The 64,169-nt window shown below is 37.1% G+C and overlaps 2 protein-coding genes and 1 pseudogene across 2 annotated transcripts; 2 read left to right on the forward strand and 1 right to left on the reverse strand.

The window, feature by feature from the left end:
- Positions 1-12,570: 12,570 nt before the first annotated feature.
- On the reverse strand, positions 12,571-19,399 carry LOC111014153 (helicase SEN1-like; annotated as a pseudogene).
- Positions 19,400-35,439: 16,040 nt separating this feature from the next.
- LOC111014154 (uncharacterized) lies at positions 35,440-35,889 on the forward strand. The gene has a single exon (XM_022288781.1). It carries the CDS (start codon positions 35,440-35,442, stop codon positions 35,887-35,889), a length of 450 nt encoding a protein of 149 aa, XP_022144473.1.
- Positions 35,890-38,869: 2,980 nt separating this feature from the next.
- On the forward strand, positions 38,870-39,394 carry LOC148209146 (uncharacterized). Its single transcript, XM_088117427.1, has one exon. The coding sequence runs from the start codon at positions 38,870-38,872 to the stop codon at positions 39,392-39,394; it is 525 nt and encodes a 174-aa protein (XP_087973553.1).
- The last annotated feature ends 24,775 nt before the right edge of the window (positions 39,395-64,169 follow it).

Consider the following 64,169-nt stretch of genomic DNA (forward strand, 5'->3'; position numbering starts at 1 on the left):
ACGTGTTTCATGCTTGAGTGGAACACAGGGTTAGAGCAAACATAAGTGGCACTAATGTTGTCACAGTATATGGAAGGTAAGGATGGGGAAGTTATATGGAGTTCCTGTAAGAGATGAGTAATCCAATTTACTTCAGTCGTGGCCGTGGCAATGACACGATATTCAGCTTCTGTAGATGATCGAGCAATGGTTGATTGTTTCCTTGAGCTCCAGCTAATTGGATTGGAGCCAAGAAACACAACATAAGCAGAGGTTGAGTGACGAGTGTCAGCGTCCCTAGCCCAATCAGCATGAGCAAATGCATGTAGAGTTAAAGGAGATCTAGCAGAGAGAAACACACCATAATTTGACGTACCTTTCAGATAGCGAAGTACCCGTTTAACGGCATACTAATGGTTGGTGGTGGGCTTGTGCATGAACTGTGCCAATTTATTGATTGCAAAGCAAATGTCTGGACGTGTGAGTGTAAGATATTGAAGAGATCCAAGAACTTGACGATATTCGGTGGCATCATGGCTAGATGATCCATTATTGAGTTTAAGTGTCACCGAGGTAGAAAAGGGGTCCTAACTTCTTTAGCTGCTGCCATATTAGTGCGCTGAAGTAGATCAGAGATGTATTTCTTTTGAGATAAGAACAAACCGGCAGAAGTTCTATGTGTTTCAATCCCTAAGAAGTAGGAAAGATGTCCTACATCCTTGAGAGAGAAACGATCAGAGAGCTTAGAGGTAAATGAGCTAATTGTTGTTGAATTATTGCCTGTGAGAATAATATCATCTACATACACAAGAAGATACATGACAGAGTTCCCAGTACGATATATAAATAAGGAAGTGTCACTCCTTGAGTTGAGAAATCCATAAGCAAGTAGAAAAGATCGAAGTTCATTGTCCATGCCCTAGGTGCTTGACGAAGTCCATAAATAGCCTTATTGAGTTTGCAGACATGAGATGAATGTTTTGAATCAATAAATCCTTGAGGTTGCTACATGAATACACAATCAGATAGCGTACCTTATAAGAAGGCATTATTGACATCTAGCTGCTTTAGACTCCAGCCACGGGAAACAACAATTGTCAAAACGATGCGAATGGTTGCTAGTTTGACAACTAGACTAAAGGTCTCATGAAAGTCAATGCCAGGGTGCTGATGAAATCCTTTAGCCACGAGACGGGCTTTATTAAGAGTAATAGACCCATCTGGATTCCTTTTAATCTTGTAAACCCATTTACAACCAATAATATTTTGTGGGGGAGGGTGGTACAAGGGACCAAGTATTATTTTGTGTAAGGGCAATAAATTTGGCTTTCATGGCATCACGCCAATGGGAGGATTTATTGGCTTGAGTAAAGGACTTAGGTTGGGTGTCGGTTAAGTCAGTGGTTATGGTAGTATGTAAGGAGAAGGGAATTTTGGATTTAAATATGTTATTTTGGGATCGAGTCACCATACGAGGTGGTGGGTTTGGAGGGGAAGGTATAGAATTTGTGATTGGTGAAGCAGAAGGAGAGGTATTGTAGTTAGGGAAATGGGACTCATGAGGCTTGGAAGCTCGAAGGCTGGTGCCTTCTATTTGGTGAGGTGGTGGTGTCTCAATGATAGTATTTTGATGGGCATTAGATGGTGGGACAGTTGTATCAGGAATGGGCAAGGAGGGTAAATTTGGATCGTTGCATGGTGATGAGAGGAGGGTGATGTAGTGGCAATGGTCTGGAATGGTGCCAAAATGTTGTTAGGGCGAAAAATAAAAGGTGGAGAAAATGAGCTACATACTTGTGTAGAAGAGACTCGAGATGCCGTCTTGGATGAGACCGGTGTAGATATTCCTGAATGAGTAGTGCGTTTGGAAAAAGATGATAAAAAAATTAGGAAGATTATTGCTTGAAAGCATCAAATCAGTATGATGTAAAGTTTTGTATGGAAATATCTCTTCAAAGAAAAGTACATGGCGAGAAACAAACACGCGATTTGACTTAGGATCAAGACAGAGATAGGCATGATGTGTTATGGAAAACCCAAGATACACACAAGGTCGAGAGTGAGGCTCAAGTTTATGTTGAGTGTAGGGTCAAAGCCAAGGATAGCAGAGGCAACCAAATACACGAAGGGACATGTATTTTGGATGATGGTTGAATAGTTTATGATAAGGAGTGTCATAGTGGAGGACATTAGTGGGCAAGCGATTGATAAGGTAAGTAGCGCATTGAAAAGCATGGGACCAAAAGCCAAGAGGGACGCTAGCATTATGAAGTAATGTGAGACCTGTTTCAACAATGTGACGATGTTTGCGTTCAGCAGAATCAACATGTTCAGGAGTATATAGTGGAGAAATGAGATGTTGAATGCCTAGTTTAGCTAAAAGAGGAGATAAGGCTCGAAATTCTCCCCCACCATCTGTATATATGGTCTTTATCGTGGTTTGAAAATAATTTTCAATGAGTGCTCAAAACTTTTCAAATGTGCCAGAAACATCAGATTTGGATTTTAGAGGATAAAATCATGTGTACTTGGTAAAGTAGTCAACGAAAATAACATAGTATTGAAAATTTCCAACAGAAGTTATTGGTGTTGGCCCCCACACATCATAATATAAAACCTGAAATGGTTTATCACAGAAAATAGAAGAGTTTGTAAATGATAGTTTATGACTTTTGTTGTACAGACAAGAATCACATACAATATTATTGCTGACAGAATTTAAGATACATATTTTTTTGCTAGCAAGAATTTGTTTTTGTATTTTGGGAGAAGGATGACTAAGACGTTGATGCCAAATTGGAGAAGAGACAGCCACATAGACAGATGGTGAGTTTCCTAGTAGCTTGTACGGAGATTTTGACCACTCATAGATGTTATGTCTACTCCTGCCTTTCGCCAAGGATGCCCCCGTAGTCAAATCTTTCACAAGAAAATAGTCAGGAAAAAATTCAACAGAGACTTTATTTTGTCTACAAAATTGAGCAACAGAGATGAGGTTTTTTTTAATTTGAGGTGCACACAAGACATTATTTAGTGTAAATGAGCCATTATGAGAATTAATAATAGAGGAACCAATATGAGAGATAGGTATCACATTACCATTGCCGACGGTAATATCCTCATTACTAACATAATCAGAATGCATTGATAAATTTTGAAGATAAGATGTGATGTGATGTGTTGCACTGGAGTTGAGGACCCAATTGGAGTTGGGTATGTTGGACTCTCCTTCTGTTAGTTTTGCTTGAGGAGGTGATGGAATATAGGAGGGTTGTCCTCGTGTACGACAAAATTTTGTTGTATGGCCCACTTTGTCACATAGTTGACATACAATTCTTGATTGACTTTGATTTCCCTGAAAATTGTTTGCATTCCAATGGGAGTTAGTTGGAAAATTTGTGCGGGGTGTACCTCGATTATTGTAGCTAGAGCTTTGACGTGAGTGTTGGCTCATTGGACCACCCAAATTGCTTTCATAATGAGATACATAATAACCACCACGACCACCACGCGAACCATGACCTCTAGTGTTGTTGGTTTTTCGTTGAGCGAGTTGTGCAGTAACTTGCACTTGCTCTTCTTCTTTCAACTCACCATGATGAGCAACAATTTCTTCATCAAGTAGTTTTTCATAGAATTCCTCAAACAACATAGGAGTGTCACGAACACGGACTTCAGTAGCAAGCTCCTTATACTCATCACCCAAACCATTTAGCATATATGACATGATTTGAGCATTATTAAGCGGATTTCCAATCAAGGAAAGATCATCGGCAAGAGTTTTTATGCGACTCATGTAAGAAGTAACATTTTTGTCTTCCTTTTTTGTTTGTAAAAGTGAGGAAAGAATGGACATCATTCGAGTATTTGAAGAATTAGCATAACTAATTTCCAATTTGTTCCATACCTTAAATGATGTGGTGCAGTTATTGATTAATGGGCCTAACGTGATGTGAACTGTAGCTTGAATGCCAAGAAGAACTAACCGATCTTGCCGAGTCCAGAGTATGTACCCATTGTCAGTTGAAGATGGAGATGGATGAGATCCATTGACATATCCCAATAGACCGTAGCCAAAAAGAAGATTGGTCATTTGAGACTTCCAAGAGGCATAGTTGGCACCATTTTTCGCTAGTTTGAATGGAATTTGTGAAGAAGCATTGAGTGAGACAAAATTTCCAGCAAGCGGCAAGGTTTCTGGTGCCTTTGAAGAAGAAGCAGTAGCAGTAGTTAGTAAAATGGTTTCTGGTGTCTTTGAAGAAGAATCAGCCGGAGTAGTTGGCAAAATTGTGTTGTTTTCCATGACTGCTACCTGTAGAACAAGAAAGAAAATATATGCACTATTATTTTAACCTCTACTCAATGATAGAGAAGCTCTGATACCATAAGATGGTTTATGGTTTTACAAAGAAACTTGAATCATGTAGAATTAACAAGAGGTTACATATATAGCAGTGGGTTGACAATGTTCCATAAGGAAACCCACTGATATAGCCTAGAGTAAATAACAATGTAATCTGTTACAAAAGGAAATAATATTACAGCAGTAAATACAAATTGAATACATAAATATATAGCTAAACAAATCTCCAATAATCACTCTTTATCAGTTTCTAGGCCTATAAGTTGAGAACTACCAAGGAAGAAGTTATTTAGATTTGTATGTTTTCTGAAAGAGGTAAGTAATTTGTCATATCCCTTCGAAAAAGTGTTGTAAGTTATTTACCGTATCCCTTCGAAAAAGTGTTGTAAGTTATTTACCGTATCCCTTCGAAAAGTGTTGTAAGTGATTTACTGTATCCATTCGAAAAGTATTGTAAGTGATTTACCATATACCTTCGAAAACTAAAATTTATTTTGCCTTTGATATGAAGATTTGAAATTGATATCTTGCATATGAAATTGAAGTTTTATTATGGATTTGAAAACTAATTCGACAATTGATATTATGTTTATTTGCAAAGTATTTGAAGTATTCTTATATGATTTTATAAAGTTTTGTTTATATTGATTTAAAAGTTTGAAACTGATATTTTGTTTATTTGTGAAATATTTGAAATCATGTTTTGGAGGATTGATAAAGTTTGTTTTAAATTATTTCAATGTTTTGAATTAATTTAATATTGAAAGTAAGTATTTGTTTTGCACTTTATTTGAAATATATTTTGATTGATTTGATAGGGCTATCCGGATATGCCATGATTTTGTTTTGAGGAACGTTTTGCTTATTTGGGGTAGTAGCCTAATTTAGAATTGATGGATTTCTGTTCTGGCTTATTTGTGGGAAGACACTTTTGTGGTTTGACATTCCTTAGGAATGTAAATTCATGTGTGTGTGATTCACTCACATGGCCTCACACTTAAGTAACTGTTCTGTTTGTTCTGGTCGATATTATTTCGACAACTCTGTTCTAGTCGATATTAATTCGACAACTCTGATAGAAGCTTCTGATTGATTGGTGTTACCGACGGGTAACCACATATGTTCTGTAGGCTATCCAAATAAATAATGCAACTTTCCACTTTGATTTTGAAAGTATGAATGAATGTAAGATTATTTTGAATGTTTGAATGATTTAATTATTCAAATGTTTGAAAGTTGTACCAAGTGTTTTAGAATGAACATTGAAAGTTTTGATTGAAAGAAAGTTTGTTTTGAAGGATTTGAAGTTTGATCGAATGAAAGTTTGTTTTGAATGAATGAAAGTTTGTTTTGATTGACTGAAAATTTTATCTTATTTGAAGATTTTGTTTCCGAAAATATAGTTTATTTTGAAAGTTTTGAAAATTATATTAAATATTTTAAAGGACTTTATAAGTTTTGATCTGTTCGTATTTTTGTTTACGAATGTTTTGAAAGGAAATTGAATTTCAATGTTTGATATGGAAATTGCTTATTGAGTATTTTTGTACTCCTTTTTTCTGTTTTCTAAATGTTTTCAGATGAAGGTTCAAGTGACTGCTCAGATAGTGATTGAGGAATAGCGTTCTGGCATGAGGAGTTGAAATCTTTAGTATTTTCCATTGTTTTTAGCTTATGAGAACTTAGTTAGTTCTGGTAGTTATTCTTTGGAGTGTAGGTTTTTTTTTTTTTTTTTTCCAAGTTGGACTTGTCCTTATCTTTTGTAATAGTATCAAATTAAATAAAGAAGTTTTTTCGTTAATTTAGTGTTTAGTTGTTTACGCTTCCGCATTTTGTCAGAATGACCGTATTGGAAAATACGGGTTGTTACAGAATTGCTTGGCCAATGCATTTTTTTAGGATTTCTTCTCCCCTACTGAAAAGAAAGTACGTTTCCATCATTGAATTGCTTTCCAAAGATCAAGAATGGTTTCTAGGAATTTTTGTCTCTCAAAATGAACCATTTAAAGAGGAGATAATAGTAGAGTTGAAGAATTTTATACATTGCCTTGAAGCCCGACCATAGGACAAAAGTAAGTCTTTAAGACGAGCACATCTCGATTAAGATGACTAGAGGAAAATGAGGGTATCATCAGCAAACAATAGGTGAAAATAGTTGGGCAGTTATAATCAAGTGTAATACTAGTAAGACGTCCTAATGCATTAACATTGTTCAGCAACATCGAAAGACCTTCTGTGCATATAAGTTAAAAATAAGGAGAAAGATGATCGCCTTACTTGATACTTCGTGTTGGGGGAAAAAAGTACTTGAGGTTCTCCATTAATAAGAATAGAGAATATAACTATAGAAAGACAACTCATAATTTTAGAGACCCATTTTTCTGCGAAACCAAGCTTCCATATAATCTGATCCAGATAGGACCATTCAACCTTGTCAAAAGCCATACTCAAATCAAGCTTGAGATCGCCATAGTAAAGCGACTTGTCTTTTTATGGCTAATAAAGTGGAGGAATTCATGGCCAATAATAACATTACTTGTAATAGCACGTTGAGGGACAAAGGCTGATTGAAAATCAGAAATAACCAAGTTAACAATATTCGTCCAATGGTTGGTGAGGGCTTTAGTGATTATCTAATACGAAACATTGCACAAATTGATATGACGATAATCAGAAACAAACCTGGGCTGCTTGACCTTTGGAGCGAGGGAAATGCTAGTGCCATTCTAATTTCTGATGTCACTATTGTTGTTCAAAATATTAAGACAAGCCTAGATTGTTTAAAGACTCACAATGTCTCAATCATGTTGATAGAAAAGAATCGAGAATCCAATAGGTCTAGGAGACTTGGTTGGGAACCTTTGTTTTACTGCAATTTTAAGTTCCTCTCGAAAAAAAGGAACTGTCAAGCGAGCATTCATCTCTGGCAAAACCCTAATAGTAATTAAATTGGTAACAACCTTGATCCCTTGAGTAGATGAACTACTGGAAGTGAAGATATATGTAAAATATGATTAGAAAGTAGACTCAATCTGAAGAATCCTCAATCCATATTCCATTAGAATTAACAATGCCATTAATATTATTACATTGCTTTCCCATCGATAGCTTCTTGTGGAATCATTTAGTATTGCTATCTCCCCATTTGAGCCACTCTTCACGAGATCTTTACTTCCAGTAGAACTCTTTTAGTTCCAGGAGACTAGCTAGATCATCTTCGAGAGCATGTGTTTCTGGACCATAATTCTTCAAACTAAAATGGTTTGTTTACTCCTCTGCTCCTTGAATATGGAAAAGGAAGAAGGAAAAGCATTGTTGCTCGATGGTCAGATTTCGACCAATTCAGGTGAGAGACAGCAATACATAGAAACAAAGTTGAAAAATAGTCGTTGCAAAGGAAACGATGAAAACGTTTCCATAGTTGGGTTGAGACAAATATGTTATTGCACCACCCCCCCCCCCCCGAAATCCCGTCTTGAAGAGCGCATAGGTGAAGAAGGAGATAGAAGTTCTATGTATAAGAGGCATCATATAAGATATTTCTAGATGCTTCATGACTCCATAAGGCAACATTAAAATCACCCCAACTAGCCAAGGTGAATCTTCCATGTTGTGAATGCGGCAAAGGAACTCCCATGTAAATTGATTGGTTGGTCATAAAAAAACCAGTGAACTACCATGATTAACCATCCCATAAGATGTTGCAATTGATTGGTTGGTCATAAAAAAACCAGTGAACTACCATGATTAACCATCCCATAAGATGTTGCAATCAATATGGTGGAATGAGAAGGAATGAAGGTGACATCAATACTTTCTTTCAACATTAGACAAAGACTGCCACTTAGCCTCGAACTATTAGCCTCGAACTATTAACTTTTAAACAAGTATAGAAATTTGGAGAAATTTTCAATTAGTTTGTCAAGTGTTCATGTTGGGACTCTCTATACCTTTAAAAAAATTAAAGACTCGTGCAAGAGCACACGGTCACAAGTAATACTCGGAAGTAATCCAAGGTCGAATCCTCAGAGACTTGTTGCTTTTCAAAATCAAGTAATGCAGTGAAATGGTTCAAATATGCAATTGTGATTTAGGAAGAAAAATGTGATGAAATGTTGTCGTTTGGGGTTTTAACTAACAAGCAATTTAATGAAACTCAACCTCCTTCTCTCCTACCTTAGTTTTGATGCAAAACATGGAAAACACACTATGTTGGGAAAATGCACCAGGTGCAATTCCTGACTTTTCTTGGGATTTGAGTTCTACTCTTTCACTACCGCTTTTGGTTGTTGCAGAGGCTAGGGTAACCTACAATCATATTCCTATGTGTAATTACAATCCTAGAGAATATCTACCAACTCATTTGCATTATGGGTCAGAGGGCCTATGCCTAGGACCATGTTTTATGCGCTTATTCCTAAGGCACATCCCATATTGGTTTCCTGTTATTTTACCTAACTCACCTTTCCTAAAGTTGGGCTTTGGTGTATAAATCAAGTTCCCACTGGCCAAATGGAAAAAAGACGTAAAGAGAAGTTTTTAAAAACCAACCCAAAAAAGTGTCAGGCACAATCTGACCAACATCCCGAGCGTGTTGAAAATCAAATCATTTTGACTAAGGCATTCCACAAAGAGGTTGATAACTAATTTAGAACATAATTAAATGAAATTAAATGCACGAAAACATAAAGAAAGTATTTAAATGAATAAATAAGCCGTACAAGGAGTTCTAGCTTGACTTTCTTCTCTCTCGAGCGTGAGAGGAGTTGAAACTCGCTAAAGAACTTTAAAATAACAGAATGAACAAAGAACGGAAGTAAGAACTTGAATTAAAGGCAATACGAAAGGTAAAAGCGTGAAAAACGAAGAAATGAATAACTAGAACATGAACATAAACCCTAAAAACATGTTCTACAACTAGAGAACATCTAAAAGAAGATGAAATGAAGCTTGGAAAAGATGATTTGCTTAGGGATTGATGACTTCCTTTTATAGCACCATAGGTTGGTTGAAACTCCCCTCCATTTTAGGTGGAAAAGGATTGAGATTCACCTAACCACCTCACTTGAACTTGGACTCACGGTTTTGAACATGTGGGAAATGTCCTCCTTGCCCTTCATTAATCAAAACGTGCGTTTTGACAATTTGCCCTCCAAAAATGCATCAGGCGCAATTCTGCAAAAACAGAATTCTGTTATTTTCTTCCAACTTTGACCGCATTTATCTCATATTTCTCATAGAGTACCATAGTTTGACTTTTATACAGAAATAATCTATGCATGTTCTATTTTAAGAATATGTGGTCCTTTTTGGCAAATAATAATGGGAAATGGGTCAAAAACGTGGTCAGACAAGGCTACCAACACATGTTTCTGCAGTAAAAATTCAACCCTAACACACCCCCAAACTTAGCCATTTGCTTGTCCTCAAACAAAAACAACAACAACAAATCTAAAACAATCAACATGCTAGAAATATGAATGATCAACAATCCAAATGTTCTAAGTAAATGAATTATATAAGTCTCAAGAAATGCTCCACAAGCTAAACATCCTAACTTTACTCGCAAGCCAGCAAACCATAAACCATCCTTTGTTTTGAAAATAAAAACTATTCTAAATCTTCTTCTTTCCTAAAACATAAAACTCTTTTACAAAACCATGGAATATGCACACTTCCGTTTTGATTCAAAAATTTTAACATCAAGTGGACCCGGCTACTAGCCCCTGAGGTTTTCAACACACTAACATCGGTTTCAAATTACAGCCACTCATAGAAGCTTGTTAGGTAGCAACTCGACATAAAATGATGCCGACAATGTTTTCACGAAGTCACCTTAATATGTAGGCTACCACCCTCCAAGATGCTAACGCCACCCATTTAAAGAAAATGAATGTCTTTCCTCTCATGTTTCTTACCACTCTTTTCTTACTCTCACTTTTATTTTTCTTTCCCCCACTCTTATTTTCACTCACGACACTTTTTTGACTTGCTTTTCTTCTTTTGGACTATTTTTCATACTCTTTCTTCCGAAAAAATTTTCTTGCATATGACTCTTTTTGCATAAGACTCTTTTATTGCTTACATTTTCTTTCTTGACTCTTTTTCCAAAACATAAAATGCATTTTCTTTCTTAAAACAAAAAGACACAAACTTACGGGAAGTGGTGTCCTCACTGGGGAAAGAAATTTTGAGAGATGCAAAATTTTGACACAAAAAAAGACAAAGACTTCCAAAGCAATGAAAAAGTTAAGGTTTCAAAACAAAAAGAAGCAGAACATAGTTTTATAACCAAAACAAAAAGAATGGAAAATGACTTATGGCTTGATCATAAAACTAGGAAATATAACCTATTCATCCCCTTAAGAATCCTCATCGACATGATACAAAAACAAAGAACAAATGAAAGCATTTCATTAAAAAGATGAACATGTTGAGAGTTTAGAAAAGATGCATTGAAGAAGCTAAAGACAAGCTAGTAGCTAAAACAAGGAAACATGCAAGCTTGAACTTTAACATATGCAAAAACACAACTTATATGCATTCCTAACAGCACAACATCCCAACACCTAACCTAAAACTAAAACTAAACAACGTAACATGCAAACTAAAAGAAAAAACAACAACCTACACAACCTAATATGCAAACTAATCTAAACAACCTAAACTAAACAACCTAACATACAAAATCAATATCCATATATCAAACAAAAAGAGGGAGATACTCCCCTATTCATCATCGGAAGACTCATCGTCGGTGGAATCGGTATGAAAACGGAAAGAAGATGGTAAGTCGGCCGCAAGCTCATCAGGGAATGAAGGTGCTTCATCACCGTATATTTTCTTGAGGAAAGCACAAGTGGCACATTGAGTAACCAAAAGAAGCTCGTACTTGTGCTTAAGCTCATCATATTGCTCCCTAGTTACCACTCCTCGGGTTTCGGGATCCGCTGCAGTAATGGGAGAATCTTCCTCTCGAATAATGGAATACCCCCGAACTCTCCTTAAGGATGTGAACGGCTTCTTGCGCATCACAACATTGGCATTATCGGCCTCCACTTCCGCCTGCAAGCATAACTCAGTTATTAGTCCAGGAACAACAAGATGACCTACCATTTTCTCGGAGCAACTTCGTTTCTCGTTTCTTATGAGCTCCCCAAAGTTGAACTCAATGCCCTTCATGAGGATGTACATCATCATCGCCCTATTGCGCTTAATGGAGGAATCGTGAGAAGTGGGTATCAACCGGTTCTTCACCACATACATCCAAACTGTCGCTTGCTCATTAATGTCAAGGGGCTTTAAAGAAAGCTTCCCCGTGGTTGAGACGGTCCATATCTTGTGTGGTCTATAAATAAGTCTATGCGCCTCCTCCACTTGCTCGTCCGAAGGATGCACTAAAATCTCATTACCTATGACATTAAAAACATCAAACAAACCATAGTGAGTATTAATAATGGAAGGTGAGAATTTTACCACTTTACCCTGTACTCTCATTACATCCCCTCGGTTTGGGTTAATGGTAGTGTAAAACTCTTTCACCAAGACCTCGGATACACGCGTAGTTGGGGCAAACAACGACTCTCAACCATTATCCACAAGCCTTCTCCTAACATATTCCAGCACCAGCTCTTGGGCCTCATCAAAACCTCTCTTAAGGAGGATATCACGTGTTGTGAAGGTGGACCTCCTCACCTCCAATCTCACCCTTTTTACTCTTAATGGTGTTTGTTCGGTAGTATCGGGCTCCTCTTCGTTGGCCTCCTCAAATGGTTTTTCTGCCTCTCTTTGCACCCTAGCCCTCTTGGCTTTTTTAGATGGACCAGTCTCGGCTTCTTTTGGATAGCCAAACATGCTACAGCGGCTCGGGTCCTGGGCCTAGAAATTGCACCAGGCGCAATTTCTGCCACTTTCTTCTTCTTTTGTGTTTTCTTCACTACTTTGGTCAAGCTCCCCTGCTCATCTGAAGTCTCTACAATAGCAACAAAGTTTGGGTCAGAAATATTCAAACTCGACAAAAAAGGGGTCTTACGTTGTGAAGAAGAGGAAGATGATTCCTCCATGGCCTCACTAGGGACATCCACAGGACCAGATGTTCCTTCTTGCTCTTGTGTAGGAAGCTCCTCATCATCTTGCTGAGATTCGTGCACCGGAGTTCGTACTCTCACTTCATATTGAGAGATATCGTCATTTTCTTCTTCGTCCTCAAACTCATCTTCATGCACTTCTTAGGGTAATTCTCCAAGATCTTCATCCTCTCCATCAACATTCAATTGTCCTTGTGCTGCTCCATTATTTCCATCATCCTCCAATGGATCCTCTCCCCTTGCTTCGTTCAACGCCACCAAAATTTCGTCAATTTTCGGCGTTGTCCTTTCCTGTTCTAAATCATCAAAAACTATGGGCTTTTTAGTCAAGATAGGATCTGGAAAAGATGGAGACAAAATACCTTATAGAGTGGCCGGTGGAGTCTCATCCATAATTGCGCCAGGCGCAATTTGGCCTTGAATTTCGACCGTGGCCGAATCTGAGTCCTCCAAGGGCTCCGTGTCGTGTTCTGAATCCCCACTAACCTGTTCTTGACCTTCAACATGCACATCAACAGTAGTGGAAAGAGGGGGAGGGATAGACAGTTCTAAAGACTCGGAAATGGGGTATCTTGAGAAAAATTCATCCTACGACGTATACTCATGCTATTTAACTCAAGTTGAATCTCTTCACTCACTTTCTTTTAGTTTTCCATGAATTCTTGCCATTTTATGTTTAATTCCTCAATTTTCGTATAAACTCTCTCATTCTCTCTATCTCTAATTTCGTTATTTTTACTGAACATCTCCGCTCTCTCTTGAAGTCTAACTATTTCTTCATCTAAAACAGCACCTTTTTCCTCTAAAGTTTGATTTTTCGAAGATAGACTCTATTAACTCCTCCTAATTTCTTCTCACTATGACCCTCTTTATTAACCCTAGCATCCTTAGATTCCATATTAATTTTTTCAGAATTTGTACCACCTACGGATAGATTTCTCCTAGGGTTCATTCTTATAGTTTCCTCATATTTTCTTCTTTGTTCCCTAGGATCAAAGAAGAAAATATGATCTCTTAAATTGCGCCTGGCGCAATGTTGATGAGGGTCGGATCTTGATCTTGCAAAATTCAAATGCAAAAACAAAAATTAGATTTGGCATCTACACAAAAAAGCCTTAAAGAAAATGTAAAAATTTCGCAAAAAGAAGACAAAAAATATTTTACATAAAAACGCCCCCAAACTGTGGACTGTTTCCACTATTTTCTCATGGGTTTTTCAGTATTATAGAGGTTTTACCTCTGTCAATATACTCACCATAATATTTCTTGACCCGATACCCATTTACCTTAAAGATATTACCTTTGGAACCCATTAAATCCACCGCTCCATGTGGATAAACATATTCAACTACGAATGGGCCCGACCATCTAGACTTAAGCTTACCTGGAAACAACTTTAATCTAGAGTTAAAAAGCAAAACTAAGTTTCCAGGTTCTAAATTCTTGTCCATTATCTTTTTATCATGTCACTTCTTAGTTTGTTCTTTGTACATCTTGGCATTCTCATAAGAAAACTGATGAAATTCATCCAACTCACGTAACTGGAGCAATCTCGCTTCACCTGCAGTCACATAATCAAAATTTAGTTTCCGCGTAGCCCAATATGCTCTATGTTCTAATTCTAACGAAAGATGACATGCTTTACCAAAAACAATGCGATATGGGAACATGCCTAACGGAGTTTTATAAGTAGTTTTATACGCCCACAAAGCATCATTATATGGAAATATAAACTATATCCGGCTATAAACTTAATCAACATACACTTAACAATGGTGATATAAACTATAGCCATTACAACATACACTTATATGGAGATATAACCTATATTTGGCTATAAAGTATATACGACTATATTCTTCTACAATTAACAAACAAAGCAAATAACCTACGAACCTTTTGGCCGGCGACTAGACAATGGTCAAGATAAACGGAGGGCTCGAATGGTCGATGAGCAACCGGCGACAAAAAAGAAACCTCAGGATAACCGGACGGAAACAATGGACGGGCGGCCGGAGACGAAAGAGAAGCTAGACAGATTGTTCCGGCGACATAGAAGAACGGAGACGGCGGCTGGAGACGAAGGAATGGACGGAAACAAAATGACAGAGGAAGAAGAAAAGTTGGAGGAAAGAGGTTTTCAAATTTTTTCAATAATGGAGGATTTTGGGGATTTGGTATTTTTTACTTTTGGAAAGTCTAATTAGGCAAAATTTAAGGGATTTAAAATGTAACCTTTAAAGTAACCAATTTTGAATTTTAAAAATTAATTAATATTGAGGTGTAGATACAAAATGATATATTAGTAAATTTGGGGATGAATACCATCTTAAATAGGATTGTTGTAAATTTTATACATTTCATTATTTTATGTAATTATAGTCTCTAAATAGTCTATGAATGTACTAATCCCATCAATTAAATTAAAGTTCACCATTGCTTGATTGTATTTTGTTGATTATTTGTAATCCAATACAAAGCCCATGACACCGGCCCACTTATAGTTATGGGGTCACATGGCGCTACTCCCACCCTAGCTGTAGCATCATAACACTTGCTTACAAAGCCATGGAGTTAGTGCGAAATACCTATTTATTTTAGGTTATTTATTTGTCTCATCCTGAATTTTAGACTTTGAAAATTAATAATTTTATTTCTTGTTATTAGTTTATCGTCAAAAATTTTATTGACAAATAATGCACGACTACAAATATGTTAACATGGGGACATGAAGATGTATTTGAGCCACACAAATTCATCGAGACAAACATTAAATAACATTACGGCCGAAACTAAAATGGTTAAGTTTTATAAGTTTTAACATAGAAATAAACATTTCTAATATCCAAAAATCAAAATAATATTTTTTAATCTTCAGAAATCAAAATACTAAAATTCAAGATCAAAATAGAACCAACTAAATAATAAAAAGTAGGCATGAAGCTACTAAGTTCATTACCTAGCAAGATGACAAAATACTAGAAAAAACCAAGATTACATGTCTATAAATAGATAATTTGTAGTAGCCCAATTGCTAAAGTAATTAAACAACTTAAACTAACAACCAAAACTAAACCAATAATAATCCAAATGACAAATGAGGGTTTAAACTAAAACCCCATTAGCTTTTTAATGAACATCATAATCTTGAAACTAGTATGCTTCAAAAAAAGAGTAAGAGGTGTCTGAGTGAGCTTCTTCTACTTTCATTGCCTCTATAATCTTCCAGCTTCTTCCTTTACCTCCTCCTCCTTTCTTGTCGTCTCCATCTACAACAATTGCCTGATCGAAGCATTCTCCACCGTCAATATCGACATTCGACTCGCTGTCCGGGCCAGACGATGGAGCAGAACATTTTACGTGTTCTGATATGGCATCGGCACGAAAGAACAACCGGTTTTTGGCATCAATAACCAACTCTTACCAAACTGAATTACTCTTTGAGAGTGTGTTGAAGTTCCCCAATATCGACTCGCTGTCTGGGCCAGACGACGGAGCAGAACATTTTACGTGTTCTAATATGGCATCAGCACGAAAGAAACAACCGCGGTTTTTGGCATCAATAACCAACTCTTCCTAAACTGAATTACTCTTTGAGAGTGCGTTGAAGTTCCCCAGTATCCACAGACAGTATTTATGCCACTTAAATGAGGGTACTTAGTAATCGTAAACTAGATGGCTACAAAACTTTTCAGCAAGCAAAACCTTTCTAAATTTCATAAATTTAGAAAAAGGAAAATTAGAGGGAACAAACATTGAAATCTTTAACTCTTTTATAAAATTTTTTATTCCTTTTTGCTCTGCCTGATTGGTTGAGTCAATATCGAAGCCTACTATCCTAAAAACAATATTTAATTTTTACTAGTCAAACCCCAGTCAGGATGAGTTTAAATGACATTTAAAAGAAATATTTAAGTGAATAAAAAAATATATATACTAATTAACTTTAGTGTGTTCTTTTAGAGGGTCCGTTCGTTAATATTCTCACTTTCCTTTGTTTATGTTTCCTCATTTTTAATAAATAAAAATATAATTACAGACTTCAACACTCATAAATTTCATGTTGGATCAAACAATATACTTATATTTTATGTTTTGTAATAAATTAGAAACATAAACAAGAAATATTGTTCTGTTTCCAAAATTTGAATATAATTTTGATCACGTTTTATAAAAAATAAGAAAAAAAACATAATTAATTTCAAAATGCTTAGATTTTTTAATAAAATTATAAACAAGAAACAACAAAAGGAATGAGAACATTATCAAATAGCCCTTAATATTTTCAAAATCTTCAAAATCTTCAAAATCATACCTATGTAACCAAAACAATATGAAAATTTTGAAGACGGTCACCTTTTCAAAAGTCACCCTAGACCCACACCAAGTTTGGATCATTTTAAACCTAAAAGAAATGGTATAAAGTTGTTACCTTGCTCTCGTGAGGGCAACATTTTGCTCTTTGATTACTCGATAAAAACCCGATCGACGATCCACTATTCGATCTAACGGTTGAAATGATAATGATATCTTCCTCCCCACCTTGGAACCCATCAACTGAGCTCACTTTGACTGTAAAGCCACCACAGTTATTATACTTCCTCCCAACTTTATGTTGAATTGCAGCCACTTGAGCTGAATAAGGTGAGACCACACCGATGCTGATCTTCTCCTTTGAGCGAACACATGCTGAAAACATACCAAAACGAAACAAGAATGCGTCAAAAATTTTCTCGAGAAAAATTATCGATAAAACGACAAGAAGAATGAAAAATACAGAGAAAAAAAAATGATTACACCTTTGGACAAAGTATGAAGAATTTTGAGGACAATATGAACCTCTGCCATGTTTCTCCAACTGTGTCCCATGCCATCCTTCTCTTCTCTTCTCTTCCGTGGTTAATATCTATGAAAGAATAGGAACCGAACATCGGTCCGGGAAGAAACGACTTCGTGTAGTCTTTGGCTTTGACGTTAGGGCCATCTGAGATCTGGTTTGAGTAGAATTTTGAGTTTGGGAAAAGGCTTATGGATGGATGCATTCTGTACTGCATATTCAGAAGATGTTTTGGATGCCCCAATAAACTCAGCCTCTCAAATAAGCTTCTTCCAAAGCCAGCATTACCTGCAGCCTTAAAAAAACAAAGGGAAACACAGAGGAATTATTTAAAATTCAAACCATTTGCTCGATAAAAGCCTAAGTTTTCTCTCTCTTATGATATAAGAGTGTCTAGCTTGTTTGTACCAATTTAATATTTGTAATATTTTTTACAAGACAAGACAATTGTGAGACTCTACTATATTTAGTTGCCAACAAATATATTCATAGAATATTAAATTCTAGGCAGCTACGTAAACATGAGACATAGACATGATGACAAGTGAATTTTTAAATTAGGACATGATGATACATTTAATTATAATATACATCTTATTTTAAAATTAGTTTTATATATTCTTCGACGATTCTAATGATCAATATTCATTTTTGGTTTATAATATGATCATGTAGTAATTTATGACACAATGTCTAACCTCGAAATATTTCAGATACACCAATTAAGCAATTTTCTAAATAATTAAACAAATTTAAAGTGAATATGTATTTCACTTCTAAAAGGTTCATTTTAGTACTTCAAAAACACGTGTTTCTTATATCTAGTAAAGTGATTGATAGATACGTGTTTAACAAGTGCTACATTTGTTCTATTAATGTTTGACATGTATCTATTGTACTTAACTAAGTGTCCTATCATGGGTGCATCATAGAATAGAATATATATATAATGGAAGAAATTTTCTCACTTTGCTTTCAACCATGGCAGGCAATTGGCACTCATCACCTATGAGAATTACATGCTTTATATCTGGAAGTTGCATTGGAATGACAGATTCACACTCTTTCAACTGTGCTGCTTCGTCGATCACCACGGCCTTCAGTGGCGCCAACGACTTCGAATACAGTTTAAACGAACTCGAAACAGTACAGAAGAACAAAGAAGCATTCCGAAAACAAAAGTTTGCAATCGTGGCTTTGTTTGTCGTGTGTGGAAGGCGAAGTTCATCCAAGGATTGCTGGAGAGACTTCAACACTACAACGCAATCATTTCTAGCCTTCAAAAGTTGCTCAAATTTCGAAAACAATCGAGAAGGACATCGATCCGAAACCACCTCCTCAAGCTCGTCCAAAACGACGCCGTTTCGAAACAACAAACTCTGCAAAGAATCAATCAAACTCATGAGGCAATCCAGCCTCTGAAAATTATGCTTCAAAATACTTTTCGGAACATGCGTGCAGAGAATCGACACGCAGTCTCTCGACGACGACGAGAGCGCTCTAAACTGCTTCCTCACAAATTCAAGAAACGACATGTCGTCAACATCGCGACGATAATGAGAAACACAATCTTCAAGAAAATCAATCATGGATACAAAACAATGCCTCCAACCAGTGAAGGGACTGAAACACTTTTTTAGGCGCTTAACTCTATAATCCAAAAACATATACTTATCATCAAACCCAACTTTTGAGCTTCTTCTCATTCCCAAACAAAAGAACATCCCCCAAAGAACAGAAGATCCCTTCAGATTTCTGGTGCATTTCTCTAACCAAAACAAGAAATCGTGACGCCATCTGCATAACGGCAGTATTCGTCGGGGCACAGGCCAGTGTCCGACATTTATTACTCAACAATTCCAACAGCAACACGCCAACTGTCTTCGTTTTGCCTGTCCCAGGAGGACCCCATATGAGTTCAACAGATCTGTGGTCACAACTTGTCGTCTTCAGACACGGCCGAATCGCCTTAACCTGCGATTCGTTCAGCGAAGAAAACAAATCATTGTCATCGTCATCGTCATCGTGGTCGTTATCGGATTCTTCACAAACACCACAACCCGAGGAATCGGAGCCGAGAGATCGAATTCGGTTCAAAATATTCGCGGTCGAGTTCTTTGCTTTTCTGTTCATGTGAAGGGCGTTCCATATCCGTAAATTATGAGAATGGTATATGACAATAAAAAAAATATATATTACATAACCTATGTTTATCACATTATTGCAAAAAAAAAAAAAGAAAAAGAAAAAAAACTGAAAAAAAAAATTGAAAAAAAAAATTCGGTAAGAGAGAAATTTTTAAAATTTTTATTACAAATTCGCCTGACTCAGTATTTTTAAAATTCGATAGGAGAAAAGTGAGAGTCAAAGATTTGAAAACTAAATATGGAAAAAGGGATAAAAATCAAATCTAATTATTTAAATAAAAATAAATTTAATCTAATAAAACATAATAATCAAGAGCAATCGTGGGATTAATGAACGTAGACACCGTATTGTTATTAATACATTATCCAAGTTCGAGTCAAGCTACCGCAATGTCATCGTGACGCGGAGCGACCGACTCTTTCAAGATAAGGGTTTGGGGTGTGATTGATCACCTATTTAAAAAAACTTGGTCTATGAAAATAGAACTAGTCGACTGCACAATAAGGAAAGAAAAAAAATGTACAATACGATACTTTATTTTTGCAGAAGTTTGTATGCTGGGTTAGATTTTAATCTTTATTTAAATTAAAAAAAAATGTACAATACGATACTTTATTTTTGCAGAAGTTCTGTATTCTGGGTTTGTGGATGTGTTGTTGTAGGAAGGGATTAACAGAAGGTCTTCGGAAGTTGCTGCTGCTGTCGATCTATACTACAGTCGATCTGTCGATGACGGGTGGTCGTTGAAATACTGTCAGATATGTTTGTCGCCAAACCCAAAATTTGTGGTGGTGTCTCGTGAGATTTGCAAAGGAAAAGGAGAATATATATATATGTATGTATGTATGAAAGGTTGGGAGAAAGGAAGAAGGTGTGGTGGTGAGGTTAACGGGGAAAAGTGAAGGCTAAAGTGGAAGTGGCTCAATTCTAGAGAGAACGAGATGAAGAAGAAGTAGGCTAGGGCTTTTAGGAAAAAAAAAATCTCTTTTGATTCTTCCCTGCTCTATTAAAAAAAAAAACAACGGTAATCTATTAGGGTTGTTCAAAAAACCCGACGAACCCGATAAATCCTACCCATTGGGTTGGGTTCAATTAAACCTCAGTTTGGGTCGGTTCTCGGGTTGGTCCTTAAAAAATTCGGGTTGACCCAATTCAACCCAAATTAGCGTTATTTAATATATATATTTTTATAATAAATATATGATACATTTATTATCTTCGATATGAGCCGTTCGTTGAGTTTTAATCTCACCCTTCATTTATCATCTCCTTCCTCCCTCGTTTTGATTAATCTCATCCTCAAATTTTCTTTTCTCCATTGTTGTCTCCTTTCTGAAGCTTCTCGTTGCACTCATCGTCGCCCCTGCAATCCCGTCGCCGCCCACTGTCCGCTGCACCCGTGGCCGCCGCCGCCCTTGCGTCCCGTCGTAATCGTCGCCTATGTACCCGTCGTCCTGTAGCAGACCTCCTTCACCACTGATTTGAAGTAAGGAGGAGGAACGAAGAATCTCATTCTTTTCTTTTCACGTACAAGATCGCACACCTCCTTCACCCCTTTTTTTTTTTTTTTTTTTTTTTGCTTTATATTCAGTTATCGCAGGCCTCCTTCATCGCATATGGTTCTTTTTTTCATCTCTTTGGGAGATTGGGGAGATTTGGAAAGAAGATCAATCATGTTCTTGTATGTCTTTAGACTAGAATGGTCGAAACTGAATAGCAAAGGAAACAACTCTCCCATTTGTCTAGGTTATAAACAAAATAAAATTTAAATTAAAGAAAAGTGACAAACCGACAACCCAACCCGAATTTTCGGGTTGGTCCCAAAAGTATCCCAACCCAACCCAACCCAACCCGTGAACACCCTATAATCTATGCTGAGAATCCAAATATGTAAAAATTTGAAAACTTAAACTATTTGTGAAATATAGTTTCTAAAATGACTCGTGAAAGAGATTTTTCCTATATTTTATACAATTTTCACGTGAAGGTTCCACTTTTTTTTTAAATTTATTTATAATCCACTTCTAGTAATTCAGACTTTTTTAGATCAGGTTGTTTTTGTTGCTCCTTTAGTTTGTGTTTGGGTGTATTGCAGAGCAAACTAATAATAAGATGAATAAAAAAACACATCCAATATAGTAGCGCCTAGGGCCCATTGACAATTATTTTATTTTGATTTTCTATTTTTTAAGAATTAAGATGATGGATTGTAAGGGCATATTTGTCTTTTGGCATTTAAAAATAAAAGAATTTGTGAGCTAAAGTTTTCGGTTAGCTGCTGTGTATTCAAGAAGGGTTAAAAGAGGGAAGACAAAGTGAAAAGAATATTTTGCCATTTCTCTAACACTCAAAAAGATGGGAAATGTGTAATTGAATTTTGAGATGAGATATGGTATAATCCAATGGATAATGACTAAATGTAAAATTTGAGTACTTGCGGGCGTGGTGTCAGAGAAAAAAAAATCCTTTTTTTTAGGTTAAACGTTAAAACACCATAAGAATAATTTCACGATAAAAAATGATCCTTTTAAATGAAGAGAGAGATTTAATATATATATATATATATATTTGTGTATGTATTTATGTATGTATATGTATGTATCTATATGTATCTATATATATATATATATATATATATATAGATATATGTATGTATGTATGTATATATATCTATATATATATATATGTATTTATATATATATGTATTTTTTTTATATCCGTGAGTGTTCGGGCCAGCTTATGCGTACCTCGACTAATTTCACGGGACAACCGTCTGACCCTATAATATTTGGTGTCAGAAAACACATAAGAACTACTAATTCTTAAGGTAGTTAGAATTAATTACTAATTCCTAAGGAATTACAACATTTGCTTTTGTTAATTGGATATTTGATTTTTATTTAAGGATATTATGGTGTATGCTGGAATGAAGTATAAGTTAATTTGATGTTGGATTATTATTCCAGGTTATACCATCCGAATTTACACCGTTTGTAGGATGTGTGAGATGGTTTATATTTATAAAACGTTTTTAACTATCTATTATTATAGAGTTTCAAGAAACTATATATTAGGTATGATTAAGTAGTTTGTTAAGAATGAAAGAAAATGTGTCTGTTTGTGAATTTAGAATTACTTTAAGATTTTGAGAAATATTTGAAACTTATGAAATGTTGTTAGAAATAGAGACTTCAGTGGAGAAATTTATGAAATATTCTTAGAAAAAATAATTTCATAGTAATCCAAGTGAGCTTAGCAGTTGCATTGGCCATGGCTCTATATTCTGCTTCTGAGCTAGATCGAGATACAGTTGGTTGCTTCTTGGATGACCATGAGACTATCAAGTTTGATCCAAGGGAAACACAATATCTAGAGGTGTTTTTTCGTGTGGTTATACAACCACCCTAATCTACACCACAAAAAGCATTCAAATTCAGTGAGCTGTATTTTTAGAAAGTTATGTCATGATTTAAAGCCTTTTTGTGATATATGAGTATTCGTTTAACTTCCCTTAAGTGCTTAGGTTGAAGTTGTTGCATGTATTGACAAGTCTAGTTAGAGTACGGTATTGTAGGGACCCGACCAAACTCCTATATATTGTAGGATCAACTGAGTCTTCGTCTTTGGGAGTACCATTTGGGCCTACGACCATGGGGTAGAGACAGGAGAAGTGGCCATCATTTCTGTCATTTTAGGAATATATCTTTTGTGTACTTGCTTTGAGTAACATGGTACCCATTTGGAACATGCTGAAATTCAATGCTAAGAAAGTAGTGAAGCTATCCAAGGATTTTGATAGCGAATTCTGATCTAGCTGTTGAATGAGAGTCTTGACAAAAATTGGGTTCATTTCCAATGATTATAATATTATCTACATATACTAACATCAATATAGGAATGATATTATATTTGTATATAAACAAAGAGGGATCAAACTTGCTGCAAGTAAATCTTATATGTAATAAAAAGTGAGATAGTTTATCAAACCAAACTTTAGGGGACGGTTTAAGTCTATAAATTGTCTTTTTTAACTTACAAACATGATTTAGAAGTTCAAGGTTAGAAAAACCTTGTGGTTGAGCCTGTTGGGTGTGTTGCCCTAAACTCGTAGTTTGTATTATGTAAAAACAAATGTATATTCAATAAAGTTTTATTCAATAAATTTGTTGTTGAAACATAGCATTGCATTGTCCAAATCCAATAAACTAAACATCCAAGGTTATTTTAATGTAATCGGGACAGTATATATACTGGGTATATATTTGATATACCCCTGATATATGAATGGATAATGTCCCGTGAATAACCTAAATGGTCTATAGTATATGGATAAGGCTGGGTACCTTATCCTGGTAACACTATGGATACGGCCCACTGTGTAAATGTTACAGACGACTCGATGCAGGTCGTTCATGTAGAGACATCCGAGTGGGGGTATCCTGTACAATGAGTTTGTATAAGACCGAACCGCGAAATAGACAATCTTTAGATGTAACACTGTTAACTAATAGATTGTTATTTCTTAGGATGACCATGAAATTCATTCTCAATCCTGAGTGAGTTATGACTCCTGCCCGTGAAGGCTCGTCCTTTGATCTGTATGGGTGAGAGTGGCCCGAGTCGCCGACTCAACATTTCTACCATTTTGGGGACGAGACCGAGTGGGGAGCTGGGAACATAACTTCACAAGATGGAATTCACTCCTCCCCAACTTTAGGGGAGTAGATGAGTGTTCCCTTAAATGCTGACTCTGGAACTTGAACAAGGGGTCCCACCCTCTCATTGGCCGAGAGGGACTTCCGGTTATTGGTCGGACCATAACCGGGTTGTTTATTAGAGGAGCACTGGTGTTTAAGGAGTAAGATGTAACTCAGAGGTAAAACGGTAATTTGACCCAACTTGAGTTACGAGAACTCGTGAAGGATTGACTCGTCATTTATGGTCGTATATCCATGGACACGAAAACGTTTTGCAGTGAGAAGAGTGCAACTGCGAGTCTTTAGAGAAATGACCCGTATTTAACGAATCTTGATTAACTAGGTCAATGAGTTTGATCGATTAATCTCGCATTGTTGGAGCTTCTGATTTGTAGGTCCATTAGGTCCTCTTGCTAGCTCATAACGGGTAAAACGAGGATCAAGTTTTTGGAAGAATTTGAAATGTTCAAATTACTTAAGGGATTATATGTATATTGATACATTATAATATATAGTTAATTATAAATTAAAACTATATATTATGAGAGAAATTATTTGAATGAGATTCAAATAAAATTAATATGAATAAGATTCATATTAAAACTATAGGTTAAAAATAATGTGCATAAGATGTACATTAGAACTATAGGTTATACGAGAAAAATGTTATAGAATATGATTTTATTTTTATGATAAATAATTAAGTGTTAATTATTTATTTGATTAATATATATATGTTAATTAATTATTAATTGGATTAATAATTAATAATTATTTATTAATTAATATGATTAATTAATAAATTAATTTTTATATTTTAATTATTATATATATATTATATATATATATATTAATTATTTATAAATATATATATATATATTATTAATATTAATTATATTAATATAATAATAATATGTATTATTATTAAACTCCCCTGCAAAATTGTAAGGGAGTGGGAGGTTTCTGTGACGTGGGTACCCCATGTCATACTTCTTTTTCTTTAAATGTTGAAGAAAACTGAAGGGTAGGTAACAGAGAAAAAAAAACTCTCCCACCAATTCTTTCAAGAGCTCTCTCAATCTCTTCCTCTTGTTCCAAAGAAATTCTCCCACAAGAACGATCTCGTATCCAGAGGATAGCGAGGAAGGCTCAGTGGTGGTGTTCGTCGGAAATTTGTTGAAGAAACGTTCTTCAAAGGTATTGAGTTTCCTCTGTATTTTTCTTCTTTGAATTTCGATTTTGTATCCCGAAAATCAGCAACGAAGATCCGCTTCCGTTCCGGGATTCACATCCCTTCAGAGCCATGTATGCACTTTCCTTGAGATATCCATGGAGAAATGTATTCTTCACATCTAATTGTCTCAAGTTCGAATTATAGGAAGCTCCAAATGCAAGAACAAATTGTATTGTAGTTGTTTGACCATTGGTAGATGGTCTCTTTGTGATCTAGTACTGCCACGTCAGAATAGCCTTATGCCACTAATCTAGCCTTGTATCTCTCTATTGAACCATCTTCCTTGAATTTAGAAGTTCCATTCGCAACCTACAATATTTATGTTGAGAGGTTTGCTTACCAGATTCCAAGTGTTGGTGTGACAAAGAGCTTGTAGTTCCTCTTCCATAGTCTTTCTCCACACATAAATTTTGAGGGCAACTTTGTAGTTCTTTGGTTCACTGGCTTGTGTAGTACTTAGCAGAGAAAGTTTGATACGCGACAACCCAAGCGTATTGAACTACTCGAGCTACAAAGCACTTGAATCTAATCGTATAAGTGATTCAACCCGAAAGGCTAAGGGTTAGATGGATTACCTTTGCAGTTGTTACATTGAGTAGACAGAATACTCACTATGCTCGAGGGAAACACTCCACGAGTTTGAATATCAATTAAGTTCTACCACACAAAGAGATTTGATTTTTTTTTGGGGGGGGGGGGGGGGGGGAACACTCAACGAGTTTTTATTGACTCAAAAGCTCAACTACAATGAAGGGGAACACACCTATTTATAGGCTAAGGCTCCTGGCCTTTACGAGAAAATTGTAAAATAACAATAAACCTAAAAATAAAATAAAACAAATAAATGAAAAGATATTTCTATTATATTATCACTCAAATAAGGCAATCATTTCCTAATTGAAAATACTTGCTAAAGCTAATTAAAACAAATCCCACACTTGTTTTAAAACAAATTAGGAATAAGTAATTTCCTAAAATGTTGAAGAGTGGGCAACAAGGCATTTGTTTGTGCGCCAAAAGGAGTTAGTGCCTATGGGAGAGTGGCGGTAGCAAAGAAAGAACCAGTGAGGTTTTACTGTCACTAGTTAGATAATGTTCAACTCCAAGACTTCTCACAAGAGGAAGAACATACAATCTCCATAATAAGAAATTTGTAGTGTTAAGTTTAATCGAAATAAGACTCAAGCACTAGTGGAAGGATTGTATGGTGAGTGCAACTTCAGCTTTGGCCTGGCTTTAACATAGGCTTCGACCTCGACTTGAACGAGGTTCGATTTAACCAAAAGATAAAATTCAACGGACCTGACTTCGACTTCGACTTGGATCGAGTTTGATTTAATTGAAAGATAAAATACAATGGATCTAGTTTTAACATAGGCTTTGACCTCGACTCTGATCGAGTTCAATTTAACCGACAAGATAAAATATAATGAACATGGCTTTAACACAGGCTTCGACCTCGACTTGGATCGGGTTCGATTCAACCAACAAGATAAAAATGCAACGAACATGGCTTTAACATAGGCTTTGACCTCGACTGGATTGGGTTCGATTTAACTGAAAAAGAAAATCCAACGGACTTGGCTTTTACACAGACTTCGACCTCAACTTAGATCAGGTTCGATTTAACCGAAGATAAATGTTTGATCACAAAAATGACCAAGCTTGCGAACTCGACTAGAACGGAAGGATGACTTTAAGGATGAGCTGAAACGTGCTGAGCAGGAGACCTGCAAAAGAAAACACTCCAACGTCTAAGTCAGGAAGAATCTGAGCTGTATTCGAGAGAAAAGATAGTGTTCGCGTACCTGGGATAGAGGCAAATGGTTTCTATATATAGGCAAGGTCTTCAACAGAATTCCGAACAAGGCCTCAACGACTCCTTAAGGTAAGCGTGAATCACGACATACTGACGTGGAGTTTGTGAAGGGATGTGAATCCTGGAGCGGAAGCAGACTGTTGTTTGTGACATTTAGGTAACAAAATCAAAATGTGCAAGATGAAAATACACAGGGGAAAACCATACCTTTGAAGAACTTTTCTTCAAAGAATTCCCCTCGAACACCACCACCGAGTCTTCCTCGCTATCCTCTTGGGTCTCGAGACCGTGCTTGTGGGAGCACCTTGTTTGGAATGAGAGGGAGTATTGAGAGAGAGCTTGAGAGAGATTGGATGAGAGTTCTTTCTTTTTTTTCTATTCTGTGACCAATATAGGCTTTTGCAGAAAACCAGTGACGGTGGGGAGTTACCCACGTCACATAACTTCCCCACTCCCCTCCAATAATGCAGGGGAGTTAAATATTAATATTAATAATTAATAATTAATATATGTAATAATTAATATGTAATTAATTAATTAATTAATTAATAATCTAATTAATAATTAATTAATATATATATATATCAAATAAATAATTAACCCTTAATTATTTATCACATGAATAGAATCATATTCTAAAACATTTCTCTCGTATAACCTATAGTTCTAATGTACATCTTATGCACATAATTTTTAACCTATAGTTTTAATATGAATCTTATTCATATTAATTTTATTTGAATCTCATTCAAATAATTTCTCTCATAATATATAGTTTTAATTTATAATTAACTATATATTATAATGTATCAATATACATATAATCCCTTAAGTAATTTGAACATTTCAAATTCTTCCAAAAACTTGATCCTCGTTTTACCCGTTATGAGCTAGCAAGAGGACCTAATGGACCTACAAATCAGAAGCTCCAACGATGCGAGATTAATCGATCAAACTCATTGACCTAGTTAATCAAGATTCGTTAACTACGGGTCATTTCTCTAAAGACTCGCAGTTGCACTCTTCTCACTGCAAAACGTTTTCGTGTCCATGGATATACGACCATAAATGACGAGTCAATCCTTCACGAGTGCTCGTAACTCAAGTTGGGTCAAATTACCGTTTTACCCCTGAGTTACATCTTACTCCTTAAATACCATTGCTCCTCTAATGAACAACCCGGTTATGGTCCGACCAATAACCGGAAGTCCCTCTCTGGCTAATGAGAGGGTAGGGCCCCTTGTTCAAGTCCCGGAGCCAGCATTTAAGGGAACACTCATCTACTCCCCTAAAGTCGGTGAGGAGTGAATTCTATCTTGTGAAGTTATGTTCCCAGCTCCCCACTCAGTCTCGTCCCCAAACTGGTAGGAATGTTGAGTCGACAACTTGGGCCACTTTCACCCATACAGATCAAAGGACGAGCCCTCACGGGCAGGAGTCCATAACTCACTCAGGATTGAGAATGAATTACCTGGTCATCCTAAGAAACAACAATCTATTAGTTAACGATGTTACATCTAAAGATTGACTATTTCGTGGTCCGGTCTTATACAAACTCATTGTATAAGATACCTCCACTCGCATGTCTCCACACGAACGACCTGGATCAAGTCGTCTGTAACCTTTACAGAGTGGGCCGTATCTATAGTGTTGTCAGGATAAGGTACCCAGCCTTATCCATATACTATAGACCCTTTAGGTTATTCACGGGACATTATCCACTTGTATATCAGGGTATATCAAATATATACTTCGTATATCACAGGTATATCAAATATATACCCAGTACATATATTGTCCCGGTTACACTAAAATAACCTCGGATGTTTAGTTTATTGGATTTTGGACAATGCAATGCTATGAATTCAACAACAAATTTATTGAATAAAACTTTATTGAATATACAATTGTTTTTACACTAAATACAAACTACGAGTTTAGGGCAACACACCCAACAGTTTGTGGGAATATGTGGCTGAGCAAAACATATCTAGGTTGGTTCAAACAAATAATGGGAATGAGACCAAAGGAGATCTTGGTCGGCTCGGCCATAACGGACGTCAGCTCGATAGACAGTCGAAATACCGAGGTGATAAAACTTGGCTTCACAAATTTAAAGCCACACGTGTGAGGTAGAAAACCACCTCCAAAAGATTAAAATGCAATTTCCTGGAAAAATCTGAAGTTATTTGATTTATTAGGAAGTTTTATACCTGAGTGCAGGATTTAGAAATCCTCTTAAACTTGCCTAAATGCATGAGATGCGCACTTGACACATGATGATAAGACTAACGAAAGTCACGTGTTCATGCGAATGTGAACTTCCAATGGTAGTATGCAGTACTTATCGTAAATGATGTTTACAAGAATGATGGGTGCATCTACAAATGTCTACTACCCCAATGTCATGAATGACAAATGATGCTCCCTTTTATTTTTCATTTATTCTTATCACCTGGAAATGTGTAAGAACATATGATCTATTTTTGATTTAGCTTAACCAACGAATTTGACCTTCAATACATGATGCAAGAATGTATATGCCTACTATAAGTTAGATGGATGCAATATGTATGCATGATACTCATTTTTGTTTTAGCTCAAATAATGGAATGTGACTATGAATGCACAATGCATATTTATGCATGGTATCCATATTTACTTTGGCACAACTAATTAATGTAACTCCGAATGCATAGCGCGTTAGCGATAGATGAATGCATGATATTCATATTTTCAATATTTAGCCGTGATATGAAAACGATTTATTTTTTGAAGAATATATATGCAAGTGATGTTAATGCATGATTTGTGAAAACATGGTTGAGAGAACAAGAAGTTTTTCCATATTTGAAAAGATATTGTCCTTTGTTTACTCTTATCCTTCTTATTAGCAAATATGTAGCAAAGAAAAACAATAATGTCGACATTGGAGGAAACCTGTCAACTCTTTTTCTTTTTCCTTTTCTTTTACTTTTTTTTTTAATGAATGATTTCACTTCATAATAGATATACACATTAAAGTAATTTTCTCAACCATATCAGATTTGATGGAGATTCTTTTTTAGATGTATCTCATGTGTCAGTTTAGAGAACTATCAAAAGTAATTCATAGCATTGTATATTTTGATTGATTAAACTGCTTTATAACCTCGACCTTATAATTGACAAGAAGGTCGGTTACAAGAAAATGGATTTGACGTTAGGATTAACTGAGGATGGGAACCATGATTTTTCAACAAAGCTTAATGATGAAGAAAAACTATGAGTTTCCTTCTTCCTAGAAGAAAAATAAGAGAAAGATATAAGAGTTCAAGCATATCCTGTGGCAAATCTCTTGAACAATAAAAGACTTCATAGTTTCTAAAGATTGGTATAAAGAAGAGTTAAAATGAACCAATTTCTTTGGATAAATAATCTTGAGAATTGGTTGCATAACTCTCCAAGAGTTCATCTCGTCTACCTCGCCACTTCTTTGAGTTTAGCTCAAAATCTTCGACAAAAATTTTCTTTTTCGCCTTTAGCCTCAAAATAGTTCTTTATAGGTATGTACTACAGCTGTCTTTTTAGCATTAGCTTCGATGTGCAGTAGATTCAATCGACTTGCAAAGGCCTCTCTTTTTTTCAAAGTGTAGCCTGTTTATGGGATGTTGCATAGTGCACTTTGTCAATGTTGAAGACTACTCGAAATTGAAAAATTTTGTACGAAGATGACCTTTGTCTTAAAGCTTTGTATAATGCAGTTACAATTTTGCCCCGATGTATCATTGCTCAACTTTGCGCCAGTTTGAAAATTTGTAAAAGAAGCGTGAAGCCTATGAAACTGTTATTGTTGATATATGTTGATTCTTCAGTATTATGATGAAATTGTTCACTGAGATCTTGAGACTATTTGTCAGGTCGCTAACTTCCTAATTGTCAAAACTACTATCCTAAGGTCGCTAACTTCCTAATTGTCAAAACTAGGATCCTAAAACTACTGCACTTGTATCTATATGAATTATAAAGGGATTTGCTTTATATGGGAAATGATCCCTAGACCTCTTACATAGAAAGTATGCCCCTAACCACCTTTCCAAATCACCTAATTGTTACATGATTTTCTGTTTTAATACTTCAACACAATTTATTTTTTATTTTTACTCTCGTGGTGATTTTATCCTTTTTTTTGGTGAGTCATAATCACCCTAGGACAAAAGTTAGGAGGGATGTAGTGAATAAGATGATAGAAGACTTATCCCTTATAATTTTTGAACCAGGTCACGAATTGGATTTAATATACTTAGTCCAATATATAATCCAAGTTAATAATCAGCTTCAAATTATTATTTGGGAAGGAGGTTTACTGCTAGATGATCAAACACTGAGTGTCTTAAGATCACTCTTACCTCTTGAGTGCTTTAAGATCTTCTTAGATAATCTCTGGAGTTGACACAGTGGAGATGACCTTTACGAAATAGTGACCAAAGCTTTTGTCTATGAGCTCAGTATACGAGCTGCTTTGGAAAGGCAGAAAACCTTACTCTATGATGAAAGGATCTGTCTCAACCGAAATAAACATGGAATCGTTGTTTGCAACCACAAAATTCCAACAGTTCTTTATGAAATTGTTAAAAATTCATTTCCTATTCATCGGATGCAATTGTAAATGTTTTCATGTACATGTTTATGTATGTATTGTTACTTATATATATACTAAATGAAAAATTGTGCCTGTTTTCGGGGTTTTACTATGGCCATTTGAATGATGATTGTGTCTCATTATTCTCGTATATTTTTTTGGGTAAAGTATTTATTTATTTTACAATGTGATAAGTTTGTCTATAATTATTTGGTTTAAACATTGACGATGATTTGGAAACTTAGTGAAATTTTGACTTGATGTTGAACAAAATAATTATGATAAAATTTATCTGAAATTGTAAAATAATAAAGGGTGGTGTGTTGATAACTCTCCAAAAGAGAGTTATTCTGGTGATTATTTGGGTGAAAATGTGCATTAAAATATCAAAGTGTGTCGGATTTAGGTCATAATTAGCATGAATAGTATTCAAATACAAATTCTTAGCTAAATATCCTTAGTCTTGTGAACTTTGGCCAAAAACAGCATAAACTCTCGTATTTGTGGTTCTTTTGCATAGGGTTTTAAAGAAGAGTTAAGAAGAGAAGGAAGTGTTGAATCAGAGAAGAAAAGTCAAAGCATTTTCAAGTGAGATCATCTAAAAGCTGGAGCATAGCGATGGCGGAACATGAGTGTCCGTACAGTTAATTCAAAAACACGGGCTTCACTTTGTCTGTACAATCTCCAGCTGGGTGTCCTAAAAACGGGACCCGATATTTAAAGGGAATGTTGCCCTAGCCGACAGGCACGCAGATCCCAAGGGAGACAAAATTGATAGCTGAAAAGACAAATGGAACATAATATACCCATTTTCGAGAGGAGAGTTGACGCCAAAAAGGGGAAGCTCGCCTGCTGGAACGAGCTGTCTGCTTCTTCTTCTCTGTCATTTAGCCATTTTTCTGCTATGGGTTGTATTCCTTCTTCCATTCTGTTTTCTTCACCCATTATGAGCTAAACCCCATTTTGGGGGAGGTTCACATGCTGTAACTGACTTGAGACCGAACCTCTAGCTGCTACATTTATTCTTAAGCAAATCTAAATTTATTTCTTAAATCTTCACGTTACTGTTGGCCGCTGTTTCGTGTATGCTAGCTTCTGTATTAACCCGGAAGGGCTTGTGGGTGCTAATTTGTTTTGCTTGTGATTAGCGCTTTTCTATAGCTATAAGGATACTCAGGAATGAGGTCCTCTAATCATGCTTATAGCTTGGGTTTATTGCTTGGGTATTTAGCAACGGGAGTTGTAATTACTCATGTTTGGGGTGTCTTAGAAGGGAACCGAGTCGAGTTGGGCACTAATAGATGTTAGCTACGCTAGAGGATAGGTTGATAAATTGTGACAGTATATTGAATCTCTCCCGCTTTTTCCATATCCGTTATTCCCCGTTATTGCTTTCTGTGCTACTGCTTTCCTGTGTTGACAGCTTCAATGCTATCATCTCTTGCAAGTTTCTGTCGTCTTGTTATTACTTTGTTTTATTTTCTCCTAGATAATATACACACTCAACTATGTACATTTTTATTTGTTGGTATCTACTTTTATCGTTAAAATATAAACCAAAAATCCATGTGGATACGACCTCGTTACGTACTACAATCGACGATTTGTGTATACTTGCATGTGTTGTCAACACAGTTGTGTGGACGCAACAAGTTTTTGGTGCTGTTGCCAGGGATTTTTTTGCGATTTTATTTTAACATTGATATTTGTAGATACAGTGCTGAAGTGATCTTTCTCATTTTCACATTTGTATTTTGCTGTGTGTTTTTGCGAGGTGCATGAACGATTACGAAGGATTATAATATATTATTGATCACGAAATAAAGCGCACCTTCCACATAAATATACGAGTGCAGAGGCGAGAACAGGCAGCAGCCAACATGGACAGAATAAATCCGCCAGTTCAACCTAATGCGCCTATAAGACCAAATGTGAGAATAGAGGAAATAGTAGATAGGGTTCCTGTCGCTACTCACCCTGATGTAGCAGTGCCCCCTTTCAACGTTGTACTCTTAGCAGACGACATCGACAAGGAAATCAGAGGATATGCAGCTTCGACATTCTACAACTTCAACCCAGTTATCATAGAGCCAGAAATTGAAGCTTTCAAATTTGAGCTGAAACCAGTGACGTTTCAGATGCTCCAGACAGTGGGTAAATTTCATGGACATGCTACGGAGGACCCGCATCAGCATCCGAAATTCTTTATGGGAGTTTGCAATTCATTCAAGGATGAAGGATTGAGCAAGGAAGTGCTGAGGCTTAAGTTATTTTCGTATTCACTTAGAGATGAAGCCAGAACATGGTTGGAGACCCTTCCTTCAGAGTCTATCACAAATTGGGATGACTTGACTTAGAAGTTTTTGATGAAATACTTCCCACCCAGCAAAAACGCTAAGTATCGCAGTGAGATCAACAACTTTCAGCAATTTGCTGGGGAATCTGCCAGTGAATCCTTGGAGCGTTTCAAGCGATTATTGCAGAGGTGCCTTCACCATGGGATCCCAAGATGCATCCAGATAGAGACATATTACAAAGGTCTGGATGATGCCACACGCTTAGTAATTGATGCATCCGCAAATGAGCCTTTGCTAGGAAAACCCTATGCTGAAGCATTCAATATTTTGGAAAGAATATCATCAAACAATCACTCATGGTCTAATCCTAGAGCTGTTCAAGGAAAATCGAGTAAGGGGCTAGTTTAGTCTAAATCATATACTGCATTGAATTTAAAGATTGAGAATCTGACGGACTTGGTATTGAAGAGTATGACACAACAAAGTTTAGTTGGAGCATTAGCTAGTACGGCTAATGTCAATCAAATTCAAGGGATTTCTTGTTCTTTCTGCGAGGGAGACCACCATTATAACAACTGCCCCGGAAATCCTGAGTCAGTTTATTATTTGGGGAACCCGCAGAATAATATAAACAATTCGTATTTGAACACGTACAATCCTGGCTGGAGGAATCACCCCAATTTTAGTTGGAGTGGCAATCAAGGAGGACACAATGCGGGAACATCCAATGCTCCAGCATTTCAGCAGAAGGTAAGTTATCCTCCTGGTTTTGCGAATCAAGGACAGATGGTAGCACAGAGGCAATAAGAATGATCATTTGCATCATTGGAAAAGTTGATGAAGCAATACATGGCAAATAATGATGCCACTGTTCAAAGCCAAGCTACATCATTAAGGAACCTAGAATTGTTAGTAGGCCAGTTAGCTACGGATTTGAAGAGCAGACCGGTTGGAACATTGCCTAGCGATACAGAAGTGCCAAAAAGAGACGATAAGGAACAATGCAAGGCCCTCACTTTGCGAAGTGGGAAAGCATTACCTCCAGCGCACCCGAATGCTCCAGCATCGATCAAGGAACCTACTCAAGTTGACCAGGGAGAAACTCAATCAGAACAGGGCAGTGAGTCAGCAAAAGTAGTTGTGCCTCAGACAGACAACCAATTAATCCACTAATTGCTAGAACACCTGAGACAGGGTCTACACAGAATAAAGTGCCCGAGAAAAAAAATCAGGCAGAACATGAAAATGTCCCAGCAGAATATAGGCCAGCGCCACATATCCCAAACTGTTGCAGAAAAAGGAGTAAAACATTCAATCCAAGAAGTTTTTTGATGTCTTTAAGCAACTGCACGTGAACATGGAGGCTCTAGAGCAAATGCCAAATTATGTGAGGTTCCTGAAAGAAATACTCACAAAGAAGAGAACGCTGGGAGATTATGAGACTGTAGCAATGACGAAAGCTTGCAGCACTACACTCACGAGCAAAATTCCTACAAAGATGAAAGATCCTCAGAGTTTTACCATACCAGTTTCAATTGGAGGACAACAGATAGGACTTGCCTCATGTGATCTAGGCGCCAGCATCAATCTCATGTCGTTATCAATTTACAAGTTGGGCATTGGAAAAGCAAGGCCCACAACAGTGACATTGCAGCTGGCGGATCGATCCATTACGCATCCAGAGGGAAAAATTGAAGACGTTTTGGTACAAGTAGATAAATTTATTTTCCCTGTTGACTTCATTATTTTGGATTATGATGCAGATAAGGAGGTTCCGATTATGATGCAACTGGGAGAGCTTTGGTAGATGTCCACAAATGAGAGCTCACAATGCGTGTGCAGGATCAAGAAGTGAAATTCTCGGTGCATGACTCCATGAAATTTCCTGCTGAATCAGAAGAGTGCTCAGTATTAAAGATATTGGATGAAGCATTAATGGAGGAGCTGGAAACAGAAGCCATGCTGGAGCATTTAGAAGCAGTTGACGCTGAAAGTATTGCCGATGCATTTGAAGAGGAACTAGAAGATGTCCAATCAGAATTCATGAACACCAATAAAGGATTTGTTGGATTTATTAGAGACATTGCCAATCATCATAGCAGCGGACTTACCCTTGGAAAAGGAGCAGATGTTGTTGAATGTACTCAAGGCACATCAGAGAGCAATTAGATGGACTATTGCGGATATCAAGGGGATAAGCCCCAGCTTTTGTATGCATAAGATAGTGCTAGAGGAGGATTTCAAAAACTCTATAGAACCTCAGGTAGACTTAATCCGGCTATGAAGGAGGTGGTTGACTTTTTACTGCAGAAACATGTGTCGGTAGCCCTGTTTGACCACGTTTTTGACCCATTTCCCATTATTATTTGACAAAAAGAACCACATATTCTTAAAGTAGAACATACATAGATTATTTATGCATAAAAGTCAAACTATGGTACTTTAGGAAAAATATGAGATAAATGCGGTCAAAGTTGGAAGAAAATAACAGAATTCTGTCTTTTGCAGAATTGCGCCTGGCGCATTTTTGGAGGGCAATTTGTCAAAATGCACGTTTTGATTAATGAAGGACAAGGAGGACATTTCCCACATGTTTAAAACCGTGAGTCCAAGTCCAAGTGAGGTGGTTAGGTGAATCTCAACCCTTTTCCACCTAAAATAGAGGGGAGTTTCAACCAACCTATGGTGCTATTAAATAAGGCCATCCATCCCTCAGCAAATCATCCTTTCCAAGGTTCATTTCATCTTCTTTTAGATGCTCTCTAGTTGTAGAACACGTTTTTAGGGATTATGTTCATGTTCTAGTTGTTCATTTCTTCGTTTTTCACACTTTTACCTTTCGTAGTGCTTTTAATTCGAGTTCTTACTTCCGTTCTTTGTTCATTCTGTTCTTTTAAAGTTCTTTAGTGAGTTTCAACTCCCCTCACGCTCGAGAGAGAAGAGGGTTAAGCTTGAACTCCCTGTACGGCTTATTTATTCATTTAAATTCAATGAAAAATACTTTCTTTATGTTTTCGTGCATTTACTTTCATTTAATTATGTTCTAAATTAGTTATCAACCTCCTTGTGGAATGCCTTAGTCAAATGATTTGATTTTCAACACGCTCGGGATTTTGGCCAGATTGCGCCTGGCACTTTTTTGGGTTGGTTTCTAAAAACTTCTCTTTACGTCTTTTTTCCATTTGGCCAGTGGGAACTTGATTTATACACTAAAGTCCAACCTTGGGAAAGGTGAGTTAGGTAAAATAATAGGAAACCAAGATGGGATGTGACTTAGGAATAAGCGCATAAAATATGGTCCTAGGAATAGGCCCTCTGACCCATAATGCAAATGAGTTGGTAGATATTCTCTAGGATTGTAATCACACATAGGAATATGATTGTAGGTTACCCTAGCCTCTGCAGCAACCAAAAGCGGTAGTGAAAGAGTATAACTCAAATCCCAAGAAAAGTCAGGAATTGCGCCTGGTGCATTTTCCCAACATAGTGTGTTTTCCATGTTTTGCATCAAAACTAAGGTAGGAGACAAGGAGGTTGAGTTTCATTAAATTGCTTGATAGTTAAAACCCAAAACAACAACATTTCACCATTATTTTCTTCCTAAATCACAATTGCATATTTGAACTATTTCACTGCATTACTTGATTTTGAAAAGCAACAAGTCCCTGAGGATTCGACCTTGGATTACTTCCGAGTATTACTTGTGACCGTATGCGCTTGCACGAGTCTCTAATCTTTTTAAAGGTAGAGAAAATCCCAACAGTGGTAAAGAAAGAAATTATCAAGTGGTTGGATGCAGGGATCATATATCTGATTTCAGATAGCGAGTAGGTAAGTCAAGTGCAGTGTGTGCTTAACAAAGGAGGCATGATGGCCATCTTTCCTGACCTGGTGGAATCAGTAGTTGAGGTGTTTATGGATGACTTTTCAATCTTTGGAAAGTCATTTGCAGAATGTTTGGATAATTTGAAGAGGGTGCTGCAAAGATGTGAAGAAACAAACTTAGTCCTGAATTGGGAGAAGTGCCACTTTATGGTGCAAGAATGAATTGTGATAGGGCACATAGTCTCCAGAAACGGCATAGAAGTAGACAAGGCAAAGATAGAAGCAATAGAGAAATTGCCCCCACTTGTGAATGTCAAGGGCATTCACAGTTTCTTGGGGCATGCCGGTTTTTATCGCAGATTCATAAAGGACTTTTCGAAAATCTCTAAACCTCTTTGTTCTTTGCTTGAGATTGATAAAGAATTTAACTTCACATCTGTCTATTTGCAGGCGTTCGATACACTGAACTATGCTCTCACATTTTTAACGACGCGTGTAATTTAGTGTAACATTGCAATGAATGTCAAAGAGTTGGAAATATTTCCAAAAGGTCATAGATGCCTTTCACATACATCTTAGAGGTGGAGCTTTTTGATGTATGGGGCATGGACTTCATGGGACCATTTCCTCCATCCAATGGAAACCTCTTCATTTTATTGGCAGTCGATTATGTATCAAAATGGGTCGAGGTAGTCACATACGCCAACAGTGATGCCAAAGTGGTAGCAAAGTTTCTCCACAAGCAAATATTCACGAGATTTGGTACATCCGGAGCGGTGATTATTGACGAAGGCTCCCACTTCATCAAAAAAGCTGTAGCATCTCTCCTTACTAAGTATAACATCAGACACAAAGTATCCACAGATTATCACCTCTAGTCAAATGGGCAAGCTGAGATAACTAATAGAGAAATTAATAGCATATTGGAAAAAGTGGTTAACACAAATCAAAGAGATTGGGCGATGAAGTTGGATGACGCCTTATGGGCTTATCGCACAACATTCAAGACACCTCTGGGCACATCTCCTTACAAATTAGTTTTTGGGAAACCTTGCCATCTCTCATTGGAGCTGGAGCATAAGGCCTTTTGGGCTGTGAAAAAGTTAAACTTGGATTATGCTGCTGCTGGAGATGTTCGCCGCTTACAATTGCTAGAACTTGAAGAATTCCGCAGAGACGCATATGAGAATGCGAAATTATACAAAGAAAAGATGAAGCGCTGGCACGATGCGAAAATCAATCCTAGAAGGTTTGAAAAAGGGCAACAAGTGTTGCTTTTCAATTCAAGACTCAAACTTTTCCCAGGGAAGCTCAAATCGAGATGGTCAGGCCCATTTTTGGTCTCACATGTATTTCCCCATGGAGCAGTTAAAGTACAAGAGATGGACTCGGGAAGAGAATTCACAGTGAACGGGCAAAGACTGAAGCATTTTTATGGAGGCAGCGTGGTGAAAGATGCTGGAGCTCACCACTTCGCCACGGACTGAGAAACCAACAACGGAATAAAGGGAGCAAGATTTAATGATTAATTGTTTTATTGCTCCCCAGTTTTGAATGTAGAAATTTAGATTTTTCATTTTTTTTATCTGCCATTTTGAACATTAATCAGCTTTCATTTTAGTTTTTAGGGGGGAAGTAATTAAAAGTCAGGTTGGGTGGACAACTTTCAAAATGGGCATGCAGTGATGACGTAGTGATGTCGCTAGCGCGAAAGGACAAGGCAGGTGGAAGCGCTAGGGCGTGGCAGACATGCAGAAAGGTATTTATGGCAAATTTCAGCTTCCAATGAGAGAGGTAAGTAACACTTTAAAGTTTTGGGAAGAACTCATAATTGGTAGAGATTTTGAGGGATTTTACTTTTTATTTTAGGGGGAAATTTTATTTCCATTAATTGGAAGAAAATCGAGGGAGATATTTTCTTTAATGGGCCACAACAACTTTCTGTTTTCCTTTAAGACCCACGTCTCCCTCATTCTTCTCTCCCCGCTTTGCACCATAACCGTACCACTCCCCCTTTCTTCTTTTAAGTTCCTAAAACCCTCTTCTTCCCAAAACCCTAATCCAAAATGCATAGAATCAAGCACAAAGCAAATAAGAAGAGAGTGCTGAAGCTAGAACTCTCGGCAAGTTCTGGGTCGAGCGGCGATTTCAAGGAGGCTGTTGAAACCATCCCGCCGGAGGCTTCCGATGAGCAGAGCCCTACCCAGCAAAGCCCCACCAGCTCAGAGCACAATCTGGCTGACGTTGAGACTCCGCCGCCACCTCCTCCTGTCGCCAGCTCTCAGGTAAACGCCCCTGGTCCCACTTTCTCCTCTTCCTAAGCCCAGCCTGATGAACCCGTGACTGCCGGCAAAGACCCAGAAAAGCTCACCACCCTGTCCCCTTTCACTCAAAACCTTCCCGCCGTTACTGACAATCCACCCCCTCCGGTTACCTTTCCACAAACTCCACAACCTACGACCACCCCTCCTTCAACTACCAACATCCCTCCACCCATTCTCATCGAAGAAATCCAATCGCCTGTTCCATCCAAATTCGTACCCACTGATGGACCCGCCTAGCGAACGCGAAAGACTAAGCGGCCAGTCTAATCTGTCCCAAGCCCTAACACAGCCCAAAAGAGAAAAACACAAAAAGTGCCTCTGCGGGCCCTTGCCAAAGCAAAAGCCACAAAATCCACTTCTGCATCTGAAGGAAAACGTCGCAGCCCGATGGTCTCTGTTTCCCAGATTACTTTAACCCCGAGTTCAGATAAGTGCATCACGGTAGTCCCTACGAGCCAGGCGGCATTCCAGAAGTTTGTCGACTCGGAAGTGAGGGCGAGCTACAGGGTCATCAAGACAAGGGACTTGTACTTGGAAAAAGGGTTTGTGGAGGCGGACATGCCCCAATTCGTGAAGGAGGGAGCCACGCGGTTAAAATGGGAGCATTTCTATGCTCCACTTATGCCGGTTTTGCCGGAGATCGTGAGGGAATTCTACGCCAACTTTGACCCCGACAGAGTGGGACACACAACGGTGCGGGAGGTTGAAATCGATTGGACGCCGGAAAGGATCAACAAACTGTTTAAGCTGCCCAACATTCCTGAAGCTGAGTTCAATTCAATGATCCAGCAGCCCTTCGTGCGGGAGCTTGAAAATGCCCTACATCTAGTAGGCATTGAGGGTGTTGTATGGCAAGTGACGGCCAAGGGAGCCCAATCAATGAAATCTTGTCAACTCACGGGGGAAGCCAACGTTTGGCTCTACTTCGTTAAGAGTCGGGTCATGCCTACCACGCATGATTCGTCTGTTACAAAGGACAGAGTCCTTCTGTTGGCCTATATTTTGGAAGGTCGCTCCATTGATGTCGGACAGCTCATCCATCGAGAGATCACGCAGTGCGCAACAAAAAAAAACGGCCGTCTGTTTTTCCCGAGCCTTATCACCAAACTCTACCTTCACAGAGATGTTCCCATCTTGTATGACGAAGAGCCCTTCAAGGACAAATTGGTGATAGATAAAAGCACGGTGGAAAGGCTGATGAACCAGGACCCTACGCGTCGTGGAGCTGTGCAGAATGTGGCCGAGTTTGGTTTTTTGGGGGTGATAGTGGAAAAGTTGACAGATAAGTCACCCTTACTGCCACTCGACAGAACCGTACATGAGATTTTCACCTCATACGGCTCCTCGTTCAATTCTTTCGAAGTCATTGGATCCTTTTCCTCGTTCGAGAATCTCCTCCCTTCTTCCATTCCGTCCCGAAGAGTGACCGGGACCAATTCAGTCACGTTTTCATTCATTTGGAATCTGGGCCATCAATGAAATGATGGCCCAGCTCGTAAAAATGCAAAAGAAGCTCTCACAAATGGAGAAGACGTAATCTGCATCTGCTGAAAAGGCGAAGAAGAGAGATGCGAGAATCCTGGCAGTATTGGAGCATTTTCAAGTAGCAGCCCCGTCAGCATCGCTGTGCCAACCGTCTGAAGGTATTGCTGGAGCAATCCGGCAGCTCTGAAGAGGAAGATCAGCCTATGAGCGACTCTTCAGAGGAAGAAGGAAGTGAAGAAGAAAGTTTCGTTTGACCAGCAAAAGGAAGTCCCTGTCCTTTTGTCTTAACCAAAACTTAACCCCCCCCCCCCCCGGTTAGATTTCAATTTATGCATTTTAAATTTCTGCATTTAAATTTCTGTCTTTTATTTTAATGTTCAGTAGTTCAATATTAATACTAGTTCTTTTTACTTTATTTTGTCAGTCAGATTGTAACCCTCCCCCCCCCCCCCCCTATATTAAATGAAAAATTAGGAGTTCTGGAAGTTTCTGTGTTCTCATCTTCTATCTGTTGCCTTGCCTTTTATGAATCATCGTTATGCTAGAGCCTGCTAATCCGGAGTATGTCTGCTGATGCTGGAGCTTTTTAATGCAAGCTAGCTTTCTTTTGCCCCAGCATTTGGTCCATGCTTGCTCACCCCTGCCTTACCATCCCTCTAGCAGTACTGAACCCAAACAACGCTTACCCTAGAGAAGAATTTCAAAGGCCATCTATTCGAAGCCATCTCTTATCTTTGTATAGTTAGCCTGGATTTCTCTAAGTTCCCCTTAGTTGATAGCATTAGCCCATCATATTCTTCAATATTTCCAACTAGCAAATTTCATTAAACTTTATTACACTTTCGCTTTAAATTTGGGGGCGTGCTAAAGCACTGTAACATCGATGTCCTTAGCCGCATTGAGGACAATGCGACCTTTTAAGTTTGGGGGGAGTGAAACTTTAGTTCTTACATCTTTAGTAACACTTGTATATAACTATGAATCTTTTTAATCCTGTAATTCATCCCATATATTAAAAAAAAGGCTCGCAATAAAGGAAGGGCTAGTCGCCCGTATCCAGAGAATAAAGAGGCTGCAGGATAAGGAAGGGCTAGTAGCCCATGGTTGAGGAAGCCCAAGTTGGCAGCACAAAGGTTAAAGGTTTAGGCTAGTGAAAGGTAGTTTGAGAAAGGACTTTCTAGGAGAGGTTAAGCTTGAGGTTGGGAAGTAGAAGGAAGTTAGGGCTGATTAGAAATAGCATCTTCCAAAGTATGAGCAAATCTGAGCTGCTTTCATTCCCTTGCTCCAGCTGAAGTATTTTAGCAGAGTTTTTAAGCTTTCGCATAGTTGGCTAGAAGTAGAAGGTTGAGGCAGAGGACTAGATTGTTTGAAGTGCAAAAATTTCCCATACCTTCTTTTATTGTCTGAACTGAAATGCATGTTCTTGCTTGGGGACAAGCAAGATTTCAAGTTTGGGGGTGTCATAACTCTGCAAAAGAGAATTATTCTGGTGATTATTTGGGTGAAAATGTGCATTAAAATGTCAAAGTGTGTCGGATTTAGGTCAGAATTAGCATGAATAGTGTTCAAATACAAATTCTTAGCTAAATATCCTTAGTCTTGTGAACTTTGGCCAAAGACAGCATAAACTCTCGTATTTGTGATTCTTTTGCACAGGTTTTTAAAGAAGAGTTAAGAAGAGAAGGAAGTGTTGAACCAGAGAAGAAAAGTCAAAGCATTCTCAAGTCAGAGCATATAAAAGCTGGAGCATGAGTGTCCGTACAGTTAATTCAAAAACATGGCATTCACTTTGTCCGTACAATCTCCAACTGGGTGCCCTAAAAACGAGACCCGATATTTAAAAGGAATGTTGCCCTAGCCGACAGGCACGCAGATCCAAATGGAGACAAAATTGAGAGCTGAAAAGACAAGGAAACGGAATATACCCATTTTCGGGAGGAGAGCTGACGCTAGAAAGGGGAAGCTCGCTTGCTGGAACGACCTGTCTGCTTCTTCTTCTCTGTCATTTAGCCATTTTTCTGCTATGGGTTGTATTCTTTCTTCTTCCATTCTGTTTTCTTCACCCATTATGAGCTAAACCCCATTTTGGGGGAGGTTCACATGTTGTAACTGACTTAAGACCAAACCTCTATCTGCTACATTTATTCTTAAGCAAATCTGAATTTATTTCTTAAATCGTCGCATTACTGTTGGTCGTTGTTTCGTGTATGCTAGCTTCTGTATTGACCCGGAAGGGCTTGTGGGTTCTGATTTGTTTTGCTTGTGATTAGTGCTTTTTTATAGCTATAAGAATACTCAGGAATGGGGTCCTCTAATCATGCCTATAGCTTGAGTTTATTGCTTGGGTATTTAGCAACGGGAGTTGTAATTACTCATGTTTGGGGTGTCTCGGAAGGGAACCGAGTCGAGCTAGGCACTAATAGATGTTAGCTACGCTAGAGGGTAGGTTGATAAATTGTGATAGTATATTGAATCTCTCCCGCTTTTTCCATATCTGTTATTCCCACGTTATCGCTTTCTGTGCTACTGCTTTCTTGTGTTGACAGCTTCAATACTATCGTCCCTTGCAAGTTTATGTCGTCTTATTATTACTCTGTTTTATTTTCTCCTAGATAATATACACACTCAACTCTGTACATTTTTATTTGTTGGTATCTACTTTTATCGTTAAAATACAAACCAAAAATCCTTGTGGATACGACCTCGTTACGTACTACAACCGACGATTCGTGTATACTTGCACGTGTTGTCAACACAGTTGTGTGGATGCAACAAGTGTTATGTATGTAAATTGATAAATGTGCTAATATAGCCAGTAGACTTTGAAAATATAGCATCTGCTTCAAAAAATATAATTGTTGAATTGAACAAAGGGGAGATGCTTAATGGGGATAACTATGAAATTTTGGCAATGAAAATTCAGTATGTACTGGAAGAGCAAGAAGCTCTAGAAGTGTTAAGCAATGTGTTGACTGATCCTGAGGAGGGCAATAGTGCTCAATACAAGAGGGACAAAGAGGCTTATGAAGTCTGGAAGAAGAAAGACTCACTTGCTCGGATAACGTTGCTGAGCAGCATGGACAAAGATGTCATGCGTGAGTTTCGCTCTTATGATCTTGCCCAAGACATGTGGGATGCGTTAAAGTTGAAATTTGGTGAAACTTCTATCACCAATGTCAGTCAACTTATCTTCATGCTTGACACTATTGTGATTAGTTAGTTGAAAGAACCTAGTCATGTCCTGACTAATGAACAGCATGTTAAATATAATCTTATATTCGATCTTTTTCCTATGACGGAGAGCATATGGAGGTGCATCTTACTCGTGATAAGGTAATTAAACTTCTTAATGATGTTACGTGTCATCTTGGATTGAAAGAAGATCGTATGGAGGCAACGCGACCTAACAACATTAAAGCCTATGTGGTTGGCTCTAGTTCTTATGGGAACAAAGGGTACAAGTGTAAACATCAAGAAATTTTTTAGGAGAAAGAAGATCACAAGATCAAGAAATGCAAGCAAGGTCAAATTATTAAGAGTAAAGGAAAACGCCCCAAGGTTCGTACTAAATACAAGAAACCAAACATCAGGTGCTATAAATGTCACCAAAAGGGATGCTCATGAGTGTACTGAACCCAAGAAGGTACGAACTTTCAAAATGTTTAAGATTCATTCTTTATTTCTGAAAGTTGTGTTTCCAGCTCTGTTTTGTTGACTGACCCTCATTCTCTGAGGACTGTAGACTTATGAGTAACCAACCACGTAGCTAAAGATTGTGGGGTGTATGTGGAATTTCGTCGAATTCCATCAGGAGCTAGGTGGTTGTATGTAGGAAACAATGCCAGAGTGCCTGTAAAGGGAATTGGTTCCTACAAGTTGAACATGCGGAATAGACGTACTCTACTTCTGTATAATGTGTTGTATGCACCTGATATTCGATGAAATTTGCTTTCTATTACTGTCCTTCTCAAACTTGGTTACACTTTTACTTTGACTGGAAACTCGTTAACTCTATCTTTGAACAATATACATTATGGTTATGGATTTATTTTTAATGGTTTTATTGTATTGGATGTTGTTGAGACGATATCTTACAATTATGCAAGTTTTTCCCTTATAACATCATCTGTTGATGCCAATGTTGACATGATTATGTGGCATGCTAGATTAGGTCATATAGGTCAACATAGAATGGCTAGATTGGCTAAGGAAGGTTTATTAGGTCAATTTGACAAAATAGAATTACCTTTATGTGAAAGCTGTCTAGCGGTAAAAATGGAAATAAAACCATTTGGTAAGGGAACTAGGGCTAAGACTCCATTATAATTAATTCATTCTGTTATTTGTGGACTTATGAGTATAAAAGCTAGACATGGAAGTAAATATTTTATCACTTTCATAGATGATTTCACACGTTATGGTCATGTTTATTTGATTTCCCACAAGTCTGAAGCATTATAATGTTTTAGAAAATTTGTAAACTTTGTGGAAAATCAATTAGATAGAAAGATTAAGGCTTTAGAAACTGACCGAGGGCGTGAATATCTGTCTAATCAGTTTAGGCAGCTCTGTGACGAAAAAGGTATAGTAAGGCAGCTAACTACTTCTCGAACACCACAACAGAATGGAGTAGCTGAAATAACAAATAGAATTCTTCTTGAAATGATCAAGTCAATGATGGCTCAAGCAAAATTGTCAATCACCTTTTGGGGTGATGCCCTATTGACCGCTGCTTATATTCTTAATCATGTGTCTTCCAAATCTATTGCTTCCACACCCTATGAGTTATGGACTGGTAGAAAACCCGACCTTAGTGGTCTAAAGGCATGAGGTTGTGCTACTTATGTACATGAGTCATCACATCCACATGAAAAATTAGGTCCAAGAGGTAAAAATAGTATATTTATAAGATACTCGGAACACTCAAAAGGGTACGTGTTCATTGGTGAATAAGAAAGTGGGAGAGTAACTAAATTTTAATCATGAGATGCTACTTTCTTAGAGAATGATTTTCAAAGGAGAGGTGAGATCAATGATGAGATATCCCTATTTGAAAATTATAATCAAAATGATTTGCTTTCTTCAAATCCATCGTGGGATAGTCTCAGTACTGTATCAACAGTATCTCATCCAAGTGGGAGATATCTAAATGCTACGTGTGATTTGGACGAACCACAAACCACTCGTGACTCAATTGACAAGTTGTCACGTGATTAAATGGAATCAACACGTGAACAATCAACAGAACCACAAATAAGACACAGTAATCGTGGTAGAATATGGAAACGTCATTTTTACGATGAAATTTATATGATTACACCCGATGATGATGAGGAGCCGAGAAATGTTTAGGAAGCTCTTCGATGTCCTAATAGAGAAGAATGAATGAAAGCAATGGACGGAGAAATGGAGTCAATGAAAGTTAATAATGTTTGGGAGTTAGTCGATCTCTCAAAATGATGGAAAGCAATTGGTAACAAGTGGATTCTTAAGATTGAAGGCTGACGACTCTATTGAAAGACATAAAGTCATACTTGTAGCAAAATGATTCACACAACAGGAAGAAATAGACTATGGTGAGACTTTATCACATGTTGTGAGGTTTACCTCTATAAAATTCATTCTAGCCATAGTTGCCAATTTAGATTTGGAATAACATCAAATTAATGTGAAAACAACATTTCTAAATAGTGAATTAGAAGAAGAATTTTACATGCAGCAACCCATCAGTTTTGTTACCGAAAGACAAAAAGATAAAGTATGTAAATTAATGAGGTCAATTTATGGCCTTCAACAATCTTCGAGACAGTGGTACATCATATTTCACCAAGTAATCATTTCATATGGTTTTCATATGGATCGATGAGGACCACTGTGTGTATGTCAAAACAAACAAAGATAAGTTTGTGATTCTTTCACTATATGTAGATGAAATATTATTGGCTGTAAATGATAAGGAGTATGTGTTAGCCATTAAGGAATGGTTGTCCTCAAACTTTCAAATGAAAGATATTGGTGAGGCAGCTTGTATACTTGAAGTTAAGATTGAAAGAGATCGCTCCAAAAGGATGTTGCCCTGTTACAAGGCCAATACATCCAGAAAATTCTTGAAAGGTTTAATATGCAATACTGCAAACTCATTGAAACTCCTATCACAAAAAGCGAAAATTTGAGTCAAAGAATGTGTCCTACGACTCTGGAAGAAATAGAGCTCATGAGATAAGTTTCTTAACAGAGTGCTATTCGAAGCCTCATGTATGCTATAATGTGTACAAGACCAGATATCTGTTTTGCCGTTAGCATGGTAAGCAGATACCAGTCAAACCCTGGCAAATCTCATTGGAAGGCTGTTAAGAGAATACTTTGGTATCTCAAATACATTATGAATTATTCGTTGTGCTACCAAGTAAACAATTAAGAATTAGAAGGCTACTCAGACGCTGATTGGAGAGGAAATATGGATGAAAGAAAATCCACCTTGGGATATGTCTTCTTACTCAATAATGGAGCAATATCTTAGAGTAGCAAGAAACAAACTTGTATAGCCTTGTCTACAATGGAAGCTGAATTTGTGGCACTTTCAGTGTCGGTACAAGAAGCAGTATGGCTTAAGAGATTCTTAAGTCATTTGGAATTTAAAGAAAGTGCACCTGACTCAGTATTGGTAAATTGTGATAGTCATGCTGCTATAACTTTCACGAAGGATACCAAATGTCACTCTAAGACAAAGTACATAGATATCAAATACAATTTTGTTAGAGATATGATTGCACAAAAGAAAGTAAATGTGCAATATATATCAATGAGCAACATGGTTGCGGACCCCTTTACTAAGTCTATTCCTAGATATGTATTTAATAGCCACATTAAATCTTTAGGATTGCGAAGGCTTTAAGTTTGTAATTTTGAACAAATTGTATTGTGTATTTTAAACTATGGAATAAAGTTTTGTACTTTATTATGCATACACAAAATGTTTAGTACATTTAATGAAAAGTATGTCAGACAGTAGATTGGCTCTCTCACACGAGCAATCGCTTCTATGACTTGCGTGTAAGTTAGAAATGAGATCATTTTAAGCAATTTTATTGTTGTAGTAGTAAAATAAAATATGAGACCAAGTGCTAGCTTAAAATGAGATATCTTCTTGATATGTAATGATGTAACTAATAGTAATTACCTTAGTTATTTTTTGTTAAAATAGTTAGTTAGGTAATTAAGTTGTTAGCTTTACCCGTGTCCTTTGGCTTATTCCTATAAATAGGTGGTCATTTGTATCTTTTCATACATTCCAATACAATCCAAGTTTTCTCTCAATCCGGTTACACCATGTAATCAAGATGAGATCATATTATGATCGAACACTACAAGAATTTACGGTTATCCCGACAGTATGTTTGCCGGGAGAAACCCACTTTTTGCGACGAATAAACTGTCGGGCAAAACCCACTATTCCCGACGTATTCCCGACGTTTTTAAAAACGTCGGGAATAGTAGGTCCTTAGCGAGATTTTTAATCCTTGTTCTCGACATTTTTTTTAATTTTTTAAAAGGTCAGCCAAATGGACACGACGACATTTATAAAACATTAGGAATCATCTCTTTTCCCGACGTTTTGTAAAACTGTCGGGAAAAGTAAGAGTTTCTCGACATTTTTTTCCAATTTTCAAAAATGTTAATTTTGCTCCAAAAATAAAAAATAAAAATCATTAATTTTTCCCAGACATTTTTCATAAACGTTGGGAATGGGATGGCGATTAAAAAAGAACCTTAACCCCCTTTGTTTCTCATTATACGCCGCAACCCCCCTGGTTCTCTTCTTCTCTTCTGGATTCTCATTCTGCGCCCAATCTCCTCGTCATCGCCTGTCATTGACACCCGTAGCCGCCACTCGCCGTCGCTCGTGATCCCATCCGTCACTACCGGAGTGTGCTGCTCGTCGCCCAGTCGCAACACCGTCATCGAGTCCCGCCATGCATCTTGGTGAGCAAAGCAGAAGCACAATGAGTAACTTTGAACTATAAATCTTTAAAATTCTTGTAGTGAAGCTTTACTATACCAGTCGCAACGGTGTCAAGATATTGTGTTGAAAAATTCTCTGTACTCTAAAAACAAAATTCTTGTAGGAAAAGAAAAATATTTTAAACTATAACCTTTCAAGAAAAGTTTGTTTAAACAAAAGTATGTGTTGGAAGATATTGTGTATCGAATGCTTCTTGGTGACCTGTTGAGGCAGAAAGCAAATAGATGTTGAACCAATTTAATGAAATTAATTATTTAGTGTGTATGGAAAAGGAACCATATAAATTTGTCTCGAAAGTTACTTTAGAAAATGATGTATGGATTATTTGATGATACACTTGCTTTAAGTTTTGACTGTGATTGAATGTTTTCAATTAATTTTTAGTTTAAATTCTGAGATCGTAGTTCGTGTCCAATTTCAGTAATAATTAAAGCGATTCCCTTGATCTAAACTTATTTCGTACCAATTTTTCTAATAAAGTTCATGTGAAACCTATGAAATCTAAATTGTACTAATCATTTTGAAGTATATACTCTATTCAACAACAGGATTGTGTTAAGAAATAAATTCTCCTTAATTAAACAAGTAGATATAGAGACTCGACTCCAACTCCTTTTTTATTTGCTATGGAATAAAAAGTATGTAATTTATTTGGTCTCTAGCTGTTTTGGAATGTTCTTTCTATGTTGTTCTTATTATTTCCATAGTCTCTTCTTAAACTCAATGTTTGTGAACAAAATTTTTTTTTTTACTGTTTCCATGTTTTTTGCACAATATATGTTATGTTTTTTAAAATATCAGTTACACTTTCACAACATTGCCCTTTTTATGTTTAGAGATTCTAGGAACTTTTAATGGATAGGGATGCCAGGAGGTAGGTTTGGCCCGATTTTTAGCCAAAACAAATGTCGACGTTAGAAATTTATAAGTTGAGGACAACTATGTCCTGTGGTGCTTCTGTCTATGATCAGTGTATGTATGAGTTTATAACTATAAAAGTTAGAAGTAAGTTTTTGGATAAAGCTAGTTATCATGAAAGTTTTTGGATAAAGCTAGTTATCATAACATCACCAATCAAAGAAAAGGAAGAATCTTCCATGCCCAAGAAAGGGTCGTAAGCCCTCACATTTTTCATGGACAAAATGAGCCTGTAGCAAACTAGGATTCAAGCAATAGGCTAAGCTATACTTTCCCCTATAAATCTTAAAACCCTATGCACTCCAATATTTTGTTTGCGTTGTGATAATTTTTTGTTGAATTCCCAAGGGACTGGAAACTTTAGAATGAATAAGGATTGGATTAAGCTCAAAGATAGGTTTTCAAGAGAGTACATAGAAGAAGTTTTGCAATTTATAAAAGTGGCAAAATGTCACATTGACCAGTTTGGAAGAATGAGATGTCCATGCAAAAACTGCCAGAATGTAATGTGGTAGTTATTGAACGTAGTAGAGCACCACTTATTCACCAATGGGATATCTCCTACTTATAGTCAATGGGTACATCACAGAGACCCTCCAAATTTAGATCGATTTGTAAGGGATATAATTACGCTCTGTGATGACTTAGGTAGAAAGTATAATGATAATAGGGAATATGATGAGATAAATGATATTCTTGACAATTTGAGAGGTCCAGTGGTAGAAAATGATCAAGAAGATGATCAAGAAAATTTTTCTCATGAGTACTAACGAACGATCACGAAGGGGACCATTCCAATGAATTTGAGGATTTGATGAATGAGGCAACTAAAGAGTTGTACACTGGCTGTACATAAATTACATCACTAAATTTTTTGATCAAGCTTATGCATATGAAAGTGCTTAGTAAGTGGAGTAATAAATCATTTGATATGTTACTCCTACTATTAAAGGTAGCATTTCCAACCGGTGCAAACATACCTAGTTAATTTTATGAAACAAAGAGAAAACTACGAGGATTAAGATTAGGATACGAGTCCATCCATGCTTGCAAGTACGATTGTATATTGTTTTGGAAATAATATATCGACTTTCAAACTTGTCCAGTATGTGGTGAGTCGCGGTATAAAGACAACAATAGTAATAGTCAAAATATTCCCCATAAGATCTTACGTCATTTTCCATTGATACCGAGATTGAAGTGATTGTTCTCATCAAAATTTATCGCATCTGAAATGATGTGGCATAAGGAAAAGCGAGTGGAAACTTGCCATATGAAGCAAAAGTTGTGGACGTTAAAACAATACGTTAGAAACAAAGCTCATCCAGAGGGTTGCATAGCAGAAGCATTTGTAATGAATGAAGCTTTAACTTTTTGCTCAACGTATTTAACAGGAATTGAAACTAGATTTAATAGGGATGAGCATAATGAAGATACAATCCATGGGAATGAGATTTGTAGAGAGTTTGAAATTTTTATACAGCGCTCACGACCACTAGGGTGTCGACATTGCAGAAACTATCGGATGTTGAGAAACGAATAGCACACTGGTATGTATTGAACAATTCTGCATAAATAAAGACCTATCACAGGTACAAGTTCACTTATTTAAAAAGTTATCTATCAATCTGTACTTCTGTCTTAAAGAATTAACCTTTTGTAATTGAAAATAGGCAACATTTAAGGCTAATTCCCCCACAAGTGGAAAGCTCATCTGACTTATATAGGAAGCACCAGTTACTGTGAGAATGTGAGAATGATAACTTAGATGTGTTAGAAGTAGAAGGTGGAATAGAGGTCGATGAATCTATTCAAGATAGTTCATTTTGTAGATATGATGTTAATCCTTCTATTGTTGATCGACAAGTCATCCAAGAAGAGTCGAATATGGGTATACCATCAACCAGAGATGAAGATTTTATAAAAGATGAAGAAGAGGATGTTGAAGTATTTAATGAATCGAATGACGAGGATGATAATAATAAAAGCCCAGTTCACAATTCTACCTCGAATGACTCTAATACTAATTAAGTAAGCGATCTAACAAATAATGTACTTGACTTTTGTGTTTCTTGTTCTTAATGTTTCAATAATCTTCTTAGTTGATGTGTTTTCTATAGGCATGGCTGGAAATTACCAGAGCTTGGTTGGTGATGTCTTCGAGGAGGGACAGAGAGAGGAAGAGCTGGGAGAAGATCCGAATCTATTTTTAGTTAGTTTTATTTTCACTTTATGTTTAATATTGGTTGCACATCTTAATAAACTGAATTGTGTTTTCAAGGACCACTGGTGGGTATATTGGACAGTCTTACATCCAATGTGTTGAGATAGATTCAGAGGTACACGTAAAGGAAGAATTGAAGTGACTATTGACCCTCAATATGGGAGGCATGTATGTCAAAATGGAATGCGTATGGCAATTGCTATCGGTTTGATCGTTAGGGAAAATTTTGACGTAGTGAAGTACGCAACATGGAAGAAGATACCAGAACAAGATAGAATAAAAGCTAGAGATCGTGTAGTCGTAAGTTAATAATTTCTCTTATGTTATAATTTGTTAGTGTGAGCAAAGATCAATGTACTTCGTACACTTGTATTGCTCCAGAACTGGTTCAAAGTGAACATGTCAGATCATTACGTTAAAAGATATGCGTACAAGGAGTTACAAACTACATTTAAAGAATTTAGGGTGGACCTACATGCCTAATACAAGAAGTGAGCAAGTCCTAAGGCAGCTCATCTAAAACCACCTCCACGTATTACGAGTTTATAGAACTGGGCTAAGTTATGCGATAGATGAGAGACTCTTGAGTGAAAGGTACCCAACTTTTATCCTTGCACATTTAATTAATATGTTAGCTTAATGACATAACTAATGCATGTTTTGATTAGAAAAAGTCAAAAACTAACAAGAAAATTAGGTCAAAGCTCCCTTGATTTAAGGCTACAAATGATAGGTTTGCATGCTCAGTTGACGATTATCTGGGATGAAAAATTTATTTTCATGCATATAATTTAGGAAAAATGTGCATAATTTGTTATTAGGGACTTTGGAATTCAGTTATAGGTAAATGAAGGCTAATTTGTGTAAATATGCTTATTTTGTAAGGAAAAGTGAAGATTGATGATCAAAATGTGTCAGGCACATTCCAGGACCAAAATTTCTAGCTTACTAGAGGAATGAGTCAGCCAAGTTACTTTGAAAGTTCCAGCTTCACAATGCTTCAGCCACATTCGATGACTAGATTGTCAAAAGGAGAATAACAACTTTTGACAAAGTAATTGGTCCAAGATTTGTTATTAATTCCTAATATCTCTACAACAACTAGTGGTTACCAACTTCCCTTGAATTTCTCAAATCCTTGTTACTTCCATGGTCTATAAAATGAGCCTCCAAGCATCACTTCTACACATCTCGTTTCCATGCTTTGCTTTTTCTTTCTAAATTCTTGTCAACTTTAGCTTTTAAGTTTTAATTCCAGCTTTAAGTTTTGTTCTTCCTTTATTGTTTTTACAATTATTCCTTACTTATTTTATCGCAATTCTAGTTACTCTAATTTGTGTTCTTTCCCGATTCAATGAAAATGCATTCTTTTGTTATCTTCGTTTGCTATTGCATTTATTTTAATTCCATGAGTAGCTAAATTAAATTTTCAACCCTCCTACGAATAGTTTAGTTCATCTATTTTAAATTACATCTATCAGTGAGTACGACGTATTACTCTCTCTTTGCTTATCTTGATTGATACAATTTATCCAATTGATTTTCTTGTCGGTCACTTGTTTAAATCACGTTGGTTTGAATTTAATTCTGAGAAGGTTAAAGTCAAACGGATCTCATCAAGGTAAACGGGAAGTTACTTAGAAATAAGAACTAAAACAAGATCCTAGACATAGGCTCTCTTACCCGTTAAACGTAAGTTGCCATTTAATTCATTTAGGATTCTAGAGTTGCATAGACATATGTAAACACTAGCCTAAACTTCTAAACAAACCAAAAGCGGTATGGAATAGGAGTTGAACCAGTTTGCATAAATTGAGCGTAATTACGGCACATTTGGTAGGTGTAATTCATCATTTTAGAACTAAACAGAAGTAGGGGGTTGGCCTTTTAAATTCTATTATTTTCGTGTGTTTTTCGTGTTCAACCAATCTCACCAATTTTTATCACGAACCTGATTGCTCATTCCAACAGTTTTCAGATTCAATTTTAAAAGAAAAACTAGTCCCTGTGGAGACGAACTTGGAATATTTCTAGATTATTACTTGTGACAGTGTGCACTTGCACTTATACACTAGCTATTAAGCAGAGGTGCAACAGATATTAATATTTTGGGTCCAAAATATACTCGTGACGTTTTATAAAAGAAAAATTGTATATAGAAAAGGGGAAAAAAAATAAGAGGTACCGACGTTTTCAAAACTAACATTGAAAAAACAAAGTTCCCGACATTTTTCAAAGCGTCGGTAAAGCTAACCTTTTCCGACATTTTACAAAAACGTGGGCAAATTCCCGACGTTTGTTAAAATTTTCGTCAAGAAGGTCTTTCCCGACAACCTTTTCCCGACCTATTTTCCGACGGAAAAAAAACGTCGAGAAAGCTCTTTCCCAACGTTTTTTAATACCTTTTCCAACGTTTTTTTTTTTTTTGTGTCGGGAAAAACTTTAATTGTTGTAGTGGAAGGTGACAAATCTCATTATTCACCTTAAACTATATTTGAATACTAGATGGAAATCCTGTTATATAAATTATTAAGGTAGAGTTGTGGACTCAAGTTAGATATTGAGTATATCTGAAATATCATCTGTATAGTATTTAGTTGAGACATACACTATAACGAGATAGAGTAAAATACTGTAATACGTGTTTCATATCACGTGTGCACAATTTGACCACCAAGGGTAGCAAAAGTTAATTAATCTCTACTTTTTTGTTGTGTGAGACCCGTGAGATTAAGAAATCTCCACAAGTACCCTTAGACGTTTTTGGCTAAAATTTGGAAGTTCTATTGCAATGTTAGCTTTGTTAGGGAGGTTATCAATGGTCATTAATGATTCGATCTAATGGGACCTACTTAAAAAGCAGTTGTTTGGAAATGGAAATCTTTAATGAAAGGGAAGATCATTTTGAGTGTCACATTATAGTGTATTCACAGGTCGACCAATTATATTTTTATAATATAATTGTGAGTACACATATGAAATTAATATTTCGAAAGAGATCACGAGTTGTGATAAATGTGACTAAATGAGTCTATGACACTTCATACTAACTCTACTCACTCATTCAAGTTACCTTACATACTTAACAATTGTAAAGTGGCTCGCTCTCAAAATTAAAGTATGACAGTCACACGACTGTTTTTCTTGTATGATTTTTTATGGTGATGAATTGGAATGTGTTTCCTGTTTTTTAGACATTAAAAGAGCCCTATAAGAAGATTGGACATAGTTTTTTTGTGGTCAGCCCATAATTAAAGTAAACTATGTATGAGTGGGAGATGTAGGATATAATAAAATCTAAAATTCAAATCAATTTGAATTTGAAAATGGGGGAGCAGTTATGTAACTGCTCCCCCCCCCCCCCTAAATCTTTCCTCTCTCTCTCACTGTGTGTGTCATACAAGGGATGTAGGTTAACTGCTGAGAGAGAATTCCTTGAAAACACAGAGAAAGAATTTGGTAGAGAGATTTCTTTCTTCTACCCTGTAAGAACCTAGAGTTCTGTTGTCTCAAAAATTCTTCACCACTTAAAGAATTCATACGGTGAATCGTGAGATTCTTCCGTTCGTGATTAATCTCCGACCGCGACTTGGTTTTCGTCGATTTCGCTGCGACGCTACAAAAGGTTAATATACTATCCCATGAAATACCCAACATTTACCGCACAATAATCCTATCGTGAAAATAAGAAATCACATTTGGGTTGCTTGATGCTTTTAAAAGTAATTGTGATGCAATATTGTAATTACACCATCATTCTATATGTAGCACTGCAGCTTACTCACACTCACCTTCACCTGCCAGGCATGACTCAAGGTGGGATCTTATTTATCATACTCATTTTATTACTAGCAAGTAGCAACATTAATATCAATTTCTTCTTGCTACTACCATAATTTGAAATATTACTTGTTACTAAGGTTAGGGGTGCATAACGAAACCGAAGAGACTGACAAAACTGAAAAATCGAACCGAATTTTCGGTTTGGCGGTTCGGTTCGGTTAAGCACAAAAGCAAAACCGAAATAATCGGTTCGGTTTCGGTTTTCAAAAGCAAAACCGCCTAAGAAACCGAACCGAACCGATTACTTATAATTTTATTTAATATATATGTTAATATCAATAACATAAAAATAAATATAAAAAAGTACAAACCTGCATAGTCGACGGCAGCAGCAGGTTTGGTGGGCTGGCAATGCACACTACCCAATGGTGGCAGTGGTTGAGTGCATGCCAGACCACTTGCTATTATTTTTTATTTTTTTTTAGTTTGTTCAATTCTTTTTTTTTAATATTTGTTAAATTCTTTTCAAAAGCAAAACCGCAGGAATCGAACCGAACCGACGATTCGGTTCTGCTATGTATTTCGGTTTGGCTCGGTTGTGATTTTTTTTTTTAAATTGGTTTCGATTTCGGTTCGGCCTCCAAATCGAACCGTAAACACCCCTAACTAAGGGCTCGTTTGATAACCATTTTAGTTTTTGGTTTTTGGTTTTTCTTGTTTTTAGTTTTGGTTTTCTGTTTTTAAAAAACAAAAATCATATATGTTTGATAACTATTTTTTATTTTTCATTTTTAAAAAACAGAAAACCAAAACATGTTTGGTAACCATTTTTAGTTTTTTGTTTTTAAAAAGTTAGAAAATTTAAAATACATATTAGAGAAAGAAATTTTATGTAGAGTGGAGATAACAATGGTGTGGGTGCGAGTGAGGATGCTCTCCCCCATTCTCGTGTTCGTGAAAATTTTTCGTCTCCGTCTCCACCTCGTTCTTGGGTCCGAGAGATATTCTCGAGAAAAATTATCGATTTTATAATTGTTTCTAATTATTTTTAGAATTTAAGTATAAAAAAGTGTAATAAATATATATTAATTACTTAAACAATAGAATCGCGGATGGGGACGGGGACGGGATCGGGACATGCATTTCCTATTTTTGGGACACGACCCTGCGGAAATTTTTGGGTGATAAATTTTAGAGAGATAAATAAAAAAATTTAGAAAAAAAACATAGTAATAGAAAAGTTAAAGATAAAAATAGAAATTATAGAGAAAAAAAAAAGTCGAGAGGAAAAGATACGTTAAAGAAAAAAATTATAAAGAACGAGAAAAATTATAGTGGAAACAAATTTAGAGATAAAAACAAGATTCAAAATATAATTTTTAGAGAAAATAAATTAATACAAAGATAAATAAAAGTTACAGTAAAAGAAAATTGAACGAGAAAATAAAATATAATTTTCAGAGGAAAAAATAGATTACGAAAAGAAATAAAAGTCATGAAATATGAAATTTTAGAGAGAAAAAAAGTTAAGAAAAATATTAAATTTTTAAAGAGAGAAATGAAACTGATCTGTTAGAAAAAAGAAACAAAAATACATAAAAATTTGGAGAGAGATAAATAATAATAAATATTCAAAATATAAAAATTTCAGAGAGAGAAAAATAAAGTTTGTAGAGAGAAATTTAGAAATAAAAAAATTTTAGAGTGAGAAATAATTTTTTTAGACATAAATATGAGAAAGAAAAAAAAAAGTTGAGTATTAGAAGAAAAAATAAGATTTTGAAAAACAAAAACGTGTTTTTGAAAACTTTTTTTTTTTTTTTTTTGAAATTTACATAGAATTTCAAAATGGTTTGTGAAAAACAAAAAACAGAAAATTGAATTGGTTATCAAACGGTCTTGTTTTTTAAAAACTAAAAAGTAAAAATCAAAAACCAAAAACGAAATGGTTATCAAACGGTTCCTAATTATTATATAGTAAAATTCAGTGGTTAAATTAGATTTGAAAATACATTTTTTTAAGCAATTTTAAAATGCATTGATTGAATTGTAACATAAAGTTCAAGATTTGTTATTCTTTGAGGGGATATATGTCTTTCTCCTTCAATTCTCCGTATTCTCTTTGTGGCGATCGGTGGAATTGACCGTTCATTCTTTTACGCCATATTTTGTGTATTTTCCAGTAAGTTCTGCAGAAAATCATTTATTTTTCTCTGTTTTAGTATCGTTTCTGATGATTGTGATTTGAAATGAGCCATCACTTCAATATTTCCTGGAAATTGCTTCCATATCGAAATGTATCTGTTAATTTAGTTGTGTTATACAAAGGAAAACCACAAACAAACAAACCAAGGGAACAAAGAGAATCAATGAGATGGCCGAGCCGAGCCGAGCCGAGTCCGGCATCTTCCCTCTTCTGTTATCTACGAATGATTGGGCCTTCACAACAATCATCTAGGACTCATGTAGAAGGTTCTGGAAACCTTACAAGCGATTATAAATAGGCCATATAGCCTAACCTTAAGGTAAGTCGAATTCGACCATTGAATTCTATTACTCTACTGCTCCCCCTTGCTAACTTAGGCATCGGAGCCCATGTGACAAGTGTCACACCGGTCTAGCCTTATTCGATTTTGCAGGTCTTCGAGTCCCTGATAATCAAGCTTAGTGCGAACCTCGGGAAGAGTATAATCCACGCATCAACAATTGGCACCGTCTGTGGGGACGATACGAAATCTGAAGCAAGCTTAGCCGAAACATGCCCAGATTTGAGGAGATTGGAATGGAGCAAGCTGATAAGACCCCGGTGGGGGTCAACGGTGTTTCGGAAAGAAGAGCCAGAGCAGGGCAATCGACCACTTGAGAGAGATATGGTCGAGACCTACTCATCCACTAGATCCGTCTGTTAGAGAGAAGAGCCCAAGCAAGGCAATCGACCACCTGGGAGAGATATGGCCGAGCCCTACTCATCCACTAGATCCGTCTGTCGAAGAGAAGAGCCCGAGCAAGGCAATTGACCACTCGGGAGAGATATGCCTGAGCCCTGCTCATCCACTAGATCCGTCGGTCGGAGAGAAGAGCCCGAGCAGGACAATCGACCATTCGGGGGAGATATGCACGAGCCCTGCTCATCCACTAGATCCGTCCGTCGGAGAGAACAGCCCGAGCAGGGCAATCGACCACTCAGGAGAGATATACCCAAGCCCTGCTCATCCACTAAGATCCGTCTGCCCTCAGAATGGGAGAACCGGTCGAGGAGGTGGAGTTCGCATAGTCCGCATGAAGACATGCCAGGAATTAATTAGGAAGTCATGGTACATCGACTCAACGTCCACAAGAGCTGTAGACCAGTAAAACAGAAGTGTCGTGCCTTCACCCAAGAAAGGAACGAGATCGTGGCTGAGCAAGTAAATGATCTACTAAAAGCAGGGTTCATTCAAAAGGTGCATTACCCCCAGTGGATATCCAACGTCGTGCTGGTAAATAAGCCCAATGGCAAATAGAGAATGTGCATCGACTTCACTGACCTAAATAAGGCATGTCCAAAAGGCTCTTATCATTTCCCCCAAATAAGATCTAGAAGCCAACAATATGAACTCTTGAGAGATCAACAACGTTTCGACGATGATTGTCATCCGAAGAGAATGGTAAACCGAGAGTTATTCTTGCTCGGGATGGTTGAAGGTGATGAAATGTTAAATAAAGTTAAGCATGTTGTTTATTCTACTATGATGTTCAAATTAGAGGTAAATTAATTATTTCCTACGTTATACTTGAGAAAATTATTTGTTTGATGCCCAAACAAAACCTCCTCAAGTGAGGGTATGGGTAAGCTAATCCACAGTTGGTCAACGGTATTCCGACTACGATTGTCATTCGAGAAGAGGGATGAACCGAAGACGGGTCTTACGCGATGCAATTACAAAGGAGATAAGCCCGTGAGTTTCAAGACAGGGAGAGCAACATGCCCAGAATCCTAATCAAATCAACGAGGATGGACGACGAGGTTTTGATGGTGAAGTGAGAACATATCACGCCAGTAGTTCAATGTCTTCAGTGGATGACCACTTAACCACCAGAAGGATGAGATTAGATCACGTAGTCGGTTTGATACCCTCAGGTAATGACACAATCGACCGCGATGAAAAGGCTGACCCGAGCCTTAGTCATCGCATGGAATCACCCACTCGAGATAAGGAAAAAACTGCTGAAGATTTAGAATTGATCTCTTTAACATCAGGAGAGCAACGAATTAATCGAGAACTACTCGGATATGAGGGGATCCAGAGACAAACAAATCGACATGGGTTTTGGGGGCCCCCCTTTTCTGAGATAGACGTGGGAAAAGCAAATCAACAAATTTTAGGTGCCCAGAACGAACAAATCAACAATTTCTATGACGGATCCTGGGTAAGATAAGTCAACCTATAAGAAGAAGAAGAACTGTTCAAACCCGATGAGGTCTAGGGCAAAGCAAGTTTATGAGTTCTGGGGTAGGACCTAGAGCAAGTAGATCGACAAGTTCCAGGACAGATCCTGGATGAGATAAATCGACCGATTCCAAAATAGGTTCCGGAAGAAACGATCAACAAATCCCATACTGGAGAAAGCAACTTGATGAAGTTCTAAGACATCCAAAAGACAAGCTGTCTGCTGTGAAAAGTCAAGGGAATGTATCAAGAACACAACCCTCCTTTTGAAAAACTCGAACAATAAAAAAAGGGCAACCTACACCCGTCTGAGTCCCACGAAAAGCAAAGCTATTGCAAAGACCTGACGAGTGAACTACATAACTGGTCATGACTAGACTCTGGGGTATGACGGATCCAAGGCATGACCAGATCCAGGGCATGACCAGGTCTCGGCCGAGCAAGTCTCTGCCGACCAGATGTCTTCTACCAACCAGGTATCTACTGTCGACCAGGCTTATTTTGCTTACCAGACCTATTCCACCGACCAGGTCTATTGTGCCGACCAGGCGTATTCTGCCGACCAGGTATCTTCTACCGACCAGGTCTCTTCCACTTACCAGATCCAATAACTACACGACAGCAAAAGTCAGCAGTACGTGGTACAGGAACTGCCTGGAAAGCTGACCCGGTTTCCAAAAATTTGTGCTCGACACAAGCAGATAGAAGAAAGCGACATAGAGAGAACGACAAGACTTGAGGTACTTGAGAAAGTTTTCATTTGATACCTTAAACAAAACCTCCTCAAGTGGGGGCCAGTGAGTAACTATGGTCAAGGAACTCGAGCTGGGACAAACGTAGAAGCAGGCCTATAAGCTAGAAGCCAATCAGTAAAACCAGGGAAGAAAATCCCAAGAAAGGGTATGGGGGCTAAAAAGGCCAACCCGTGAAACGACAATCAACCCAGACGAGATGGTACGAGGGTTGTTCCACAAAAACAGTCACTCATGGAACGACTGAGCAACAAATACTCTTAATATTAAAGCCCTGACATGCTTGAGAAAGTTTTCATTTGATACTTTAAACAAAACCTCCTCAAGTGGGGGCCAGTGAGTAACTATGGTCAAGGAATCGGGCTGGGACAGACCTAGAAGCAGGCCGATAAGCTAGAAGCCAATCAGTAAAACCAAGAAATAAAATCCCAAGGTGCTAAAAAAGGCAGGCGTACAGGCCCAGCAAGGTAAAAAAAACGCAGACAAGCCTAAATCGATTAATGAAACCCACGGGTAGAAAACCATTTAGCAAAAGCTAGAATAGGTTAGAAACCCGAGGGTGTTGATTGAACTCGAGTTAAAAACCGACAGAAGCCAAATATGTTAGAAACCCAAGGGTGCCGACTAAACTCAGAGTATGAAAATCGTTGGCAAAAGTCAAATAGGTTAGAAACTCTAAAGTGAACCCTGGGGTATAAAGCATGGGCAAAAGCCAAACAGGTTAAGAAACCCAAAAGGAGTACCACTGGCTCTGCTGAGAAGTTAAATCCCAAGGCCAAAATCTAAACGGTAGAAACTAACCGTATAGTAGTGCCTAAGAGACTTGATTGCAATCGACTACAATGAAAGAAATGGGGACTATGACAGCCAGCCCAAGAAACGATAATCGACAGAGACAAAAGGGTATCGACTGGGCTCGGGGCATGAAGCAATTGGCAAAAGCCAAATAGATTGGAAACCCAAGAGGGAACCCTAAATATAAAACCCTGGGCAAAATCCAAATAGGTTAACCCAATGGGGTACAGCTAGCCCAGCTAAAAGTTGTATCACAAAGGACCTAAACAGTTAAAATTATTTGTATAGCAAAGCCCAAGAGGCTTGACCACGACCGACTATGGCAAAAAAGGTATGGGGGCTAAAAAGGCCAAACCGTGAAATGACAATCGACCCAGACGAGATGGTACGAGGGTTATTCCACAAAAACAGTCACTTATGGAATGAGTGAGCAACAAATACTCTCAATATAAAAGCCCTAACATGCTTTATGTCTTCTACTTGAGAGTGGGGGCTATTGTTATACAAAGGAAAACCACAAACAAACAAACCAAGGGAACAAAGAGAATCAATGAGATGGCCAAGCCGAGCCTCCGAGCCGCCGAGTCGAGCCGAGTTCGACATCTTCCCTCTTCTGTTATCTACGAATCATTGGGCCTTCACAATAATCATCTAGGGCTCATGTAGAAGGTTCTGGAAGTCTGTCAAGCGATTATAAATAGGCCATATAACGTAAACCTCAGGAAGAGCATAATCCAGGCATCAACAAGTTGAGTTTTACGAACGTCTAAATTAGCATCGATCATCATGAAGAATTTGCTTATAGTGAAGTTGTAGTTAGAAAGTCGGAGTGAGATATTGTAAGATGTTTTGCTGCATAACAAGAATGTTAACATATTTTGTGCTTGAAAGTATTGGAGATATTGTAAAACTATACTCTACAAAAATTATGTAAGAGTAATGTCTGATTTTTTACACTTTATAGTGGAATTATACTTTGGTAAATTGTAATGATTAACTACTACACCCATCCCTGTAAATATGATTACAAATTGGCACTTGTTGGGTAACATCTGAGATGTCAAATCTTCAAACTTTCCTCCTATAGATTCAAGAATAAATTCCTCCTGAATTCCTGTGTAGTCCCGTAGCATATGAATAAGTGGATTACATAAAAATTATACAAAACTAAAAAATTCACTTGTTTATATGCCACTAGATCATACTCTCATATTAAAGATACAGTAGATCCTTATTGTTATTATTATTTATTTATTACATTTACAAAGAACATGAGATAATTAGAGAGGCTTGTAGACTATTCATTCATTTTCAAAATATATATCTCATTAACCACCCTAATTTGACCAGGTGGTTATTGGAGTTGGTGAAAAAATAATAGAGAACTTAGAAGGAATGAGTTCAAACTATGGTGGTTAGGATCTTAGGGTTTAATATCGTACTTGTTACTTATAACTCATAACCTTTTGGTCAGAGATAGGTGTGTTAACTATTTGAGTTATGCTCAGTTTGGTAAGATGAAAAACAT

The sequence above is a fragment of the Momordica charantia genome, assembly GCF_013281855.1.
Source record: "Momordica charantia cultivar OHB3-1 chromosome 9 unlocalized genomic scaffold, Mcharantia_2.0 BLBB01000009.1, whole genome shotgun sequence".
Classification (NCBI taxonomy): Eukaryota; Viridiplantae; Streptophyta; class Magnoliopsida; order Cucurbitales; family Cucurbitaceae; genus Momordica; species Momordica charantia.

Excerpts from the sequence above, each read along its gene's own strand:
- LOC148209146 (XM_088117427.1), top strand. The coding sequence starts at position 38,870 with ATGAAGTTGGATGACGCCTTATGGGCTTATCGCACAACATTCAAGACA.
- LOC111014154 (XM_022288781.1), top strand. The coding sequence starts at position 35,440 with ATGGAGGCTCTAGAGCAAATGCCAAATTATGTGAGGTTCCTGAAAGAA.